A 72,089-nucleotide genomic window follows, 5' to 3' on the forward strand; every position below is an offset into this window, starting at 1 on the left:
ATATAGACCTAAATTAACAATTCTGTTTGTAGAACTTTTGTTAGCGCTCAAATTTCAAACGACAGACAGTTCAATCAACAAGGAAGCTAAAATCCTCAAAATACTAAAAATCGGGAGTTCTTTATGGGGTCGATACCAAAAAAATGGACCTACGTTAACAATATTTGGTGTAGAAGTTTTGCGACCACTGGGAACTTCAAATATCGAATTACCGCTATTTAGGTAAAAAATGTAGATACAATTTTCAAAATACCGAAAATAGGGAGGTATCGAAACATGGACCTATTTTGAAAATTTTTCACAGTCATAATTGGGACCATACCGATACATGGACATATGTATGTATGTCGACAATTTTTGGTAGAAATGTTTTAATAAAAAAATTAACTAAAACCATTAAAATACGGAAAATCGGGAGGTACCGTTATTTTGGGCTATATCCAAACATAGATCTATGTTGACAATTTTTGGTGGAGAGGTGTAGTGACCACTAAGCATTTCAAGTATCAAATTACAGCTAGTTCGGCTAAAAATTGTAGGTAAAATTCTCAAAATACCGGTACCGTTATATAGGGGCTATTCCAAAACATTGACATATGTCCACAAGTTTTGTTATATAAATTTCTTGACACTTAAGAACCCTAAATGTCAAATTATAGCTAATTCGATCTGAAAATGCAGTTAAAAACGTCAAAATACCTAAAAACATATCATTGTTTAGACCCAAACATATTATGTTTGGATCCAAACATATATTTGTTTGCAACCGGTCCCAAACATATATTTGTTTGAATCCAAACATATTTCTAACATAAATTTTTCTGCGTGTATACCAAAACGAGGACCGATATAGCCCATCATCGAACTTGACCTGCCTGTAAACAAAAGACGCATTTTCCCAAAATTTCAGCGATCTAACTCCATTTTTATACCCTCCACCATATGGAGGGTATAATTAAATTTGTCATTCCGTTTGTAACACATCGAAATATTCGTCGGAGACCCTATAAAGTATATATATTATTGATCAGCATAAAATTCTATGTCGATTTGACCATGTCCGTCTGTCCGTCAGTCCGTCTGTCTGTTGAAATCAGGATACAGCTCGCAATTTTAAAGATAGAGAGTCAAAATTTGGTACAGAAGTTTTTATTACTTGCAGGATGGTTGGTATTGAAAATGGGATATATCGGTCCACGTTTTGATATAGCCTCCATAGAACGGTACCTCCCGATTTTCGGTATTTTTAAGGTTTTAGCTTCATTATCCTACCAAAATGGCTGAAATTTGGTACGTAGTCTTCTTTAGGGGTATAAAACTTTCCCCCAGAATTTTGTCGGTATCGGTTCACACCTTCATATAGCCCCCATGGAACGGTACCACCCGATTTTCGGTATTTTTAAGGTTTTAGCTTCATTATCCTACCAAAATGGCTGAAATTTGGTACGTAGTCTTCTTTAGAGGTATAAAACTTTCTTCTAGAATTTTGTCGGTATCGGTCCACACCTTCATATAGCCCCAATAGAACGGTACCTCCCGATTTTCAGTATTTTGAACGTTGTGGCCTCAATATTCCACGGAAATGGCTGAAATTTAGTATTTAGACTTCGTTGGGGGTACTCGAACTTCCCCTTTAAATTTGTCGGTATAGGTCCACGCCTTCATATAGCCCCCATGGAAAGGTACCTCCCGATTTTTCGTATTTTGAAGGTTGTGTCTTCAATATTCCACCAAAATTTCTGAAATTTGGTATTTAGTCTTCAATGTGATATAAAACTGTCCACGCTTTCATATTGCCCCATTTCTGACTAAAATTCGTCGGCATAGGTCCACGTTTCGATATAGCCCCCATAGAACGGTACTTCCCGATTTTCGTAATACTGAAGATTGTGACGTCAATATCCAACCGAAATGGCTAAAATTCGTTATTTCGGCTTCCAAGAGTTATAAAATATTCCACAAGAGTATTATCAGTATAGGTCCACGTCTTCCTATATCCCCATAGAAGCGTACTTCTTGATTTTCGGTATTTTTTAAGTTTTAGCCATTCTCTTACCGAAATATAGGAAATTTGGTATTTAGTCTTCTTTGAGCCTAAAAATTTCCGTCAGAAATTTGTCCGCATAGATCGACGTTTTGAAATAGCCCCCATAGGATGGTGCCTCACATTGTTTTACCGAAATTGCTGAAATTTAGTATTAAGTCTTCTTCATACACGAAAGGAAACTAATTATTCCATTTTACTTCAATACAACTTGTGGTGGAGGGTATAACAAGTTCGGCCCGGCCAAACTTAACGCCGTTCTTACTTGTTATAGTTATAAACGTATTTAGTTGTTGTTATTAATTTGTCTTTATCTGCTTTTATACTCGAAATGCTTTACACTGTTATGTCTGTACGGTTGGCAAAAGATATCAAAAGTTGTAAGCCTTGATATAATTAGGCAGGGACGACCTTTTTCGGATGGCCCATACATTAAAGACATTATTTTAAAAACTATAACATCTCTTGATTATGGAGATAAATTATTAAAATCTCTGTCATTATCTCGCTTCAGTATTGCCCGCAATAGTCTTATTTTTGGAGAAATGATAGAAAAAATATTAATAGAGAAAATACAAACTCTTGTCTGTTATTCATTAGCTATTAATGATAGCACTGACATAAATGACATTTGTCAACTAATCGTTTGCATTCGATGCGTAGACAAAGACTAGAATGTGCATGAAACAATGTTTACGCTCGTTCCCATACGTACTAATGTTACTGGAAAATAATTTTTTGACATAGTATATGAAAAGCTTATTTCTATTAAAAATGTTAGTAAATTAGTTGGTGTTGGCACTGATGGTGCTAACGTTATGTATGGGAAAAACGAGGGTTTCATTGGTCAATTAAACAAAAATGGACTTGAATTTAAGAACTTTCATTGTATGTATATCCAACCTCCCTGCAATGAAATCTGCTGAACAGATCATTAATAGGGTTAGAGGAGGCCATCAATCAGTAACTCATCGGAAACTGGTGGCATTTTTGAAGAACAAATGTGTCTCACAGAAAGACTTAAAAATGTTTACCGACGTTAGATGGTTAAGCCGTGGTGATTGCCTCAACCGGCTGTTCGACTTAAGAGATGATTTGGAGACAATTGTGAGAGAATATTGGAGAGTTTTGTTTAGAAGTTTTTGCAAGGAAAATTTTTCTTGTAAGAATTTGTAAGTTTGATCAGCTGATTTAAATTCGAATGTTTTGTGGCGGACTTCTAGGCAAAAACATAAACAAACGTTTGGCTATTAAAATAAATAGATATAAAAAAAGGGAAAAAAAATATTAAATAAATTATGGAAAACGGTAATGTAAGTAAAATAACATATTTTTTAGTTTGTGGTGACTATTTTTTTGTTTTAAAGGTATCAAATCCCAGCAAAAAGCTGTGCATCCATGGAGAAGGAGAAACACAATGTAGACGGCCAGGTATTCCCAACGATATCAATAAATATGTATGCACTGCGTTCCAGTATGTTTTATATTTGTGCATTGCAAGGGGAATTATAGTTGTAGCAACACTAAGGGCCTTGTCACATAAAAGGCAAAAGTGATTTCAGCCAGAAAGCCATACTTCTTATGCGATAGCCGCGTGGAACTCAGTTCCGGATCATTGGCGCAAGTCGAGTCAACGGGTTTGCCTGCATAAGTCAATCGACTACTATCAAATAAGAACTTTGAAGGAGAGCCACTATATTTGAAGGCACAAGCTACAACATCATTGGATTTTCGTGTCTTGGATTTCCGTCTTGCGCTATCTCACAAACTATTGTCATAATCCAATCCGCATTCTCGCACTCAGAACAAGATGTAGGGAAGGCCAGAGAAGGAGAGAAGATTATTTTCACATCTGTTGACACAAAATCAAATAATATAGCTGTTAAGCGTGTACAAGATTTTATGGATCGAAGAAGAATTTTAAATGGAAAATAAAAAAAAAATGGTAGACACCATCAATTGTTGAATTGGAACTCCTTTCCTTTACCGACCCCACGCAGAAAATTATGTAAAAGTTACCACATATAGTGCTTTTTATCCCGATTCCAACCATGTATTGCTTTTGTCTCGGGAAGTATACCTACCCTTCAACAAAATAATACATCGTTGAAATCAGTATAAACATCACTATTTGTAGTAATTTTTTATTAATTTTCTGCGGTGGTTTGCCAACATTTTATACAAGGGCCTTTGTGGAACTTTGGAGGCCAATATCTCGGGAAGTATACATTTCCGCAACAAAAGGAATACATGTTTGAAAGCGGGATAAAAAGCAGTATCTGTGGTAATTTTTTTCATAATTTTCTGCGGTGGTTTGCCAACATTTTATACAAGGGCCTTTGTGGAACTTTGGAGGCCAATATCTCGGGAAGTATACATTTCCGCAACAAAAGGAATACATGTTTGAAAGCGGGATAAAAGCCAGTATCTGTGGTAATTTTTTTTCATAATTTTCTGCGGTGGTTTGCCAACATTTTATACAAGGGACTTTGTGGAATTTTGGAGGCCCATATCTCGGGAAGTATACATTTCCGCATCAAAAGCAATACATGGTTGGAATCGGGATAAAAAGTACTATCTGTCGTAATTTTTTCCATAATTTTCTGAGGTGAGTCGGTAAAGGAAAGATAAGCCGTTAAATTTAATCTTTTCCGCCAACTTCTTGTTTATCAAATCAGCTGACTTCTTGCAAGTTTTTGCAAATTGCTGTTCGATAACAATCTGCAAATTTTTTGCTTCGAGAGAGTAAAATTGGTGGAGAGAGGTTACTGAGAAATTGCTGAGTGCTTGCAAGTACTTTCTACTTGCGAAGTTATCGTACACACCTAATGAAAGAAACTGAAGTGGATACTTTTGACTGTGATTCACAGTACATATGAACAATATTCTATTTTAAATACAACTCATTAATTATATTATAACATCTTTATTTGAAGCTTAAAGAGTGACGAACAAGAACAAAATATTTCAAAACTGATTTTTTTTTAAATTTATAAAATTTAAATAAATGAAGTATAAATTATATTTAATTAAAAAAAAAAATTATTTCAATTTAATTTTCTCTACTTTAATTCAATTTATCTAAATTTAACTCGTTTAAAAACTTTTCTTGAAATACAATACGACATTTATAGTTTATGTAATTAAATTCATATAATTTAAATTTAAGCCATGGTAAAATAATTAAAGGTAGTCGCATCTCAAAAATGCATGTAAATGCAACTCTGTATATCTGTACTTTAACGTGTCAAATACAAAGCAAAACAAAAATTATGTGACATTAAATAACAAAAACAAAATATTGTTCATTTGTTTTTGAAATACCGTCAATAAAAATTGTTAATCCAAACATTTAAAAAAGAGTATAAAATATATTTTCGTACTATTTGGAGAAAGCTTGTCCATGAGTGGATATCTACCATGCTTGTGTATGTATCTTGATGCCTGTTTCGAAGATGAAATCATTAAAAACAGTGTTTCTCGTTCATAGGACTAATTTGCAGAACATTAGGTATAATCCAGAGCAGAATAAACAGATCCAGTTTTGCGGTTTAAACTGGAATTTAAGACTGGTCAGAACATGTACACAAGGTCTTGCAGTGTTGGTTATGACTTGCAGCTAGCCACAAGATTCCATGTTTTTTTCATCATAACTCCGCCGTTTTATATTGACTAATAATTTAATCGAATCCCAGGTCAAGCAACATCAAATTTTCAACGGTGGCAAAATTCCCCCTCAGAAATGCTGGCGACATTTCCTGAGTAATTAAGCCATGAAAAACTTCTCTACAAGTGGTGTCGTAAGACACGCCGTTCGGACTCGGCAATAAGAAGTAGGTCCCATATCATTGAGCCAATATGAATCGGCGTGCACTCATTGATATGAGAGAAGTCTCCCTTGTCCCATCTGGGATGTTTGTGGAACAATTATTATTATATATAATAATTTAAAAATATATGTAGATTAAATGAAAAATCTAAATCAATAGTTTTTTTAATGTTTTATTGAAACAAAATAAGGTTGAAATTCTATTAAGATAAATCTTTAGACAATAATCTAACCCATGGTACAATGAATCTAACCAAGAACTTGGCATGTATCATATGTGCAGAATGCATATATAATGTTGAAAATATTCATATCCATCAAATCTTTTTTCTAGCTACTGTGAGGACGATGATGTTGCGAGGTTCATATTTCTTCCAAATAGAGGCTTGCAACGATTCATAAGATGAATTTGTAAATCCAAATAATGGGCACAAATCGAGGACCGAGCGTGAACGTCCTTCATATTGGTGTTATCCCAAAAGCTGATTTTTATATCAAATTTTCATTTCAATTTAAAAAATAACTGACGTATTTACATTTGTACATATGTATGTGTGTGTATGTGTACTACAAATATTTGTCAGAATACGTTTGACAACGAACGTACTTCAAATTCAAAATATGAAAAAAATTTGTATTAGCTGTTAGCACGGGGTTACCTTTTATCATTCTACCATGATTTAAGCCCTAACAGCTTTTCTTATATTTATAAAAACAATTTTATTTTTCCCTGAAATTAAAAAAAACAAGTAAAAAAGCATTAAGTTCGGCCGGGCCGAACTTTTCATACCCTCCACCATAAAATATTCATTCCTGTCCCCAACTTTAAGTGAGTACGTTAAAATGTCAGATAATGTACATAAAATGCTTCATTCGGGAGGCCCTTTTTTATGGTGCCTATATCTAACTGTTGACAACTTTTGGTGGGCTAGAAATTGGTAGGTACTGTTATATAGGGGTTATAATAAAACATGGGTCTATGTTGAGAGTTTTTGATGGGAGCCTTTAATGTCAAATAACTCCTAATTCGGTTAAAAAATTTAGCTAGAATCCTCAAAATATCGAAAATCGGTACATAACGTGGGAACTTCAAATGTCATTAACAGCTAGTTCGGAGGTGTTTGGGCTATACGAAAATATGAACTTAAATGAACAATTTTTGTGCAGAAATTTTGTTGACTTTTAAATTTCAAATTACAGAAAGTTCGTCCAAAAATAAAGCTAAGGTACGGAAAATCGGGAGGTTTGTTTTGGGGCTATTAAAAAACATGGACCTACGTTCGGTTAAACATTTTAAGTAAAATCCTCAAAGTACCGAAAATCGGGAAGTATCGTTATATTGGGGCTATGTTGAAAATTGTTGATGCAGATGCGTGGTGATCACTACAACCTTCAAATGTCAAATTACAGTTAGTTCTGTTAAAAATTGTAGCTAAAATGGCCAAATTACTGAAAATTGGGAGGTACCGTTACATGGGAGCTATATCCGAACATGGACCTAAGTTGAAAATTTTTGATGGAGAGGTGTTGTGACCACTAAGAACTTCAAATGTCAAATTACTGCTAGTTCGGTTTAATATTGTAGCTAAAATCATCAAATTACTGAAAATCGGGAGGTACCGTTATATGGGGGCTTTCTTGACAATTTTTGGTGGAGAGGTGTGGTGACTACTAAGAATTTCAAATGTCAAATGTTCAAATTACAGATAATTCGGTTAAAACTTGTTGGTAAAATTCTCAAAATACCTGAAATCGGGCGGTAGCGTTATATGGGGGCTATTCCAAAGCAAGGACCTATGTCCACTAGTTATATAAGTTTATTGACATTTAAGAACCCTAAATGTCAATTGATAGCTAAATCGGTCTGAAAATGTAGGGAAAAACGTCAAAATGTCGTAAATCTGGGGTACCGTTATATGGGGGCTATACCAACACGTGGACCTAGGTCCACAACTTTTGTTATATAAGTTTAGTTACACTTAAGAACCCTAAATGTCAAATTATAGCTATATTGGTCTGAAAATGTAGCTAAAAATGTCAAAATACCGTAAATCGGGGGGTACCGTTATATGGGGGCTATACCAAAACTTGGACCTATGTCCACTAGTTTTATCACATAAGTTTATTGACATTTAAGAACTTCAAATGTCAAATTATAACTTCATCGGTCTGAAAATGTAGCTACAAACGTCAAAATACCGCAAATCGGGGGGTACCGTTATATGGGGGCTATACCAAAACTTGGACCTATGTCCACAACTTTTGTTATATAAGTTTATTGACATTTAAGAACCCTAAATGTCAAATTATAGCTACATCGGTCTGAAAATGTAGCTAAAAACGTCAAAATACCGCAAATCGGGGGGTACCGTTATATGGGGGCTATACCAAAACGTGGACCTATGTCCACAACTTTTCTTATATATGTTTATTAACACTTAAGAACCCTAAATGTCAAATTATAGCAACATCAGTCTGATAATGTAGCTAAAAACGTCAAAATACCGTATATCGGGGGGTACCGTTATATGGGGGCTATACCAAAACGTGGACTTATGTTCACAACTTTTGTTATGTATGTTTATTGATACTTTAGAACCCTCAATGTCAAATTATAGCTAAATCGGTCTGAAAATGTAGCTAAAAACGTCAAAATACCGCAAATCGGGGGGTACCGTTATATGGGGGCTATACCAAAACGTGGACCTATGTCCACAAGTTTTGTTATATAAGTTTATTGACACTTAAGAACGTTAATTGTCAAATTATAGCTAAATCGGTCTGAAAATATAGCTAAAACCGTCAAAATACCGTAAAGCGGGGGGTACCGTTATATGGGGGTTATACCAAAACGTGGGCCTATGTCCACAACTTTTGTTATATAAGTTTATTGACACTTAAGAACCCTAAATGTCAAATTATAGCTACATCGGTCTGAAAATGTAGCTAAAAACGTCAAAATACCGCAAATCGGGGGGTACCGTTATATGGGGGCTATACCAAAACGTGGACCTATGTCCACAACTTCTAATATATAAGTTTAATAACACTTAATAACCCTAAATTTCAAATTATAGCTACATCGGTATGATAATGTAGCTAAAAACGTCAAAATACCGTATTTCTGGGGGTACCGTTATATGGGGGCTATACCAAAACGTGGACCTATGTCCACAACTTTTGTTATATAAGTTGATTTATACTTAAGAACCCTAAATGTCAAATTATAGCCAAATCGGTCTGAAAATGTAGCTAAAAACGTCAAAATACCGTAAATCGGGGGGTACCGTTATATGGGGGCTATAACAAAACGTGGGCCGATATAGCCCATCATCGAACTTGACCTGCCTGCAAACAAAAGACGCATTTTCCCAAAATTTCAGCGTCCTATCTCCATTTTTGTGGATGCTAGAGTGATTACCACAGACGGACGGAAGGACGGACGGACGGACGTGCTCAGATCGACTTAGAATTTTACCCTGATCAAGAATATATATACTTTATAGGGTCGCAAATGAGTATTTCAATGCGTTACAAACGGAAAAACAAACTTAATATACCGTCCATACTATGGTGGAGGGTATAAAAATTGTTTGTTTTTTTAAAGTAATAACATGCATATAATATTTTCTTTGACATGAAGTGAATATATAAGACACTTTTCATTTTTTTGGGAATATCATCTATTAAGCATTTTCATCTATTTAATTTACTTCTATGTATTTACTTTGTCTATATCATGTTTCTAAATTCAATTATACTTTTTTACCCAAAACTTAAGACATCATTCGTCATTTATTGTTTACAAGCATTGTATATATTCCAACGGAAATGTAACCCAAAATTTTTCCCAGTGCATTTTTGTTTTCTCTCCCGATCTCACGTGCATTTTCATTTTGCTCACCCCTGTTTTAGATTCACTTTGGCAGTTTTGTTGAGATGTGTGCTTTACTTACTATTTGTATGTAAGTTAAGCTTAATCTCATCCCCAAAAGTAATCAATTTTAACTGCACCCACTTTAAACTTGTTGTTTTTAAATTTGAAAACAACGGAAAGATTAAGCTTAACTTACAAACAAATAGTAAATATAATTAACATAAAATTACAATATATAATAAATTTTAATTGAGATAACAAAACATTAATTAAGAAATTATTATTAATTTATTAAGAAATTGTTACTATTCAACGTTGTTGATTTGTATTTAATTATGGGTAATCGGTGTCAACGTGTAAAGTTATTTTCTAATGAATAAATAATTTATTTTGCCTTGTATCTACGTCAGCTACTGATAATGCAGAATGGAGTTAAATTTGCTTTATGTATGTATTATGGAAAAGCTCGCATGGTCCCATGTATTAAATGTTGGAACTAACTTCTATACAGATACACTTTAACACAACGTTCATTTCGTATATAACGGGTTTATAATTATTAATCAAGTGATTGAGATTTCTCATCTACATCTGTTTATATTATTAAGCTGCATCTAATATTAGCTCTTTTAACGGAAATATCACATTTCTTATCTATACACATAGACTTTAGAGTGATTAAAAGGTTTAGATGGGCACCAGATGGACGGACGGATGGCAGAGTGAAGGACTAATTAAGTATGGAAACCAATTAGTTTATAGCTTAAAACATGTTTACAGTTACACTCTAATTTATAGAAATTGAAACTTAGTATAAGTTTCGCTTATTTATCGGTAATTAGTATTGATACCGGGCGACAATGTGTAATTTTGTATACCCTTCACCATAAGACGGACGGTGGATTGCAACACATGAAAAAATTTAAATAAGGTCGTTTTATTGCATATGGAAACAATCGATGATTGGCAAAGTTTGAGCATAATTGGAAGATGTTCGCACGTACCGCTGGGACCTTAAATTATAGAAAATATAGATTTTTTTGGCTATTTGGCGACACCGGAGAACCACATCTCTGGAACGGCTAAAGGCCATTCTCTTTTTGACATTTTATGTTCACTAAAGATGACCATAAAACGATAAGATGGATGGTATAATTAAATATGTCGTTCCGCTTGTAACACATCAAAATATTAGTCGGAGACCCTATTTTCAATACCAAACATCCTACAGAGAAAAAAAATAATTACTGCATTTCAGGAATAGTGTTCATAAAGTCTTGCCAAGGTTCAAATTTCTGCATTTCATGAACAACTTTCATAAAGCAAAAAAAATACTGGTTTTTTTCTGAGAGATTGAAAAAAACAATTTTGGCGAGTTGTTGTTTTTGTTATTATTGACTAACAACTACCACACACACCACCAACCAAGTCAGAGACAAATTTTGCTACTTTTATTAATTCTTTTATTTTGTATTATTGTAACTTACCGTTTCTTCTAATGGTTATCGTATTGTGAACATAGCAGAACAATACGAACCATATGTGCAAACATGTTGAGTCTATCAGCACCAGGTTGAGATATTAGATTTTGCCTTTATATTAATGAAATTAAAAATTTGTAGTTGCGAACTATACAGCCAAACGCTTTGTTTTTTCGACGCCAAACGCACTGTAGTTGTTTGGTTTGTCAGTTAACTAACAACAAAATTGTTGGGACCTAATATGGTAGTTTAGGTATGTTGACGTGGTGTGTTTGTGTGTGGTGTGGTTTGTTGATATAGTGACTATATAGGGTATTATATAGGGTAGAAGTGACAATCAGCTGTATTCTTGATTTTTCAAATCATAATAGGGTCTACTCATGAAATTTGAAACTTCGAAATTTGCTACCATAAAATACTGCTTTTCATCCTAAACGTGTAATAAAAATTACCTATGAGAGTTCTTAATGTATTATATTTACATTTTCAATCAAATTTATTATATTTTAGCGGATTTTCAAAATGTATTTATGTTTTTCCTGAAAAAAATTGTGGACGACCCTATTATTCAATATTTTCTTTTACAATTAGTTTTCAATAACAACAATGTTGTTTTTGTAAACTTGTTAGTTGTTGTAATTCATGCACATACTTTAAATAAATTTTCCTGGTTTATTTCTATTTCGATATATTTTTTGAGGAAAAATCATTCCGAAAAAAATAACTATATCCCAGAAAGACCTCTTCATATCAACGCATACTAAAACACCGCTTTTAGAGGCGGTACAGCGTTTGTTAATATGTGTGGTATTTTGTTAATTTTGAAAACAAAAATAAAACCCTAAAGGCGAGAACACAATGGATTTTTGTTGCTTATTTTTTCCGCCTCGCTTCAAAGCGCAAAAATGAATTTGTACTGTTTTTATTAGGACAGAACACAACGACGAGGCTTCAGGCCACAAAGTTGAAAATTGTTGAACATTTTTGACATCTCGTTTCGACATTTGATATAAACGCGTGTTCAATATGAAAAATAGAATTTGGCTGTAATTTTTATGTTCGGTGCTAATTATTTACGAACAATTCATATTAGAAAATTTAATTTTATTTGATATATTGAAATAATTATGTTTATAGCGCCCATGAATTTTACGCTTCGATGTGTGATACCAAGAAATACGCGGCCTAGTGAAAAAGTAAGCTAAGCAGGAAAATTAAGCTAAGAGCTTGTGTTGTGTTTTCACCTTAATAAACATGTGCTTCTTTGATTTCAAAACCAGAAGATTGAACCAGCTTCTCCTTTTACAATGAATTTCCAGCGACCCCAAACATTATTGCAAGAATTCTACTTTCTGTGAGAAATTATGCATTTAGTGGAATGATATGGAAACATTCAAATTGAAAATGTAATGAAATTTCATTCATGTTTTTCATGTTTTTTTAAGTTCAAATAATTTATAGACATTTCCTTATTTTGTTTACATAAACCTTTGACACTAACATTACAAAAAAATTCTATGTGGTTGTTATTTAGTTGTATTTGTTGTAGTATTTACTTTACCTTTTTTGTTCTACCATGAACAAAAGGGAAAAAATGTCATTGTTAAAATATTTGCTCAGTTCCAGAACTATTTTTCACTACGATAAACATTTTTCCCTTATGTTATCGGAAAAAATAGTAGAAAATAGTAGATTCTTGAAGTTCTGGAACAGACCAATTATTACAAATATATTTTTTGGTTCGATTAGAAAAAAATATTTGGGAGTTCTCTAACCATTTCGCTAAAATCCCATACAATAATTAATGCATACTGCTAAAACTTCAACTTCACTACTAACTGTGATAACTAGACATCGGATTTTAGCATTTATTTCTTATCCGATTAGACTCAAATTTTGGATCTACGCGTTTTGAGGCTCAATTTTTCGATATTTGGGGTCATATCAAGTATGCATATGCAAGTGTTTTTTGATGAAAATCTTCAAACTAAAGTGTTCTAAATTAAGTTTTTTACAGTTTAATGTCGATTTTTTGAAGATTATTATCTGGACTAAAAAGTATTAAATAAGTTTTCACATGGTGAGAAAATGTCCTATAACCCTGCGTTCCTATAACAACATAAGTTGCTTTCCTATACAAATTTCTTTAAAGTAAATTACAACAATTTCACAAAACTCAATCAAATATGTCAAAATCAACGTATCCAAATATGGTGACTGTTTCTACTCGGTCGAAATTGTCTAGCAGAAAAAACAAAGGAGCTAGAGTTTATCATCGCCATATTTGTTAAGAGAAAAGCGCATTTTTTCTAGTTTTTAGAATAAGGGAACGTTTTTTAGTACAAAAAGTACTAGAATACCATCAAGTACATAGTAAGTATACATAGTAAGTATACATCGATGCCAAAGATCTGACAATGTCATCTTTTTAGCATCTTCATCGATAAATTTTATATGGGCATGGACCCCAAAAGATGTTATTCATTTTTGGATCCAAAGCTTGTCATTTACTCCAATGCTTTGGCATGTTATTTTGCACCAAACCTTTGCAATGACATTATCACTACGACGAGAGTTTTAACAACTTTGGTTGTGGTTTCGAGTCTCCGACATCAAGCCTATTGTAAATAACACTATGCAACACTGAAAATGCAAACAACTTTTAGTATGCATTTTTGAAAGTACATATTCAGACTACAAAAACCCTAGTAGGGTTTTGTCCTGTCAGATCCAGTTCGGATTTTTTGGTATCATCTAAACCGGGCTAAATCTACACTTTTTTGCATTTATCAGGCCTTTATCTCAGAAACGAATAGGAATTTGGCCTTGCTGTCTTTAGCAATATTGTTGCCCTAAACTAGTAGAACTTATCTTTTGAAAAAAAGACATACGAAAAACCCCATCTAGGCCATCAAAATCTATATAATATAGAAAATTTTACATAATTGCTGAAATTCTGGCCAGTATCGGCTAAACTATTGCGAGTTGAACCAAGTAACCTTTTGCAAAAATCTTCCAAATAGAGTTCTCAACAATTCTTTAGAACATTCTGAAACTCTAAAGTGCTTACTTACTTCATGTTTTTCAGCGGTATTTTACATCATATCTTTTACAACACGTATTTCACATACAGTTCACACCAAGAGTTTATTCTCGCATTTCGGATTTCACTACATTATTGACATTTTTATTAAATCGTCGTTGAAAAATGTACTGAAAACAACGGCATAGAGGCATTTTACAACAACGACATGTTCTGAAGAGTTGTGTATTACATTCCAGAGAATATTTTTCCATTTTCCGATGCGAAATGTATAAAAATTGTGGAATTTTTGCATATATTTTGAAATTTGAGGCAATAAATGTAGTTTTTCGAGTTCATTATTTCTCCAAATATTTTATTCCTGTCCTTATCTACAAATTTGCTTCAGAGGTCAGAAGAAGATTCGCATTGGTTTCAGAGATATAGCCCCAAATTTCTTCAAAAACTCAATATTTAACCATGTTTAGATGGGGCCATAAAATCCGAGCTGGATCTGACACAACAAAACCCAACTAGGGTTTCTTGTCGTTTGGGTCTGTACTTTCAAAAAATCCTCAGTTCGAATTGTTTGCACAAGATCACCTTAAAAATGTTGCACAGTGTTATTAACCTTATATATTTAGAACAAGTAAAAAAGCATTAAGTTCGGCCGGGCCGAACTTTTCATACCCTCCACCATAAAATATTCTGAACTAAAATGGAATAATTACTTTTCATTCCTGTCCCCAACTTTAAGTGGGTACGTTAAAATGTCAGATAATGTTTATGTACATTTATGCTTCATTCGGGAGGCCCTTTTTTATGGTGCCTATATCTAACTATGTATGTTGACAATTTTTGGTGGGCTAGAAATTGGGAGGTACTGTTATATAAAAGTTATAATAAAATATGGACCTATGTTGACAGTTTTTGATGGGAGCCTTTAATGTCAAATAACTCCTAATTCGGTTAAAAAATTTAGCTAGAATCTTCAAAATATCGAAAATCGGTACATAACGTGGGAACTTCAAATGTCATTAACAGCTAGTTCGGAGGTATCTGGGCTATACGAAAATATGAACTTAAATGAACCGTTATATGGGGGCTATACCAAAACGTGGACCTATGTCCACAAGTTTTGTCATATAAGTTTATTGACATTTAAGAACTTTAAATGTCAAATTATAGCTACATCGGTCTGAAAATGTAGCTACAAACGTCAAAACACCGCAAATCGGGGGTACCGTTATATGGGGGCTATACCAAAACGTGGACCTATGTCCACAAGTTTGGTTATATAAGTTTATTGACACTTAAGAACCCTAAGTGTCAAAATATAGCTAAATCAGTCTGAAAATGTAGCTAAAACTGTCAAAATACCGTAAATCGGGGGGTACCGTTATATGGGGGCTATACCGAAACGTGGACCTATGTCCACAACTTTTGTTATATAAGTTTATTGACATTTAAGAACCCTAAATGTCAAATTATAGCTACATCGGTCTGAAAATGTAGCTAAAAACGTCAAAATACCGCAAATCGGAGGGTACCGTTATATGGGGGCTATACCAAAACGTGGACCTATGTCCACAACTTTTGTTATATAAGTTTATTGACACTTAAGAACCCTAAATGTCAAATTATAGCTATATCGGTCTGAAAATGTAGCTAAAAACATCAAAACACCGTAAATCGGGGGGCACCGTTATATGGGGGCTATACCAAAACGGGTACCTATGTCCACAACTTTTGTTATATAAGTTTATTGACACTTAAGAACCCTAAATGTTAAATTATAGCTACATCGGTCTGAAAATGTAGCTAAAAACGTCAAAATACCGTAAATTGGGGGGTACCGTTATATGGGGGCTATACCAAAACGTGGACCTATGTCCACACGTTTGGTTATATAAGTTTATTGACACTTAAAAACCCTAAGTGTCAAAATATAGCTAAATCAGTCTGAAAATGTAGATAAAACTGTCAAAATACCGTAAATCGGGGGGTACCGTTATATGGGGGCTATACCGAAACGTGGACCTATGTCCACAACTTTTGTTATATAAGTTTATTGACACTTAAGAACCCTAAATGTCAAATTATAGCTATATCGGTCTGAAAATGTAGCTAAAAACATCAAAACACCGTAAATCGGGGGGCACCGTTATATGGGGGCTATACCAAAACGTGGACCGATATATCCCATCTTCGAACTTGATCTTCCGACGGCTAAAAAAATGGTATTCCCCAATTTTCAGCGAAATCGGTCAACAAATGCGACCTGTATGTTGCGAACGGACGGACGGACGGACGGACATGCATAAATCGACTCAGAAAGTGATTCTATGTATATCCCTAGAAGGAACTATGGGTCTATCTCGCTTCCTTTTGTATGTTACATACAAATGCACTAACACATAATACCCCTTACCACATAGTGGTGTAGGGTATAAAAATGTGTATAAATATAAACACAAAATTCATATCTATTGGATCGATGGAATGGGTTTAAATGCTGATGAAAAGATCGGATCTTTCACGACTTCCTTTGCATTGTTTCAAATGCTAATGAAAAGATCGGATCTTTTACGACTTCGTTTGAACCAATGCAAAAGATACCATGAAATCACGTCATCGCATGGAACCCCTTCCTTCAAATTTTGCTGGGTATCATTTTGTAGGTTCTAGAATATAACTATAATTAGAAGTATACGTTTTGAATAGCTACATATTATATTTTAATAGATTTTATAGTTTTCAGTCCGTTATTCTGTATATACAGACATAAATTGGCAATTTTTGTTCTCTGTGGTAGTTTAATACACTAAAACAAGTAAAAACGGCGTTAAGTTCGGCCGGGCCGAACTTGTTATACCCTCCACCACAAATTGTATTGAAGTAAAATGGAATAATTTGTTTCTTTTCGTGTATGAAGAAGACTTAATACTACATTTCAGCAATTTCGGTAAAACAATGTGAGGCACCATTCTATGGGGGCTATTTCAAAACGTCGATCTATACCGACAAATTTCTTACGGAAAGTTTTTAGGCTCAAAGAAGACTAAATACCAAATTTCCTATATTTCGGTAAGAGAATGTGGCTAAAATTTAAAAAATACCGAAAATCAAGAAGTACGATTCTATGGGGATATAGGAAGGCGTGGACCTATACTGATAATACTCTTCTGGAATATTTTATAACTTTGGAAGACGAAATAACGAATTTCAGCCATTTCGGTTGGATATTGACGTCACAATCTTCAGTATTACGAAAATCCGGAGGTACCGTTCTATGGGGACTATATCGAAACATGGACCTATACCGACGAATTTTAGTCAGAAATGGGACAATATGAAAGCGTGGACCTGTACAGACATATTTCTGGCGAACAGTTTTATATCACATTGAAGACTAAATACTAAATTTCAGGCATTTTGGTGGAATATTGAAGACACAACCTTCAAAATACGAAAAATCGGGAGGTACCTTTCCATGGGGGCTATATGAAGGCGAGAACCTATACCGACAAATTTAGAGGGGAAGTTTGAGTACCCCCATCGAAGTCTAAATACCAAATTTCACCCATTTCGGTGGAATATTAAGGCCACAACGTTCAAAATACCGAAAATCGGGAGGTACCGTTCTATGGGGGCTATATGAAGGCATGGACCGATACCGACAAAGTTCTGGCGGAAAGTTTTATACCACCAACGTAGACTAAGTACCAAATTTCAGCAATTTCGGTGTGATAATGAAGCGAAAACCTTCAAAATACCGAAAATCGGGAGGTACCGTTCTATGGGGGCTATATGAAGGTGTGGACCGATACCGACAACATTCTGGGGGAAAGTTTTATACCCCTAAAGAAGACTACGTACCAAATTTCAGCCATTTTGGTAGGATAATGAAGCTAAAACCTTCAAAATACCGAAAATCGGTAGGTACCGTTCTATGGGGGCTTTATGAAGTTGTGGACCGATACCGACAAAATTCTGGGGGAAAGTTTTATACCCCTAAGGAAAACTACGTACCAAATTTCAGCCCTTTTAGTAAGATAATGAAGCTAAAACCTTAAAAATATCGAAAATCGGGAGGTACCGTTCTATGGGGGCTATATGAAGGTGTGGACCGATACCGACAAAATTATGGGGGAAAGTTTTATACCCCTAAGGAAGACTACGTACCAAATTTCAGCCAGTTTGGTAGGATAATGAAGCTAAAACCTTAAAAATATCGAAAATCGGGAGGTACCGTTCTATGGGGGCTATATCAAAATGTGGACCGATATATCCCATTTTCAATACCAACCATCCTGCAAGTAATAAAAACTTCTGTACCAAATTTTGACTCTCTATCTTTAAAATTGCGAGCTGTATCTTGATTTCAACAGACAGACAGACAGACGGACGGACGGACAGACGGACATGGTCAAATCGACATAGAATTTTATGCTGATCAATAATATATATACTTTATAGGGTCTCCGACGAATATTTCGATGTGTTACAAACGGAATGACAAATTTAATTATACCCTCCATATGGTGGAGGGTATAAAAATACGTAATTTTATAATATCGATCTGGAATGAAGAACACCCAATGATTAGTGCAAAATGACATCACTTAGAAAACGAACGGATCAACCGATTCGGTTGAAAATTTGGCTTTCGCAATATTTTGTCCAAACTTAGTTTAAGTTCGAAGATGGGTTATATCGGTCCACTCCTTCCGGTACCTCCCCCACAAAAGTTCGAAAATGTTGGGAAAATTTGTGCGCACGATAACTCTTGAAGGGAGTAACCGATTTGGTCCATACTTTGCACATCGTGAAATTTCTACCAGACTTAGATGAGGCACCAATATGGACTCAATCGGTCCACTCCTTCGGGTACATCCCACACAAAATTTTGGATAAGTTCAGATTAGGACCTGCTCTCGAATCGCTTCGACTTTTGTTGCAACAACTTGCATTCACTGCCCTCCATACGACGGTATAAATTTCATCAGGGGCATGTCCATACTTCCTGAGAAAATATCCTAAAAGATGCAAAAAGCCCCTATGGCACCGTGAGTAGTGGTTGGAGCGCAAGATAACTCTTGAATGGATTTGCCTTCGTAAATTTTATCAAAACGTAGTTTAAATTCGAAGATGGGCTATACCGGTCCACTCCTTCAGGTACCTCCCCCACATAACTTCAAAAATTTTCGGAAAAATTTTGCGCACGATAACTCCTGAAGGGGGTTACCAATGTAATATATACTTTGCACATCCTAATATATCTACCAGATATATATCACGTTCGAATATGAACTATATTTGTCTACTCCTTCTGGTAGCTCTCACACAAATTTTTGGATAAGTTCACTTTAAGACCTGCTCTCGAATCACTTTAATTTTTGTTGAAGCGATTTGCATTCGCTACCTCCATTACGACGGTAAAAGTTTTTTCAGCGGCAAGTCCATATTTCTTGGGAAAGGCGTATATGCGGCGATAACTCTCGAACTGATCAACCGATTTGGTCAAACATTTGGTCTTCGTCATATTATATCCAAACTTAGTTTCATGGGCAATACCGGTCCACAACTTTCGGTACATCTCCCCAATATTTAAAAAATGTCACTAAAATGTTAGGACGATATAACTTGAATGGTGCAACCAATTTGGTCCAAACTTTGGATATCCTAATATTTTATCAAAATTTAGTTTAACTTCTAAAATGGCCCATATCGGTCCTACCTAAGGGTACCTCCCCCACAAAAGTTCAACATTTGTGTTAATTCCTAATCCACATTTTTGTCGGCAAGTTCAAATGTTGAAAAAGGGCCACAAAATTCGTAAGAGACCGTAAATACATTCGATCTGTCCGGAGGTGAAAGTTTCGCTTCACATTGGCTGAGGGTATATATCTGTCGGCAAAGCCGACTGACACTTTTTATACCCTCCACCAGAGGATGGGGGTATATTAAGTTTGTCACTACGTTTGTAACTACTCGAAATAATCATAGTAGACCCCACAAAGTATATATATTCTTGATCAGCGTGCAATTCTACATCGATATAGCCATGTCCGTCCGAACGGATTGACGTAGGTTGATGAAACTTTGGGAAAATATATTATATGTACGTAGGACTTTTGGTATTGAAAGCGGGCTATGTAGGTCCACGCTTTCGTATAGCCCCCATACAAAATGACGCGTGACGCGTCGTCGTTTTAAGGAATTTTTAAGATATTTGTCCCATTTTACCACCGAATTGGTTGTAATTTGGTACTTTGTGTCTCCAGAGGCCAAAAAACATTCCTACCAAAGTTGGGTTATATAGGTCCACGTTTTGGTATAGCCCCCATATAAGGCCCCATATAAAGTACGCGTCATTTTAATATACTTTGAATGTATTAGACCCATTTGACCACAGAATTGGTTGTAATTTGGTATTTTGTGTCTCCAGAGGCCAAAAAACATTCCTACCAAAGTTGGGTTATATAGGTCCAAGTTTTGGTATAGCCCCCATATAAGGCACCATATAAAGTACGCGTCATTTTAATATATTTTGAATGTATCAGACCCATTTGACCAAAGAATCGGTTGTAACTTTGTATTTGTGTTTCCAGAGGCTAAGAAACATTTCTACCATACAATATTTATATAGGTCCACGTGTTGATATAGCCCCCATAATACGATATCTCCCGATTTTCGATATTTTGAAGGTTTTAGCCTCATTATCACACCGAGATGGCTGAAATTTGGTATTTAGTCTTCTTTAGGCTTATAAAACTTTCCCCCAGAAATTTGTAGGTATAGGTCCACGCCATCATATAGCCCCCATAGAACGGTACCTTCCGAATTTCGGTTATTTGAAGGTTGTGGTCACATTAATCCACCGAAATGGCTGAAATTTGTGGTGGAGGGTATAAAAAGTTCAGCCCGGCCGAACTTAACGCTTTTCTTACTTGTTTACTTGTTTAATTGTGTGAGTGAGCAAATTGACACACACCGACAGCACATGGGACTCCAATTGAGCACTGCTGCTATAAGGTATCCAACGAATATTCCTATTTGTTACTAACGGAATGACAAATTTAATTTTAATTTAGGGCTGTTCAAAGGCCCTTCTGCTGTTGGTGTGTGTCAATTTTCTCACTCACACAATTAAAAAGAGAGCCTTTGTTTTTGACATGACAATTTTCAATGAACATTTTTTCTATGGCAAAAGACAACCCAGCATACAAAAATTACTTGAGATAATATTACAAAAAGTTTTAAACTGCATGTGTAAGGCCATGTTTATATTATAGCTGTTTGCAGGGTTAACCTTCGTTATTAGGATTTATTTGAAATATTAGCAATGGAATTGACAGTTAAAACCCAGTGGGTTTGTTAAATCCAGTTATATATAAACGTACTATAATAACTAGAAAATGATCGAAACGGTGTCCCATGGAAAATATTTAATATGTACTCTTATTGTAGACTTCTCCTGTAGAAGCAGAACATTTTTATAAATATTTTTTGTTTTGGTATTTTATAAAATGACACAAAATGGTATGTTGGGTTACTATGGGAAATTTTGTATTTTCAAACAAACACAATCTCAAAATATGTATGTAGTTGTGTGCATAGGCCTATTTTAATTATACCCGCCCTTATTATAGTTAATTTATTTAGCGTGAATTTGTTTTTGTTTGCATATGTAATTTTCTTGAGTACAATGTTACAAACACTACAGATGCCCGTTGAAGCCATCGACTATATAAACACTAAACAATCACGCAATATCCCATATTTAAGTTTACGATTTATAAGGATGTACTTTCTATTGATTAAAGCGCTTATTGGTGTTATATTACTATGGTTGTACTATCGTTGGAATCATCGAAGAATAATTCAACTCGGCACAAAAATTGGATCGGATAAATTGCAGATGATACTGGGATTTGGACCTTTAGTGACTCCTGCAAGTATGTATTCAAATCAATTTTAGATTATTTAATTTTTATACCCTACACCACTAGTTGGGAAGGGGCGAATAATACTCACGGTTTTGGATTAGGCAAAAAAAAAAACGTACATATGTGGGGAAATATGCATTGTTTTATTCTTATAAGAATACCTCCAATTCCATTGGGATATTCAAAAAGCAAAGCTTGTGAATGGAAGAAGAAAATATCAACTTTACAATGCACAGTGGATGCATTTCTTTACGACAATGAGACAAAAATTGTAAACATTGGTATATCATCTTAAAACTTTATGGACTATGTATTTATCACTATAGAAGAATCATAACAAATTTTGAGCACGATCGGACATGCTTAAGGTATACTTTCGATGCTAAAACCATCCATATACATACCAATTAATAATAACAACTAATTTTGTTTTAAACATCAATATAAAATAAGGCTGCTCAAAGGGCGCACTACTCCTGTCGGTGTGTTTCAATTTGCTCACTCACACAATTGAAAAAGAGAGCTTTTGTTTTTGAAATGAAAATTCAATACACACATTTTTTCCATTACACAAGACAACCCAACAAACCAACATTACTCGAACAAAACATCATATTTGAATTATAAATTCTTGTGTAGCCACTGGAGAATAAACGAAACTTGATTCTCTTGAAAATAATGAATGTGTTTGCTAATTATTAGCTTATCCGTGTAATTGTAGAATGTATTTATATGAATTGTTTTTCGTACATTTTATAACATCAGACTGAATGGTATGTTGGGAAACTATCAAAATGTTTGCCCAGTCAGCATTTTTTGAAAATTTTAATCAAATTCGAGTCTTTTTTGATCCGACTGCACGATTAAAAAGCTGGAATATGAGCTCATTTTCTGATCATAAATGACTCCTTTGTCGGTAGGAAAACATAACCTCAGGCGACTCGTCTAAGCAAATCACAAATGAGTCTTCCTCTGCATTAGTTTCGAGTCATTTTTGCCCATTTTCTGATAGTATATAAAGTCTTTTTCGAGTCGTATTTCAATCATTTATTGGTGATTTGTTGATTGCTTTGGGACTCTTTTTCGAGTCTTTTTTGGTTCATGTTAATAATCGTTTATGAGTCTTTAGGGAGCCATTTATTAAACGAAATAAATTAAAAGAAATTTCTCTTTATTCTTTTTTGTTTCTTTCCTTTGTTTTGTTGTCTTTTCTGCTTTGTTATGTCTTTTAATTATTCTTTATGTTGCGCGGTGAGTATACTGCTTCTTCATTTCACTTGGCAAAACCTGAACATGTGTTGTGTTTCTCTATGCACTTAATATTATACGTTACATTTATATCAAAGTTTTTTAGAAAGTGTATATGAGAATTATTTACAACCAAACAAAAATAAAACAAAACAATCAGTTTTTAATCACCTAACTGTTCAAAATATGATCAGAGTATACATAATTATAATCACTTTTCAAACACCTGCATGACCCTTTTTTGATTAAGCATTTTTCAATCTTCCAGATGATCAAAATGTGACAATAAATAACAAAAAATTGTCACATTTTAAACACCTCAATGATTTATTTGTGATTGCTACACATTTGTTGTTGTATTTTAAATTGAGCTCTTTTTAATCATTACAGGGAGTCACTTTCGAGTCCCTTTCTGATCACACAAGCGACTTAATCAATTTTTGATCACCAAAAGGACTCTAAAAAGACTCCTCAATGTGATTTTTGACAAAACAGTCTTCTAAATGCTATCTGGGGTGTTTCAAAACCAACACAATAACAAAATGTGTTTGTATGTGTGTGAGCAGGCCTAATATAAAAACAAGTAAAAAAGCGTTAAGTTCGGCCGGGCCGAACTTTTCATACCCTCCACCATAAAATATTCTGAACTAAAATGGAATAATTAGTTTTCATTCCTGTCCCCAACTTTAAGTGGGTACGTTAAAATGTCAGATAATGTACATAAAATGCTTCATTCGGGATGCCCTTTTTTATGGTGCCTATATCTAACTATGTATGTTGACAATTTTTGGTGGGCTAGAAATTGGGAGGTGCCGTTATATAGAGGTTATTATAAAACATGGACCTATGTTGACAGTTTTTGATGGGAGCCTTTAATGTCAAATAACTCCTAATTCGGTTAAAAATTGTAGCTAGAATCCTCAAAATACCGAAAATCGGTACATAACGTGGGAACTTCAAATGTCATTAACACCTAGTTCGGTGGTATGTGGGCTATACGAAAATATGATAAGTTCATGAACAATTTTCGTTGCAGAATTTTTGTTGGATTTTAAATTTCAAATTACAAAAAGTTCGTCCAAAAAATAAAGCTAAGGTACGGAAAATCGGGAGGTTTGTTTTGGGGCTATACCAAAACATGGACCTACGTTCGGTTAAACATTTTAAGTAAAATCCTCAAAGTACCGAAAATCGGGAAGTATCGTTATATTGGGGCTATGTTGAAAATTGTTGATGCAGATGTGGGGTGACCACTACAACCTTCAAATGTCAAATTACAGTTAGTTCGGTTAAAAATTGTAGCTAAAATTGCCAAATTATTGAAAATTGGGAGGTACCGTTATATGGGAGCTATATCCGAACATGGAGTTATGTTGACAATTTTTGATGGAGAGGTGTTGTGACCACTAAGAACTTCAAATGTCAAATTACTGCTAGTTCGGTTTAGTATTGTAGCTAAAATCATCAAATTACTGAAAATCGGGAGGTAACGTTATATGGGGGCTTTATCAATGCAGAGGTGTGGTGACCACTAAGAATTTCAACTGTCAAATGTTCAAATTACAGATATTTCGGTAAAACTTGTAGGTAAAATTCTCAAAATACCGAAAATCGGGAGGTACCGTTGTATGGGGCTATACCAAAACATGGACCTACTTTCATAATTATTTCGAATATAAGTTTTTTGGTCACTAAGAACCCTAAATATGAAATTATAGCTAATTCGGTCTAGAAATGTGAATTTAAACGTCAAAATACCTAAAATCGTGCGGTAACGTTATATGGGGGCTATTCCAAAACATGGACCTATGTCTACTAGTTATTTAAGTTTATTGACATTTAAGAACCCTAAATGTCAATTTATAGCTAAATCGGTCTGAAAATGTAACTAAAAACGTCAAAATGCCATAAATCGGGGGTACCGTTATATGGAAGCTATACCAAAACGTGGACCTATGTCCACAACTTTTGTTATATACATTAATTGACACTTAAGAACCCTAAATGTCAAATTATAGCAAAATCGGTCTGAAAATGTAGCTAAAAACAGCAAAATACCGTAAATCGGGGGGTACCGTTATATGGGGGCTATACCAAAACGTGGACCGATGTCCACAACTTTTGTTATATAAATTTATTGACACTTAAGAACCCCAAATGTCAAATTATAGCTAAATCGGTCTGAAAATGTAGCTAAAAACAGCAAAATACCGTAAATCGGGGGTACCGTTATATGGGGGCTATACCAAAACGTGGACCGATGTCCACAACTTTTGTTATATAAATTTATTGACACTTAAGAACCCTAAATGTCAAATTATAGCTAAATCGGTCTGAAAATATAGCTAAAAACGGCAAAATACCGTAAATCGGGGGGTACCGTTATATGGGGGCTATACCAAAACGTGGACCTATGTCCACAATTTTTTTATATACATTAATTGACACTTAAGAACCCTAAATGTCAAATTATAGCAAAATCGGTCTGAAAATGTAGCTAAAAACAGCAAAATACCGTAAATCGGGGGGTACCGTTATATGGGGGCTATACCAAAACGTGGACCGATGTCCACAACTTTTGTTATATAAATTTATTGACACTTAAGAACCCTAAATGTCAAATTATAGCTAAATCGGTCTGAAAATATAGCTAAAAACGGCAAAATACCGTAAATCGGGGGGTACCGTTATATGGGGGCTATACCAAAACGTGGACCGATGTCCACAACTTTTGTTATATAAATTTATTGACACTTAATAACCCTAAATGTCAAATTATAGCTAAATCGGTCTGAAAATGTAGCTAAAAACGGCAAAATACCGTAAATCGGGGGTACCGTTATATGGGGGCTATACCAAAACGTGGACCGATATAGCCTATCATCGAACTTGACCTGCCTGCAAACAAAAGACGTATTTTCCCAAAATATCAGCGTTCTATCTCCATTTTTGTGGATGCTAGAGTGATTACCACAGACGGACGGACGGACCGACAGACGGACGGACGGACTTGCACCAATCGACTCAGAATTGTACCCTGATCAAGAATATATATACTTTATAGGGTCGCAGATGAGTATTTCAATGCGTTACAAACGGAAAAACAAACTTAATATACCCTCCATACTATGGTGGAGGGTATAACAAGCAAACTTATACAAAACAAGTAGGAAAAGCGTTAAGTTCGGTCGGGCCGAACTTTTTATGCCCTCCACCACAAATTTCAGCCATTTCGGTGGATTAATGTGGCCACAACCTTCAAAATACCGAAAATCGGAAGGTACCGTTCTATGGGGGCTATATGATGGCGTGGACCTATACCTACAAATTTCTAGGGGAAAGTTCTATACCCCCAACGAAGACTAAATACCAAATTTCAGCCATCTCGGTGTGATAATGAGGCCAAACCCTTCAAAATACCGAAAATCGGGAGATATCGTCCTATGGGGGCTATATCAAAACGTGGACCTATATAAACATTTTATGGTAGAAATATTTCTTAGCCTCTGAAACACACAAAATACTAAGTTTCAACCGATTCTGTTGTCAAATGGGACTAATACATTCAAAATATATTAAAATGACGCGTACTTTATATGGGGCGTTATATGGGGGCTATACCAAAACGTGGACCTATATAAACCAACTTTGGTAGGAATATTTTTTGGCCTCTGGAGACACAAAATACCAAATTACAACCAATTCGGTGGTAAGATGGGACAAATATCTTAAAAATTCTTTAAAACGACGACGCGTCACGCGTCATTTTGTAAAATAAATGTATATTTATTAAGAAGAAAATAACACTTCGTGAGATTTTTGAGTCATGGAAAATTAACCATATTCTGACACCAAAGGCCTGAGGCCTCGATGAAAAAGGGATCATTTTGCCAGGCTTATATCTTCTAAACCGCTAAGAATTTTGGTTTACTCGAGGAAGCAAAGTTGTAGCTCTCATCTTAGAGAATAACAGAGAAATGCGTAAGTAACTGATTTTGATACTCATGAGCCACATGCTAAAAAACAAGTGTATGTGCGGCTTGCTACTCTACAAAATAAATGCAAGTGTTGTTTGCCTTTCTCAAAATATGTACGAGTGTGGCTAGCCACTCAAAAAATAATTTATTTAAAAATGGATATTTGTTGACACTTGCGTATGCTTTGCCAAGTAGTTTTAAATACGCAATAACATTTTTTGTTTTATGTACTTTGTTGCTCATCGCACATCAAGTGTTGTTTTCAACCATGGTGGAATAATAAGGTGTAACGCCAAAAACAGCTGATCTTCATACCAGTTGTCAAAATGCGTTATTGTGAATAAAATCACATACAAAATGTAAACAAGCAATTCACAGTATTGCGTCATTGTGAGCAAATTTGACGTTTGACATGATTTGATGTAACACCTTATTCCACCATGTTTTCAACACTTATAATTTATTTCAGCTATACCTAATTTAAGTCGTGACGTGGCATTTTTAAACATTTTAGTTCTGCTACTCCATGGCCACAATATTGTTTCTGGTAGCACAGCTAAGTTTCCATTAGTTTCAGAGATATAGCTCTAATTTGAACAAAAGCAGCCGTTTTAGCCCGTTCTAGATGAGGCTATAAAATCCAAACTCAATCTAACAACAAATAACTCAACTACGATTTTTATACCCTCAGCCTTTAGCTAAATGAAAATGTGCCTCATCGAAAAAATGGTTTTAGACCCCAAGTATGTTTGGACGAAATGTGTTTCAGACAATTTGGAGTCGATCTAGCCATGTCCGTCCGTCTGTCTGTCCTGCAGGCTGGAGCGCACGATAAATCTCCTACGGATGAACCGATTCGATTTAAATTTTGGCTTTCGTAATATTTTGTCCAAACTTGGTTTAAGTTCGAAGATGGGTTATATCGGCCCACTCCTTCCGGTACCTCCCCCACATAAGTTCGAAAATGTTCGGAAAAATTGTGCTAACGATAACTCTTAAAGTAAGCAACCGATCTGCTCCATACTTTACACATCGTGAACTTTCTACCAGACGTAGATGAGGTTCCAATATGGTCTCAATAGGTCCACTCCTTCGGGAAAAGTTCAGTTTAGGGCCATCTCTCGAATCGCTTTGATTTTTGTTGTAGCAACTTGTATTCGCTGTCCCCCATACGACGGTACAAGTTTCATAAGGGGCAAGTCCATACTTCCTGAGAAAATAGCCTGAAAGTTGCAAAAAAACCCCTATGACACCGTGTGTAGTGGTTGGAGCGCAAGATAAATCTCGAACGGATCTGCCAATTCGGTCCAAAATTTGGCCTTCGTAATATTTTGTCCAAACACAGTTTAAGTTCGAAGATATACCATGTCGGTCCACTCCTTCAGGTACCTCCCTCACAAAAATTCAAAAATCTTCGGAAAAAATATGCGCACGATAACTCTTGAAGGGAGTGACTGATGTAATCCATACTCTGCACATCCTAATATATCTACCAGATATAGATCAGGTTCGAATATGGACTATATTTGTGCACTCCTTTGGGTACCTCCCGCACAAAATTTCGGACAAGTTCACTTTAAGACCTGCTCTCGAATCACTTTGATTTTTGTTGAAGCTATTTGCATTCGCTACCTCCATTACGACGGTAAAAGTTTTTTCAGGAGCAGGTCCATATTTCTTGGGAAAACATCCCGAAAGGTGTAAAAAGCCCTATGTCACCATATGTGGCTCTCGAACTGATCAACCGATTTGGTTCAACATTTGTTCTTCGTTATATTATATCCAAACTTAGTTTTATGGGGCAATACCGGTCCCCAACTTCCGGTACTTCTCCCCAATATTTAAAAAATTTCACTAAAATGCTAGGACGATATTACTTGAATGGTGCAAACAATTTGGTCCAAACTTTGGATCTCCTAATATTTTGTCAAAACTTAGTTTAACTTCTAAAATGGCAAATATCGGTCCTACCTAAGGGTACCTCCCCCACAAAAGTTCAACATTTGTGTTAATTCCTAATCCACTTTTTTGTCGGCAAGTTCGGCAAATGTTGAAAAAGGGCCACAAAATTCTGAAGAGACGCTAAATACATTCTATCTGTCCGTAGATGAAAGTTTCAATTCACATTGACACTTTTTTACTTGTTAAGTCATGATATTACTATAAAGTCAAAACTAAGATATCTGAAAACATATGTATGGTCTGTTTTGCTATATGGAGTCGAAATGTGGACCCTGAAGGCAGTTGACATGAAAAAACTTGAAGCTTTCGAGATGTGGACTTACAGATGAATTCTAAAAATACCATGGATCAAGTTTGTAACGAACAATGAAGTACTGCGAAGAATACACCAAGAAAAAAAGCTTATACGTACAATAAAGAAACGAAAAACAGCATATCTTAGACACATCATGCGAAACAGCAAATACAAACTACTCCATAATAATGTAATATATTTTATGTAATTGCACTGATCGCCATAAATTCGTAAAACGAATAGGCAAATAAAGAAGAAGAAACTTAAAGTTTTCATTGCTCGAAGTTCTATTGGGTTTTCATAAAATATTCAAAAAGTGTTCCGATACATTCAGCTCGGAAAAGTACCCTACTATGCACATTTTTGCACTTTGGTCTAAAAAACTTTTGAAAGTCTGCTCAATTGATACCATTGACTTTCAATTCATGAAAGATTTGAAAGCTAAAACTAAACAATCATTGCTTAAACGCTTTGTACCAACAATGACACATCTTATAGGGACGTTTTTATTTCCGCCGTTTAAGAAGATGATTTTTTATTAGCTAATGTAAAAGCAATGTTACTTGATGTACAAAGTGAGAACATATGATGAGTAGGAATTGCAATGCCACATTTAAACGAATTATCAGAGTTTTTGGATCAAAATGGCAAAAAGACGAAAAAAGAAAAGTCTCCAATTGATACAGAAATTGATACATATTATAGAGTGCCATATCTAGCCAGACTGATGTTTTAAACTTTTGAAAACAGTCTAATCTAAAATATTTAAAACAAATAGCCAGGAAATTTTTGGCTATATACTCGTCAGCTCAGCAACGAGCGAGAGATTTTTTCCACATCTGGAAATATTCTCAATGAAAGGCGTATTAGACTTTTGAGTTCTAACTTGGACAAAATAATGTTTTTAAATAAGAGTAGAAAAATTAGAAGTACATATCGTCACCATAAATGCCAAAAGACGTAACCCACAAAACCAGAACTTTAGAGGAGAAGCAAAAAATGTTATCAAATGAAAAACTGTTTTATAGAATACTAGCTTAACCCGGTGCGCTTCGCTACCCCGACTAAGTGAAAAATAAATGAATAAGTCCTACGTAGGTCATATTTACAAATTTTATATACTCTAACACTCCTGAGTCCACTCTCTCCTTTAAAGAAGATAATTAAATTAGGAACAACACTAAAATTGAGTACCTTAAGTTTGAGGATACTTGTAATTTATTCAGCCTATTGCGACACCTTAAATTATTCTTAGGATAACTGCTTCTGTTATTGATAATTTTTACACCAATATTCATAGAGATATGTCAATAATGATAAAAATTTCATTGAAATGGGACGTATATATCAAATCAAATACATGAAATCGGCCGAAAATATACATTGGAGCTATATCTAAATATGAACCGATTTCGAAATATTTTGGCACAATTATTTCTAGGCCAAATTCCGTCGCACATTACGAATGTCATTGAAATCGGACATATACAGCGTGATTGGTGCATCAAATAAATGAAATCGGTCGAAAATATAAATGGGCGCTATATCCAAATCTGAACCGATTTCGATATAATTTTGAACATCTATTTCCAGGCCAATATTCGTCATAAATTCCAAATGTCATTGAAATCGTACATATACAGCGTTTTTGGTGCATTAAGTTCATCAAATCGGACGAAAATATATATGGGAGCTATACCTAAATCTAAACCGATTTCGATATCATTCGGCACATATATTTCTAGGCTAATATCCGTCACACGTTAAAAATTTCATTGAAATCAGACATATATAGCGTGTTTGGAGCATCAAATACATGAAATCGGCCGAAAATATATATGAGCGCTATATCCAAATCTGAACCGATTTCGATATAATTTGGAACATCTATTTCTAGGCCAATATCCATCACATATTCCAAATTTCAACGAAATTGGACATAATAGCTTGTTTGGTGCATCAAATGAGGAAAATCGACCAAAAATATATATGGAAGCTACATCCATATCTGAACCGATTTCGATATAATTTAGCACATTTATTTCTAGAACAAATTCCGTCAGACCCTCCAAATTTCAGCGAAATTGGGCATGTATAGCATGTTTGGTGCATCAAATGCGGAAAATTGCCCGAAAATATATATGGGAGCTACATCCAAATCTGAACCGATTTCGATATAATTTGGCGCATGTATTTCTAGACCATGTTCAGTCACACGTTCCAAATTTTATTGAAATTGGATATAAATAGCGAGGTTGGTGCCTCAAACACATGAAATCGGTAGAAAATATATATAGGAGCTATATCCAAATCCGAACCGATTTCTATATAAATTGGCACATATATTTCTAGGCCAATATCCATCACGCATTCTAAATTTCAGCGAAATTAGACATATATAGCGTGTTTGGTGCATAAAATAAAGAAATCGGCCGAAAATGTAGGTATATGGGAGCTATATCCAAATCTGAACCAAACTCGATATAATTTGGCACATTTATTTCTATAACAAATTCCGTCACACATTCCAAATTTCATTGAAATTGGACATAAATAGCATGTTTGGTACATAAAATAAGGAAATCGGCCGAAAATATATATAGGAGCAATATCCAAATCTGAACCGATTTCGATATAATTTGGCACATGTATTTCTAGACAAAGTTCAGTCACACGTTCCAAATTTTATTAAAATTGGATATAAATACCGTGTTTGGTGACTCAAATACATGAAATCGGCAGAAAATATATATAGGAGCTATATCCAAATCTGAACCGATTTCGATATAAATTAGCACATATATTTCTAGGCCAATATCCATTACACATTTCAAATTTCAGCGCAATTGGATATATATAGCGTGCTTGGCGCATAAAATACAGGAAATCGGCCGAAAATATATATGGGAGCTATATTCAAATCTGAACCGATCTCGATATAATTTAGCACATTTGTTTCTAGAACAAATTCCGTCAGACCCTCCAAATTTCAGCGAAATTGGGCATATATAGCATGTTTGGTGCATTAAATGTGGAAAATCGGCCGAAAATATATATAGGAGCTATATCCAAATCTGAACCGATTTCGATATAAATTAGCACATATATTTCTAGGCCAATATCCATCACACATTTCAAATTTCAGCGCAATTGGATATATATAGCGTGCTTGGCGCATAAAATACAGGAAATCGGCCGAAAATATATATGGGAGCTATATTCAAATCTGAACCGATTTCAATATAGTTTGGCACATTTATTTCTAGACCAAGTTCTGTAACACATTCGAAATTTCAGTGAATTTGGACATATATAGTGTGTTTGGTGCATCAAATACATGAAATCGGCAAAAAATATATATAGGAGCTATATCCAAATCTGAACCGATATATAGCATGTTTGGTGCATTAAATGTGGAAAATCGGCCGAAAATATATATAGGAGCTATATCCAAATCTGAACCGATTTCGATATAAATTAGCACATATATTTCTAGGCCAATATCCATCACACATTTCAAATTTCAGCGCAATTGGATATATATAGCGTGCTTGGCGCATAAAATACAGGAAATCGGCCGAAAATATATATGGGAGCTATATTCAAATCTGAACCGATTTCAATATAGTTTGGCACATTTATTTCTAGACCAAGTTCTGTAACACATTCGAAATTTCAGTGAATTTGGACATATATAGTGTGTTTGGTGCATCAAATACATGAAATCGGCAAAAAATATATATAGGAGCTATATCCAAATCTGAACCGATATATAGCATGTTTGGTGCATTAAATGTGGAAAATCGGCCGAAAATATATATAGGAGCTATATCCAAATCTGAACCGATTTCGATATAAATTAGCACATATATTTCTAGGCCAATATCCATCACACATTTCAAATTTCAGCGCAATTGGATATATATAGCGTGCTTGGCGCATAAAATACAGGAAATCGGCCGAAAATATATATGGGAGCTATATTCAAATCTGAACCGATTTCAATATAGTTTGGCACATTTATTTCTAGACCAAGTTCTGTAACACATTCGAAATTTCAGTGAATTTGGACATATATAGTGTGTTTGGTGCATCAAATACATGAAATCGGCAAAAAATATATATAGGAGCTATATCCAAATCTGAACCGATTTCAAAATAAATTTGCACATATATTTCTAGGCCAATATCCATCACACATTCTAAATTTCAGCAAAATTGGACATATATAGCGTGTTTGGTGCATAAAAAAGAAATCGGCCGAAAATATATGTAGATGGGAGCTATATCCAAATCTGAACCAAACTCGATATAATTTGGCACATTTATTTCTAAAACAAATTCCGCCACACATTCCAAATTTCATTGAAATTGGACATAAATAGCATGTTTGGTACATAAAATAAGGAAATCGGCCGAAAATATATGTATGTGGGAGCTATATCCAAATCTGAACCGATTTGAATAAAATTTAGTTAATTTATTTCTACACCAAATTCCGTCACACATACAAAATTTGGAGATTGTATCTGTAATAGTTCTAAAGATATTTGCATACAAAATCTAAATTTTTTGGAGGTACCTCCGGTTTTGATACTATATCTCCAGATCAACGCGAAATTTCAAAAAATGATATAGCCTATTTTCATTCCAGGCCATGTAGCAATGTACCCTAAACATTTCAGTAAGATCTGTTCAGCGGTTTTCGAGTCTATAAGGCACAAACAAACAAACAAACAGACAAACAAATTTCAATTTTATATATATAGATCAATCTTATGAGGGAGAGTATTTGGAGTATTATCAATCATGTACGAATGGGTGTAAATAATGAATCTAAATCCGCGATGGTTTTGGGATCCGTCATTACAGCAATATCTGCAATTTTATCCCATTTTCCGAAATGCCGTTTCTTAAATAGGATCGTTATTTTTGAACGTAGAAGCTTGAAATTTTGCCAGAGCATGTATTTTAGCTTTATGTATCAGATTTAATGGAAAAGCGAATTTCGAATTTTATGTGGGTTACGTATTCGGGCATTTATGGTGAAGATACGGATATTTTTTAAAAACAAATATTCCTATATCGATTTCTCCATTTTTTTGTAATTTCGTGCGTGAGTGTGCGTGTTCGTGCCTTCTCGAAAAACGCCGTGTTTGTGCGTGAATGTGCATAAAAATTTTGGTCCGTGTTCGTGCATGTTCGTGCCTAATTTTATAGGCACGCGCCCATCTCTACCCAAAATACCAAAAATCGGCCAAATATGCATATTGGAGCTATATCAAAATCCGATCCGATTTTCAAAATTTTTTATAGAAATCATTTTTTACCCTCAATAATGAAATGGTAAAGTTTTTTCATTGATCGCACCCTAATTGGTGGCATTTAGAGAACTTTGGTGAAAATGCGCCTTTGGTCCTGTACAAATTACAATTGGAAAAAGATCGCTAGGTTGGCTCAGGATGAATGCCTAACATACACATGGTAAAATATAAAGTAGATGAACTCGTTTCAAAGGAAAGTAGTGCAACAAAAAACAATTGATGGCATTTGAATTGTTTTCATTAGATATTTATAACATTTTACAAATAATATACCGCGCCAAATAAATGCACCATACTAGATATGGCGAGTTCTCTATCAAGTATATTACTTTTGATGGCATCATTGACATGTTTGGCAACCGCAGTATCCTGGCCATCCAAATACTCTGGACTGTTTCGAAGACCCGATGCATAGTATGTGTATGTCTGAAAGAAAAGAAAAACAAATCGCCAAATTTTAGATTCAATAAATCTTCAAACAATATTGCTATAAATTTGGATACAAACATTCATACATATGAATGTATGCATTCTGTATGAGGTACATTTCCGAGGAACCAGCCCATACTTACCTCGCCAATTAGCCGCCTAAACGAAGCCATATTTTGTTGCTCTTCTTTATATATTGTTTTATCAGCTTATGTGACAATCGGTCTTAATTGATAAGCAGACTTAAACAATAAATCTGACATATATTCCAGGCATCTATTAAGAAACATTATTTTAATATCCAAATGCGTTGTAGACGTTTTTATACCCTCAGCATTTATGCTAACGAGGGTATATACACTTTCATGCGGGCAAAATGTGCCCCATCGAAATAATGGTTTTAGACCGACCCCAAGTATGTTTGGACGAAATGTGTTTCAGACAATTTGGAGTTGATTTAACCATGTCCGTCCGTCTGTCTGTCTGGCTGGAGCGCACGATAACTCTCGAACGGATCAACCAATTCGGTCCAAAATTTGGCTTTCGTAATATTTTGTCCAAACTTAGTTTAAGTTCAAAGATGGGTTATATCGGTCCACTCCTTCCGGTTCCTGCCCCACAAACGTTCGGAAATGTTCGAAAAATATGTGCGCACGATAACTCTTGAAGCAATTAACCGATTTGGTCCATACTTTGCACATCGTGAAATTTCTACCAGACTTAGAAATGGGGAAAATGTGTGCGTACGATAACTCTTGAAGAAAGTAACCGATTGGGTCCATACTTTGCACATCGTGAAATTTCTACCAGACTTATAAAAAATTGCAATATGGACTCAATCGGTCCACGCCTTCGGGTACCTCCCACACAAAATTTCGGAAAAATTCACCTTAGGACCTGCTCTCGAATCGCTTTGATTTTTGTTGGAGCAACTTGTGTTCACTGCCCCCATCAGGGGCAAGTCCATACATCCTGAGAAAATAGCTTGAAAGGTACAAAAAACCCTATGACACTGTGTATAGTGGTTGGAGCGCAAGATAACTCTCGAACGGATCTGCCGATTCGATCCAAAATGTGGCCTTCGTAATGTTTTGTGCAAACTTAGTTTAAGTTCGAAGATAAGCCATATCGGTCCACTCCTTCAGGTACCTGCCCCACAGAAGTTCAAAAATGTTCGGAAAACTTGTGCGCACAATAACTCTTGAAGGGAGTGACCGATTTGGGCCATACTTTGCACATCGTGAAATGTCTACCAGACTTAGATTAAGTTCCAATATGTACTCAATCGGTCCTCTCCTTTGGGTATATCTCACACAAAATTTGGAAAAAGTTCAGTTTAGGACCTGCTCTCGAATCGCTTTGATTTATATACCCTCTGCATTTACGCTAACGAGGGTATACACGCTTTCATACGGGCAAAATGTGCCTCATCGAAATAATGGTTTTAGACCGCAAGTATGTTTGGACGAAATGTGTTTCAGACAATTTGGAGTCGATTGAGCAATGTCCGTCCATATGTCTGTCTGTCTGGCTGGAGCGCACGATAACTCTCGAACGGATCAACCGATTCGGTCCAAAATTTGGCTTTCGTAATATTTTGTCCAATCTTCGGAAAAAATTGTTCGTACGTTAACTCCTGAAGGGAGTGGCCGAATTGATCCATACTTTATATATCCTAATATATCTACCAAGTATAGATCAGGTTCAAATACGGACTATATTTGTCCACTCCATCCGATACCTCCCACACAAAATTTTGGATAAGTTCACTTTAAGACCTGCTATCGAATCACTTTGATTTTTGTTGAAGCAACTTGTATTCACTGCCTCAATTACGATGGTAAAAGTTCTTGCAGGGGCAAGTCCACACTTCATGAGCAAACAGCCCGAAGGGTGTAAAGGCACCATATTTAGTGGCTGGAGATCCACTTCCATAATGGTCAATGTCGATCATCCCTTTAAGAATCTTCTCCGCAAAACTTTTGCACTTTAATCCTAATCAACATTTTTGTCGGTTTACACGCCGAAAATTTTTAAAGCCTCCTATATGCATACGTTTTTTGGGAAAAAATTGTTTCAATATACACAGGCTGAGGGTATATCTCTGTCGGCCAAGTTTTTCAGGGGCAAGTCTATACTTCTTAAGAAAACACCCCGAAAGTTGTAAGAAACCCCTATGGCACCATATGTAGTGGCTGGAGAGTTCGAACCGAATGCTGCGTTCGTCCACACTTTGGATATTGTAATATTTCTTCGAATATTAGATGAAATTCGAATGTTGTGCTTATACGATCACTCCTTCCTGTACCTCCCCAACAAAAGTTCGAAAATATTCGCTAAAATGGTAAGCGCGATATCACATAGACTTAGCAACAAATTTGGTCCATACATTGGATCTCCAAATAATGTCGAAACTTAGTTTATATTCAAATTTGGGCCTTATCTGTCCAAGCCTTGTGATACCACCCACACAAATGTTCAACATTTTTGTGTTGTTAAGGGTCTGTTCGAGGATCTTTTAGACATTTTTACCAAAGCTTTTCCTATTGGCGGTTCATACGCCCAAAACTTTGAAAACCCCTCCTAAATACATATGCTTTTTTTGGGAAAAAGTATTTCAATCCAGGCTGAGGGTATATCTCTATCGGCAAAGCCGACTGAAACTTTTGTACTTGTTTATTCTTACTCCGATGTTTGTTTGGCAAGCAGTTCCGACGTCTCGTCCCAACATCGTCTCTACAATCAGGAATACACATTGCAGAATATACTTGTTGTAATTTGTAGATATCATAACCAGCTTACCTCCTGTTATACCAAAGGTATATTCACGACAATATACTAAAATGTACGAATTTTCCATAACATGATATTTATCCATTTCGGCAAATAATTCAGTCAATTTTTATGGCACTTTAAATGCAAGATCCATCAGTTTTCTATGTGGTTGCCATTCGTTTTCTATGAATAGAAATAGGTAAAAACATATTTCGTCTGCTACGCACGAAAAGATGGTAAGTCCACTTTTTCGGGAAATCATCGTTATAGAATGATAATACAAGTTAAAGCACGTCGTACGATACAAAGAAAATGGTAGAATCTCACTTTTTTCTATAGGTTTTCCCTTGTCGGAAAAGGTCGTGAGTACGAAAAGGTATTAAGTGCATTGGAAAATGTATATTAAAAATATACTACAGCTAATGTAGTTCATATATAATGTTTAACGTCACCCATGGTTGGGGTACAATGCAAAGAACTAGCCTACACCTTTGGATGATAATCGGATGATATTTTGCGGAGTCAGTAGACCAAACTTGTGAACACAAATCTGATAATTTCTATATTGCAAAGAAAATTTACATTTGATAATCGGATGATATTTTGCGGAGCCAGTGGACCAAAGTTGTGAACAAAAATCTGATAATTTCTATATTGCAACGAAAATTTACATTTGAAATCTATTTTCCTCTAGAAGCGAACTAATTATGAATGATGGACTTCTGGCCTTTTTTATTGCTACTAATTGAGATGTTGTATGTGTGCAAATACCTCATATATTGAAAATTTTGTAATTAGTCTGAATGGGGTTCCAAAGGACAACTTTACAAATTTTATGCTAATGATTTCTGAACAAAACGGAACATTAAACCATTTTGCAGGACCACATTTTAAAATTAAATTAAAAATGTGAAATTTTTGTTCGATATTTAGTTGGAAACCTCGGACAAATTCATCGATAAAGATGCTAAAAAGATGACATGCCAGATCACTTGCACCCCTGATTGAATAGCATCTTTGGCGTCGAATATTTTGCTGGGACTTTTTATTGAGGAAAAAGTTCTGCCTGAAAATAAAATTCCTACAAAAAGACTATTTTACAGTGGTGGGTGTACATACCAAAATCGCAACTGTATAATGAGCAACGCATTTGAGGATTATAGCTACAAACTGTAAATATAGGTCCATGTTTTGGTATAGCCCCGATATAACGGTACCTCCCGATTTTCGGTACTTTGAGGATTTTATCTACAATTTTTGACCGAAATACCTGTAATTGGCAGTTGAGGTTCCTAGTGATCACAAAACATCTCCGCTGAAAGCTATCAACATAGGTCCACGTTTTAAAACAGCCCCCATATAACCGTACCTCCCGGTATTTGGAAGATTTTAGCTACAATTTTCGACCGAGCTATTTGTAAGAAGATTTTTGAGGTTCCCAGTGGTCACACAACATAAACATAGGTCCACACTTCGATATAGCCCCATATAAGGTTCCCGGCCCATTGAATGCACTTTTATGCTTTTTTAAATTATTTAGGTATAAGTGGTCACAAAATAACTCCGCCTAAAATTGTGGACAGGAAAGAGAATAATTATTCCGTTTTAGTTCAGAATATTTTATGGTGGAGGGTATAAATAGTTCGGCCCGGCCGAACTTAATGCTTTTTTACTTGTTACAATATATTTTCAAAGAGAAGAATGGAACTATTATAATATAGAGATCAACAAACAAAAAATTTTCTTTGTGCAAATATTTGAAGACAAAGTTGCTAAACTTTTTGACTGAAAAAAGTCAAAAACACCTTTATATTTTGCTTTCTAATGCTATGTTTACATTTACGAAATCTACTCGATTTCATCTGTCAAATCCATACGTTAAACGTCAAATGAAATCCAATGGATTTCAAATGAGATTTCATTTGACGTTTGAGCTATGGAATTGACAGATGAAATCGAGTGGATTTCGTAAATGTAAACTTAGCATTAATTAATTTTTTCCGCCGAAAGATAATGTCCACGTGGTCGGCCCCGTCCGACAATATTCTTTTCTCACTTGTTTTCCGTTTTCGAATCATATCCTAATTTCATAATATTGTTTTTTTTATAGCCATTGTGAAAATTACCCGAAATAGCAGTCAAAGAATTGGTCCAAATTTTGTGAGGTATATTGGACCGTTTCCTCAATTCATTACCACCGATCCCGAAATCATAAAAGATATTCTAACTTCGAATGCAGCGTTGAATAAAGGGTGGACGTATAACGGATTTCGTCATGTTGCGGGCAAAGGACTTGTAACAATGGATGGTAAAATGCGTTCGTTCAGTGGCTAGAAAATACAGTGGCTGGTGTCCTCCAAAATGATGCAAGCTAAAATAAAAAAGTCAAACAAATCGACACTAAAACTAATGCCAACACCACCCAGCAAAAATACTCATTACAAATTGGCCTACATTCTCATTATTTTAACACGGGCATGTCATAGGGAGTAAGTACTTATTTTTTGGCACTTAAAAGTAAATAAACAAGTACTTAAATAAGAAGTTACGACTTGAAGTAACCAGGGAGTAACTACTTATTTATCTACTTTTTAGTAGCCAAAAAATAAGTACTTACTCCCTATGACATGCCCGTGTTAAAATAATGAGAAAGTAGGCCAATTTGTAATGAGTATTTTTGCTGGGCATTGGAAAAGTGTACCAAGTTCGTTTAGAAATTATAATTGTTTCCAGTTTTTTTATTTCAGATTGCATCATTTCATTTTTGGAAATTTTTCAGGAGGAAGAACAAACATTCCACCGCTTTCTCTATTAAAGATTTTAATATGGTGGTAAAAGCCGTATTCTCAGTTTATTTATTCCGCTTCAATATCTGTACTTTTTTTGATCAAATTCCGTCGCGTTTGGGATATGTTTGGACTTACGAACTTTTCCTTGTACAGTTTTATATTTTTCCTGGGACTTACGACCTATTCCTTCAATTTACGGTTTTTTTTGACATAAAATATTTATACTTTACTCAACAATGTGGAAAGGGTATTATAAGTTTGTTTTGTCCAATATTCATGTAACATCGCGAAGTATTCGTCGGAGATCCCCCTTGTTATTTTTCATATCTCGACAAGATAAAGCGGTGTTAAGCGATGTCCGTCGATTAAACATTTTGAAATATTCCTCGGAGATACTATAACGTATATATATTCTTTATCAGGGTAAAATTCTAAGTCGATCTAACCATATCCGTCTGTCCGTCCGTCTGTTGAAATCAAGATACAGCTCACAATTTTTAAGATAGAGCTCTGTAATTTGGTATAAAAGTTTCTATTACTCCTAGGATGTTTGGTATTGCAAATGGGCTATATCGGTCCATGCATTCATACAGCCCCCATAGAACGATACCTCCCGATTTTCAGCATTTTGAAGGTTTTGGCCTCATTATCACACCGAAATGGCTGAAATTTGGTAAATAGTCTTTTTTGGGGGTATAACATTTTCCCTCAGAATTTTGTCGGTATCGGTCCACGCCTTAATATAGCTCCCATAGAACGGTACCACCCTATTTTCGGTATTTTGAAAGTTTTAGCTTCATTATCACACCGAAATGGCTGAAATTTGGTACTTAGCCTTCGTTGGGGGTATAAAACTTTCCCCCAGAATTTTTGTCGGTATCGGTCCACGCCTTCTTGTATCCCCTATAGAACGGTACCTTCCGATTTTCGGTATTTTGAAGGTTGTGGCCTCAATATTCCACCGAAATCGCTAAAACTTGGTGGTTAGTCTTTATTTGGGGTATAAAATATTCCATATGAAATTTGTCGGTATAGGTCCATGCCTTCATATAGCCCCCATAGAACGGTACCTTCCGATTTTCGGTATTTTGAAGGTTGTGGCCTCAATATTCCACCGAAATGGCTGAAATGTGGTATATAACCTTTGTTGTGGGTATAAAATTTCCCTCTTTAAATTTGTCGATATAGGCCCACGCCTTCATGTAGCCCCCATAGAACGGTACCTTCCGATTTTCGGTATTTTGAAAGTTGTAGCCTAAATATTACTCCGAAATAGCTGAAATTTGGTATCTAGACTCCGTTGGGGGTACTCAACTTTCCTCTTTAAATTTGTCGGTATAGGACAGCCAAGATCATCCAAATACGTTAACGTATGTGAGAATAACAATCAGTCATCGTTGATCAGCCGACAAATAAACATGTGCATGGATATACGCATAATTTTAGTGGGGACACTGAACAAAACCGCACACACACGCTACATGTTTACTGGTTGCAGTTCTAACAACCACTGAATGTTGATACAAACTTTCTTGTGATTCTCTCACTACTTTACTCCCTTTTTTAATTTGAGCATCAATGGTATAGGACCACGAATTCATATAGCCCCCATATAACGGTACCTTCCGATTTTCGGTATTTTTAAGGTTGTAGCCTAAATATTACTCCGAAGTACTGAAATTTGGTATCTAGACTCCGTTGGGGGTACTCAACTTCCCTCTTTAAATTTTTCGGTATAGGACCACGAATTCATATAGCCCCCATAGAACGGTACCTCACGATTTTCGATATTTTGAAGGTTATGGCCTCAATATTCCTCCGAAATGGCTGAAATTTGGTATTTAGTCTTTGTTGGGGGTATAAAACTTCCCTCCTCTAAATTTGTCGGTATAGGTCCTCGCCTTCATATATCCCCTATAGAACGGTACCTTCCGATTTTCGGCATTTTGAAGGTTGTGGCCTCAAAATTCCTCCGAAATGGCTTAAATTTGGTATTTACACTTCGTTGGGGGTACTCAAACTTCCCCTTTTTGTGAATTTTAAAATCGTTTTTGATTATTCAATTTTTCGCATAATGTTGATATTTAAGAAAAAAGTGCAGTAAATTTCACCTTTAGAAATAATTTTTGAAATTTTTTTTTTCATTTCATACATTTTCTCAAAAAATTGTATTTTTAAAACCGATTTGTGCGTGAACTTTTTTTATATTTCAATGGAATAAACGATAGCGTAGTGATTATTAGGCAAAAGTTCATTCATCCCTGCTACAGGAAATCATTTTTGAGAAAAAATATCAAAAAGTCATAACCCTAGTATCCACGTCTTCCTATATCCCCATAGAAGCGTACTTCTTGGTTTTCGGCCCGGCCGAACTTAACGCCGTTCTTACTTGTTTGAGGTAAAGTCCGAAAAGTTGAGTTTGGCGTGTATTTAAAACCACGCACATCCGTTACTTTAACATCGCCTTTTCCACGACCAGGTCGAATAGTTTTAATAAAATAAACCTTTTAAAAAATTTATGATCCAAATATTGGGATGGAATATCAATATCTTTACTTTTGAAGGCGCGTTCTATTGAGGTGTGGCCAATTTGGGTGTGGCCAATTTCTAGAACTTTTTGGTTCAATAATAATATTATGTTTAATTGATGCATTAAGCAATGCGTTGCTCATTATACAGTTGCGATTTTGGTATGTACATCCATCACTGTAAAATAGTATTTTTGTAGGAATTTTATTGTCTGGCAGAACTTTTTCCTCAATAAAAAAGTCCCAGCAAAATATTCGATGCCAAAGATGCTATTCAATCATGGGTCCAAGTGATCTGGCATGTCATCTTTTTAGCATCTTCATCGATGAATTTTATATGAGCGTGGACCCCAAAAAATTAATCTTATATATTTAGAAAAATGTGTATAAACAAGTAAAAAGTCGTTAAGTTCGAACTTTTTATACCCTCCACCATAAAATAGTCTTAATTAAAATGGAATAATTAAGGTTCTTTCAAAATGTTAGGTGGAACAACTTTTCGACAATGGATAGACTCCTACTGCCTCCCACTATTGCTTAAATTGCACTGTGAACACAAATGTTGGAGCAGAGATAATTCCTTTTGGAGATGAAAGCCCTTGGTGTGTGTATATTAAAAACCCCGAAGGACAGATGCGCCGTGAGTCGAACTTCCGCGTTATGGCGTGATGAAGTCTTTGCAAGAGGCCCTGTAATCCATCATGAATTAGCATTATATCTATGTTTGTTGTTTTTGTAGAGCACTTAAGCAACAGTGAACAAAGATATAACGCTAATTCCTGATGGCCCACAGGGTCTCTAACAAAAAATTCATCACGCCATAACGCGGAAGTTCGACTCACGGCGGATCTGTCCTTCGGGGATCATAATATACTCACCAAGGCCTTTCTTCCCCAAAAGGAATTTTCCGTGCCCCAGACTTTCACCTCCATTTTGTTGCACAGTGTTATCTAATCTAATCTGCAAAAAATGTGTTCAGCTAGGTGAAAGGTACCTTTAATTTTTTTGGTGGAACAGTTTTATAGCTGCAGGGAACTTCAACAGTCATATTGAGGGTAGTTTCATCAAAACAATGTAGACCCTCAAAAATGGACCCATGTTGACGAATTTTAGTGAAGAAATTTCGTGACCACTGAAAATTCCCGAAAATCGGGAGATACAGTTATATGGAGGGATATACCAAAACATGGACCTATATTGACGATTATTTTTGAATAGACAAAATTGTAGCTAAAATTCTCAAAATACCGATCATTACAGCTAGTTCGGTTAAAAATTGCAGCTAAAATTCTCAAAATACCGAAAATCGGGAGATACCGTTATATGGGGGCTATACCAAAACATGGACCTATGTTGGCGATGTTTCGTTGGAGATATTTTATGACCACTGAGAACTTCAGATGTCAAATTACAGCTATTTCGGTTAAAAACAGTAGCTAAAATTCTCAAAATACCGAAAATCGGGAGGTACCGTTATATGGGTGCTATACCAAAACATGGACCTATGTTGACGATGTTTGGTGGAGATGTTTCATGACCACTGACAACCTTAAATAGCAAATTACAGCTAGTTTGGTTAAACATTTTAGCTAAAATTCTCAAAATACCGAAAATCGGGAGATACCGATACATGGGGGCTATACCAAAACATGTTTCATGACCACTGAGAACCTCAAACGTCAAATGGCAGATAGTTCGGTTAAAAATTGTGGCTAAAATTCTCAAAATACCGAAAATCGGGAGGTACCGTTATATGGGGACTATACCAAAACATGGACCTATGCCCATATCCTCTGGGATATAAGTTTGTTGATCACTAGGAACCCTATGTGCCAAATTATAGCTAATTCGGTCTCCAAATGTGGCGAACAACGTCAAAATACCTCAAATCCGGAGGTACCGTTATATGGGGGCAATACCAAAGAGTTTACCGATATAGCCAATAAATCTTCGAACTTGACCTGCCTAAGGAAAAAAGACCCTCGGGTGCAAAATTTCAGCACTCTATCTCAATTATTGCGGACGCTAGAGTGATTACAACAGACGGACGGACAGACGGACATGGCTAGATCGTCTTAGAATTTTATCCTGATCAAGAATATATATACTTTATAGGGTCGCAAATGATTAGTTCGATGTGTTACAAACGGAATGACAAACTTAATATACCCTCCATACTATGGTGGAGGGTATAATAAAAACACAAAATTCATGTCTATTGGATCGATGAAATGGGTTCAAATGCTAATGAAAAGATGGGATCTTTCACGACTTCCTTTGCATTGGTTCAAATGCTAATGAAAAGATATGATCTTTCACGACTTCGTTTGAACCAAAGAAAAGATGCCATGAAATTACGCCATCGCATGGAACCCCGTCCTTCAAATTTTGCTGGGAGTCCATATGCTTGTAAACTCTTCTGCACTCAAACCACCTTCCGCCTCATCCCACAGAAAACGATACGCTTTTTGATTTTTTTAAGTTGTTAAAAACTAAATTATGCATTTGTAGCTTTGATCGATAATATAAGCTGCCAACCTGCGATTTTGGAGCCATTAGGACGGCTTATAGGTCAACAGTGAAAACATGACTTTCTTCATCCTTATCTTCAATTTTTTTTCTTTTCTGGCATCTTCTTTCTTTTTTTGGTGAATGTTTTATTCTTCTTGTCCGAGGTTTCCAACTAAATATCAAGCAAAAATTTCACATTTTTAATTTAAAAAAAGGCCAGAAGTCCATCTTTCATAATCAGTTCGCTTCTAGAGGAAAATAGATTTCAAATGTAAATTTTCGTTGCAATATACAAATTATTAGATTTTTGTTCACAAGTTTGGTCCACTGGCTCCGCAAAATATCATCCGATTATCATCCAAAGGTGTAGGCTAGTTCTTTGCATTGTACCCCAACCATGGATGACGTTAAACATTATATCAGAACATCATTAGTTGTAGTATTTTTTTTAAATATGCATTTTCCTGTGGCCTTACTACCTTTTCGTACTCAAATTTGTACGTTTTGTGGGCTTACAACCTTTTCCGACATGGGAAAAACCTATAGAAAAAAGTGACAATCTACCATTTTCTTTGTATCATACGACGTCTTTTGACTTGTACTATCTTTCTATAACAAAAACGCGATTTCCCGAAAAAGTGTACGTGCGTAGCAGACGAAATATGTTTTTACCTATTTCTATTCATAGTAAACGAATGGCAACCACATAGAAAACTGATGGATATTGCATTTAAATTGCCAAAAGTTATTGAATTTATACCCAACTTTCATAAAAAATTGACTGTATTATTTGCCGAAATGGATAAATATCATGTTATGGAAAATTCATATGATATTTTAGTATATTGTCGTGAATATACCTTTGGTGTATCAGGAGGTAAGCTGGTTATGATATCTACAAATTACAACAAGTATATTCTGCAATATGTATTCCTGATTGCAGAGACACTGATGGGACGAGACGCCGATAAGACCCAGCCATTTTATACGAAACTGCTTGCCAAACAATCATCAGAGTAAGAATAAAAAACGTCTACAATGCATTTGGATATTAAAATAATGTTTCTTAATAGATGCGTGGAATATTTGTCAGATTTATTGTTTAAGCCTGCTTATCAATTAAGACCGATTGTCACATTAGCTGATAAAACAATATATAAAGACGAGCAACAAAATATAGCTACGCTTAAGCGGTTAATTGACGAGGTAAGTATGGGCTGGTTCCTCGGAAATGTCCCTCATACAGAATGCATACCTTCATATGTATGATTGTATGTATCCAAATTTATAGCAATATTGTTTGAAGATTTATTGAATCTAAAATTTGGCGATTTGTTTTTCTTTTCTTTCAGACATACGCATACTATGCATCGGGTCTTCGAAACAGTCCAGAGTATTTGGATAGCATGGATACTGCGGTTGCCAAACATGTCAATGATGCCATCAAAAGTAATATACTTGATAGAGACCTTGCCATAACGAGTATGGTGCATTTATTTGGCGCGGTATGTTATTTGTAAAAAGTTATAAATACCTAATGAAAATAATTCAAATGCCATCAATTGTTTTTTGTTGTACTACAGTCCTTTGAAACGAGTTCATCTACCTTATACTTTGTCATGTTTATGTTAGCCATGCATCCTAACTATCAAGCCATAGCATATGCAGAAATATGTCAATTATTTCCCGATAACGATAACGGAGAGTTTAACATGTCCTATGAACACACCAAGCAACTCACTTACCTGGATATGTTTATAAAGGAGACAATGCGATTATTTCCTAGCATTGCATTGATAGCGCGCATAGCTGTTAATGAAGACCTAATATTGAGAAATGGCATCGTTATACCTAAAGGCCTTGAAATGGCAGTAAGTATTTATGACTTACATCGTAGTAAAGACATATGGGGCCCACAAGCTGATAAATTTAATCCTGACAACTTTCTTCCCAGTAACGTGGAAGCACGACATCCATATGCGTTTATACCTTTTTCTAAAGGCAAGCGAAGTTGTATAGGTAAATATAATGAAAACAATTTCGAGCTATATTCAAAAGTCCGTATTAAATTGTAAAAAATATTTAATTTTTGGTTCTGTAGGAATGCGTTATGCCGAAATTGCCCTTAAAGTTGCAATGGCCAAAATAATCAAGCGTTATAAATTTACCACCACAATCAAATTGGAAGAAATTGTAGTACACAATAATTTGTCCCTGCAGTTGGCTAATCATCCTCCACTTACCATTGAGAGAAGAACAATCATATCTGGCTAAATCTTACTGTAGAATCCATATAAAGTTCTAAGGATTTTTAAATACCATATACACCATATAAATTCTAAGGATTTTTAAATATACTTTATATTAGCAAAGTGCCCGCTACTTCGTATGCGGAAAGGGAACAAAAAACAAATAAACAATATTTGATATGAGAATGGTGAAGTATGAAAATTTTGTTGTTTATTAATGTTTAATTTAAGTTCGAATTTCCAAAAAATCGGGGGCATCTAACCCCAAAATATCAAGATCGACCAATATTCTTAAGTTATTTCAATTAAGGGACAAAAACCTTCTTGTAAAAAATGTCACATATAGTTTGTATAGGTTTCCAAAAGAACTTACTAAAGCGTTCAGAAAAAACAAGTAAGAACAGCGTTAAGTTCGGCCCGGCAGAACTTTTAATACCCTCCACCACCACTGTATTGAAGTAAATATTAACAATTAGTAACACTAAGCTCTTTCTCTACGTTAAGTATAATTCCTTGGAGAAGAATAATATCTTAACCAGGGACTTGTTCAGGGGTACGAAATGGTTATGGTCGAACAAAATCTGTTAAGCTATTGTAAAAAAATTATTACATACATATATCTTATAATTTATTTTTTATACCCTATACCACAATGTGGAAAAGGGTATTATAAGTTTGTTTTGGTAAAAATTCATGTAACACCGCGAAATATTCGTCAGAGACCCCCAATGTGGTATACCAATCTTCATATCTCGACGTGATAAAGCGATTTTGAGATGTGTGTCCGTCCGTCCCTCCGTCCGTCCGTCCGTCCGTCCGTCTGTCCATTATAAATTGTAAACACGCTCAGGCCGCAATTATGGACCGATCGTCACGAAATTTTGTATGGAGGTCGGGTTCAGGCCAGAATAGATCCCTATTCTTATTGGTGATGATCGAGAAATATTTAGCGGGTGAAATGGACCAAAAACATAATTTTTGTCCAATTTTGTAGCGGCTCTGTAGGTCGCAATAACAGTCCGATCAACACGAAATTTTAAATATGGTAAGAGTATATGACAAAGAAGTAGCCTGCAATTTGAGATGCCGATCAGATAATAATGGTTAAATGGACCAGAACTTTTGTGTGAAAATTGTCAAAAATTTTAATATACAGCTTATATCTTTGTTCCTTAAAGACACATACTTCCTTTTTGAGTTATATTTGGAAGACGATCTCTTGACCTTTGCACTGATGTCGATTACGTTGATGTAAGTGATCAGATAACAGAGATACAGTCTAATATATCCAGTTTTTTGTCTGTAGTGTAGTAATTTACACTGTAGAGGTCGCAATTATAGCTCAATAGTCACGAAATTTTGCACGAGGTAAGAGTTTAGGTAGAAGAAAATGTCTATAATTTTGCATGATGATCTGATATTATTTAGGGGGTGACATAGACCATTACTTTTGTATGAAAAATATACAAATTTTATTTTTGGTCCATATTTTAATTCCTGGAGGGCATATACCGGCAAAGTAGCCTACATATGGAATAATAACTACTGACCTTTCCCCTGATGCAAATTGCAATAATGTGTCTGCTAGATAACGGGCCTACTACCTAATATATAATGGGTTTTGTGTAGAGAACAAACATTTTCTCCCATGCTACAAATTGTCTCTATCATGACACAGCAATTTTCAGTTCAGTTGTCAAATTGGATTTTTTATACAAATATTGCAACATGGGGTTGCCTCGCCACCTATTTTTTACCCCAGGATTTAGGGTAAAGGGGATACAAACACTATACGACCAAAGATGTGTCTCATCGAAATATTGGTTTTAGACCCCAGGCATGTTTGGACGGAATTCGTTTCAGACAATTTGGAGTCTATTTAAACCTGTCCGTTCATCTGTCCCTCTAAATGTCTAGCTGACTGGTGCGCACTATAACCCTCAAACGGATCTACCGATTAGAACCAAATGTTCTACATCGTAATATTTTGCCCAAACTTTGTTTAAGTTCGAATATAGGCTATGTCGGTCCACACCTCCCCCAAAAAAGTTCAAAATTATGTGAACGATAACTGGTGAAGTGAGCAATCGACTTGCTCCAAACTTTCCATATATTATTATCCCTTTTAGATATAGATCTGCTAAATAAATAAATTAAATATAAATTTGTTTGCATGCAAACTTTAATTTCTCTTTTCGAAGCATATGTGAGGTACAAGTGCACAATTTTGGACGATAGATTCAATAAACTCGCAATTTTCCCAATTATCAAATAGACCAAACTGCATGGTATATATATTTATTTATTTTAGGTGTATTCAAAAAAGGAACTTGATATTCGAAGACAATTTGAACATGTAGCAGGAGGGGCTAATCAATATGTATTTTCCAATGTTCGAATATTTTTTTTAGAAATGTATAATTTATATATTTTTCCACAAACATCCCAGTAAAGACAATGGAGGCTTCTCTTATATCAATGGATTCATATTATGTTATTGATATGTGACCTAGTTTTTATCGCCGAATCCGAACGGCGTGTCCTAAGTTATCACTTGTAGAGACGTTTCTCATGGCTGAAATATTCAGGAAATATCGCCAACAATACTAAGGGGTATTTTGCCACCGTTGACAATTTGATGGGAATCGAACTCGGACATTCAGCGTGCAAGGCGGTTGCACATAGCTAATTCCTACAGGTTGTGGTGTAGGGTATCACATGGTCGGCCCCGTCCGACTATAGCCTTTGCTTACTTGTTTTTTTTTTTTTTTTGTTTGAAGATTTCGAATGAAAACTTATATTTTTTCTGAAGATTCTAAACAGATAATGTACATCATTAACAAGTTTTGTAAGAAATATTTTAAATTTGTTTGTTTGTATACTCTTTCAATGAAATCTGGATTACTTCTTCATGTCATATCATTCCACTATCAAATACGAATTCCGAAATGAATATACTCCATGTTTGTTATACAATATTTATATATTTATGCCTTGCCAGCAAAATGTTCGATGACAAATCATGAGAATCATGGGTGCAAGTGACATGTCATAGGTGAAAATTTAGGTGAATCACAAATGACATTTAAAAGGGAGTGACACACACTTTCACCAATTCATTGTCATAGCATTTTGCACCAGTTCATTGTCATAGCATCTTGCACCAGTTCATCAACATAGCATCTTGCACCAGTTCATTGTCATGGCTGCTTGCACCAGTTCATTGTCATAGCATCTTGCACCAATACTTTGGATCCGGATTTTCGCCAATAAGAAATATAATTTGCAATACAATTATGTAATTTGTTGAATTAATAAGAATACAATACATGGATGATTTGTATCGCCTGATGTTATTTTTCTTTATTTTGTATGTAATTTTCAAAATTATATATTTATATTAATCTGCAATATCATAATTATCTCTTCCGATGGCTGCAAGATATTTCTATCAATTTGGGGTTCCGTTTTTCCAATATTCGATAAATTATGTGTCAATCTCTGAACCAAGCTTAGCATTTGGGAAATCTAGTATAAATTTGAATTCTGTTATGTTATTTCGAAAGAAACAAGTAAAAAAGTATCAGTCGGCTTTGCCGACAGAGATATACCCTCAGCCTATGTGAATTGAAACTTTCATCTACGGTCAGATCGAATGTATTTATGGTCTTTTCATTATTTTGTGGCCTTTTTTGGACATTTGAACTTGCCAATGAAAATATGGATTAGGATTAAAGTTAAAAACTGCTGCAGAGGAGATACTTAAAGGAATGGACCGACATAGTCCATTATGGAAGTGGATCTTATTTTTGAAGTCGCGTCCACTAGTCATTTGAGTGGGTCATCGTAAAAATTATGAACCATTATGCCAGGAAGCACTGATTTGTCCACGGAAAACATAAGACCGTTGTAAGCAGGACAAAAATGAACAGCATCGGCATACATTTCCAAAGGATCTTCGAACAGACCTTAAACTGTACTTAGACACAAATGTTAAACTTTTGTGGAGGAGGTACCCTAAGGTACCTCCATTTTAAAAGCTAAACTAATTTGGACAAAATATTAGGAGATCCAAATTAGGACCAAATTTGTTCAGGGGATGTCGTGCATACGATTTAAATCACATTTTTCAAATATTCGGGGGAACTACCGAAGTTGTCTACCGGTATTGTTTATCTTCGAACTGAAAGTATGACAAAATATCAGGAAGGCCAAATTTTGAACCAAATCAGTTAGTTCGAGAGTTATCTTGCTCCCCAGCCATAGGGATTTTTACACCTTTCGGGCTGTTTTCGAGAGAAGTATGCACTTGCCCCTGAAAAAACTTTTACCGTCGTAATTGAGGCAGCGAATGCAATTTGCTTCAAAAAAATCAAAGTGATTCTGGAGCAGGTCTTAAAGTGAACTAATCCGTAATTTTGTGTGATAGGTACCCGAAGAAGTGGACAAACATAGTCCATATTCGAACCTGATCTATATCTGGTATATATATAAGCGGAGCAGTGAATACAAGTTGCTACAAGAAAAATCAAAGAGATTCGCGAACAGGTCCTAAACAGAACTTTTCCGAAATTTTGTGTGGGAGATACCCGAAGGAGTGGACCGATTCAGTCCGTACTAGAACCTCATCTAAGTCTGGTAGAAATTTCACGATGTGCAAAGTATGGACCAAATCGGTTACTCCCTTTAAAAGTTATAGCGCGCACAAATTTTCCGAACATTTGTGGGGGAGGTACCGGAAGGAGTGGGCCGATATAACCCATCTTCGAACTTAAAATAAGTTTGGACAAAATATTACGATAGCCAAATTTTGGCCGAATCGGTTCATCCGTTCGAGAGTTATCGGACATTGCTAAATCGACTCCAAATTGTCTGAAACACATTTCGTCCAAACATCCTTGGGGTCTAAAACCATTATTTCGATGAGGCACATTTTGCCCGTATGAAAGTGTATATACCCTCGTTAGCATAAATGCTGAGGGTATAAAAACTTGTAATAGTTACCATGTTATGGTCTCTTTTATACTTATTTTACCGATCTTCTACTTTGCTTCTCTAACATTGGATGCCATGTTTTGTGAAATCATATTGAACTTGATCTTTCCATTGGAGTTTTGTTCTTCCCTCGGTTGGCGTAACGTCAAATGGCTCGTATTAATTTACCGGTGACATCTTTATCCATCCTGTCGACATGGCCCAGCCAATTCAATAATTGCAGCTCGATATGTTTTACTATATCGGTTTTGGTCGGCTGGTGGAGCTCGTGGTTTATAGACCGGGTCTCTTTCATACTTCTTTTTATATCCACAAAACGAAACAGATCATATTGTTCCATGAGCCGAACTAAGAATATATTTCCAAACGCACCGATCTTCTTCTTTACTGTGATATCACATTCAATTTGGCCTTTCCATTGGAGTTTTTTTCTTCCTTCGGGCCGCATAACGTCAAATGGCTCGTATTCATATGCCTGTGGCATCTTTAACATGGCCCAACCAACCCAATAATTGCAGCTCGATAAGTTTTACTATATCGGTGTTGGTCGGCTGGTAAAGCTCGGTTTATAGACCGGGTCTTTTTCATACTTCTTTTTAATATCCACAAAACGAAACAGGTTTCCAAACACAAAATATATTTTTCTTTTCTTTTATATCAATTTACATTGTATTTTTAATTAAAATATATAAATTTTGCCACTATCGATCACTTTCATCTGACTTTTATTTTCATTTTAACAATTACTTCTGCAAGTACACAATTATTCGGGTTCGTGAGTATTTGATAATTTATTGTGCGGGTACTTATCAATTTATTTAAACTCATGACAATATTATGACAGAGACCGGATCTTTCGCCACTTCAATTTCACTCATTCGATGAAAAATATCGGATCTTTCACGACTTCAATTGCATTCATGAAAATTCGATGAAAAAGATCGGATCTCTCACGACTCCTTTCGCACTTATGCAAAAGAACCAGTGAAATCATGATTTCACATGGAATCACTTCCATTTAATTTTGCTGGGTTTATATATTTATGCCTTTCTACGCTACGCTATGCTCTGTTGTATCAAACAGCATAACAGTGCGTGACATACAAATTCTCATTGTCTAGCCATGTCGCGTCGGCTCAAACAACAGCACATGAAGTGAACCCACAAAGCGAATGTTGAATGGTGTGTCACCAAATATGTTCTGTCTAACAATATTTCAATCTAACAACCAGGAACAAATGAAAAATATACATTGAAACAAGTGAGCAAGTGAGCGACTATGTGGTACCCTACACCACTACCCCTGTGCATAGGCTTTTCACTGGTAAACCTTTCTTTTAGGTAATATAATCCGACTACCACCAAAAATAATATGCCTCTTTCTCTCTGGGACCCCCATAAGCAACCAAACTTTCGTGACCATCCGATCAAAATTACGACCTGTAGCGTGATTGCAAAAAATGGGAGATTTGGATGCATTACCGACTATTGTGGCATCTCCCTTGTTTGACCACCTTCGTCAACCTACTTTACACCAATGTAAAGGTAATATTTTCTTCTTCCATTGGCAGGCTTTGCCGTTGGAATACCCCTACTAGAAGCCGATATATTCACAATGAATAAAACTTTGAATTTGTCTCCACATGAGTTTTTCCCTATTCCGACCACTAAATATTATCCGACTATCACCAAAATCAATTGTCTTCTTCCTCTGTGGGCCCCATCTACCCCCAACATTTCGTGACGATCCGATCAAAATTGCGACCTGTAGCAAAAAAAATCGGAAAATGGGACGCATTACCGACAATTGCGATATCTCTGTTGTTTGACCACCTACGACAACCTACTATATATACATCGTTGTAAAGGTGATATTTTCTACATTCCTTGCAAGGTCTTGCTTTTGATATACCTCTTAAAGAAACAGAGATAATGGCTTTGAAATAAAACGTTGACTTTAGTCCAAATAGGTTTTTGCCCATTCCGACCCCTTAATATTATCCGGCCATCATCAAAATCAGTAGGATTCTTCCACTGTGGGACCCCCATTAACCCCTAAAATTTCGTGACGATCCGATCAAAACTGCGACCTGTTGCGCGATTTCGAAAAAAATGGAAAATGGGATGTATTACCGGCTATTGCTATATATCCGTTATTTGGCCACCTACGCCAACCTACTTTGCATTATTGTAAGGGTGGGATATTCTACTTGCATAGCCAGGCTTTGCTATGCAAAGCTGTGATATTCGTTATTATAATTAAAATCGCAAAAATGAAAAGTTGGGTTGTATTAGCGACTATTGCGATATCTTCGTTGTTTGACCACCTACGACAACCTACTATACATCGTTGAAAAGGTGATATTTTCTACTTTCATTAGTTTTGCTTTTGATATACCCCTTATATATGCAAAGATATGCGCTTTGAAATAAAACGTTGACTTTTTCTCCAAATAAGTTTTTTGCCCATTCCGACCCCTGAATATTATCCGACCATCACCAAAATCAATAGGCTTCTTCCCCTCCGGGACCCTCATCAACACCTTAAATTTGGTGACAATCCGATCAAAATTGCGACCTGTAGCGTGATTACAAAGTTTAGATGAACAGACGGACGGACACACCTAGCCAGATCGACTCAGCTCGTCGAGACATTTTGGTATATATAAGTATGGGTTTACGACCATTATTTCGAGGCGTTACAAACTTTTTGGCCAAAACCAACTTATATACCCTCCCCACATAGTGGTGTAGGGTATAAAAACGAAAGAAAAGAAAAATCCCTCTAATGTTGACGAACCCCCCAAACGTTTTAAGGATCATGATCTGCGAATCTGCACCTGGAATGTTCGCACTCTTTATAGAGAAGGGGCAGTTTACGCATTGGTAGAAAAGTACAAGGCCGACATTACTGCCATACAGGCAATACGACGGATTTGGAAAAGCGTCACAACAACACCCAAAGAAGACGCATTGTATTATAGCTGCCATAACACAAAGCATGAGTCTAGTTGCGGATTTTTAGTTGGTCAGAGGGTAACATATCTGATCTCCAGCTTCACCCCAGTGAATGAAAGACTTGCTACAATACAGATAAAAGCAAAATACTTCAACATTAGGTTTATCTGCACTCATGCTCCAATCGAAGACAAGGACGAACAGACCAAAGATATATTCTACGAGAAACATATGACCGTTGTCCTGCCATTGACATTCAAATTATTCTAGACGATTTTAATGCCAAAATTGGAAAGGAGAATTTTTTTGGCCGAAAAGTCGGGAAATTTAGTCTCCACAGTGAAATATCTGACAACGGTAAGAGGCTGATAGACTTTGCAGCGGCAAAGAAATGATAGCTAGCAACACCAGATTTGAGCATCTCGACATTCATAAGGGCACCTGGCAGTCTCCGGAACAGAAAACAAATTGATCACGTTGTGATAGATGGGAGACATTCATCGAGCGTGTTGGATGTACGTTCGTTGCTTGCAAAGGTACGTACCCGTCTAAACGTTACAAATAAAGCACGAACAGATACTACACAAAAGTTAGACATCGGTAAGCGGCAATTGCAACAGATAGTCACAGCAGATTCCACTCAACTGGCCCAATTGCTTAATCAAAGCACTCCTTGGCAAGGTACAATGGCAAGGTATTGCTCACTCCATGTAAACAGTCGCAAAACCCATACTTCGATAACAGAGACCTACCGATGAGAAAAATGCGGCATATAGGCCCTATAGAGTCTACAATCAGTAGCAACGCGTAGCGCACGAGAGGGGTATCGGAATAGAAGGAGAGAAGAGAAACTTCTCTTCCGAAGGAAAAAGAGAGAAATGGATAAGGGGGAGTGAGAAAAAATAGAGATTTACAGTTTGAAAAATTTACCAATGAGTGAAACATCAAACTGATGGCTTTGGTACAGACACATCCTCCTGTAGATACTAGCAAGGTAATTTGGTAACTGACACATACATATAAGCTCCGTTCCAGTACTTTTTTAATGGTAAAATTTGCAAAAGAGAGAACCGTCAAAAATGAGTTCAACGCACACATTTTTCCAAAATGTACGGGAACGGAAAAATGGCAGAAACGTCAAAAAAGCTGGAACAAATGTCAAAGTCGGCGTGTCAGCCAATCGGAAGCCGACAAACATGTTGCACATTTTTGCTCGCTCAAATTTGTCGTGTAAAAAGTTTCTAAAGAGAAAGCTACTCAGCGCCATTTTTGTTCAAAGAGAAGTGCACATTTTGCAACTTTTTTGGTGTACGGGAACGCATTTTGTGCAAAAATGTGCAAAATGTGTTAAATGTGTAAAAACTTTTTAGTTCTGGAACGAAGCTATAGTGTGCTCAGGATATGGAAAGAACATTTTTCCAAACTCTTGATATCCAATGCTAGCGAAGACGACGAAGATATCAATGCGGCTTTAGACCTGGCAAGTCCACCATTGAGCAGATATTAACCCTGCGACAAATCCTGGAAAAGACCCAAGAGATGCACATCGACACCTACCACCGTTTTGTCGATTAGGTCCTTAGTTAAAATCAGTGTGACCAGATCTAAAAAAGTGTTACACCTAAATCAACATTAAAATAATGCCAAAACATGCTAAAATAAATAATAAAATGCCAAAAAATAATGCTAAATTTAAAAATGTTATTTTTTAATAAAATATACCCTGCACGACAGTATAGAACATACATTAAGTCTGTTTTCCGTTTATAACGCATTGAAATAATCATTTGTGGTCCTATATACATATATATTCTTGATCTGGGTAAAATTCAGAATGGATCTATGAATGTCCGTCCGTCTGTAATAATCACTTTAGATAGGACACTAAAATTTTGGAAGGATGCGTCTTTTGTATACAGGCAAGTCATGTTCGAAGATGGACTATATCGGACCATATTTTGGTTTACCCCCCATATAACGGTACTGCCCGATTTCTTTTGCTGTTTTTGGGTACATTTCAGACTGAATTAGCTATGATCTGGTATTAGAGTTCGCAAAAAACTTCTTCACCCACAATTGTGTGCATAGGATCCACGTTTTGGAATAGCCCCCATATAACTTTACTACCCAATTTCTGGTATATTGACGTTTTTAGCTACTTTTATAGACCGAATTAGCTATAATACAGCTAGTGGTAAATAAACTGATGAACCAAAAATTATGGACATAGGACCACATTTTGTTATAGCCCCCATATAACAGTACCGCCCGATTTCAGGTATTTTCAAATTTTAGCTGCCAGAATTATTTGGAATTCCCAGTGGTCGAAAAACTTCTACAACTAAAATAGTGACATTGGTACTTTCAACCAACAGAAAACTAGTTATCCATATCAGTCCAGAATTGTTCATGGTGAAGGGTACAACAAGTTCGGCCCGGCCAAACTTTATTTGCTTAAACGGTGTTTGCATTAAAGCTTTCTGTCGGGTTAACTTTCTTTATGAGGATTTATTTGACGTTTGCGCTATGGAACTGACATTTGAAACCCAGTGGATTCTTTAAATCCGGTTAAATGCAAACGCAATATAGTTCACATTTTCATTAATTTAAAACAGAGCAAAGAAACAACTTCGTTGTTTTTCCATTGTAATGGCATATATTATTTTCAAATCACTAATTAAACAAAAATTATAAATTTTTTATAAAAAGTACTAAAACATTTGAGATTTTGTTGTAAAATAATGCTAAATTAATAATTAAAAAATGCTAAGAAAATGGCTAAATGCTAAATGACAATTTCCCTGCTAAATACAAAAAAATAATGCTAAATTTAGCCGCAAAAATGCTAAAATGGTTACACTGGTTAAAATAGGAAAGAACCTCTCCGAACAATTCAGTACCAAAAGAGGTTTGAGAAAAGGAGATAACCTTTCGTGAGACCTGGGCCCTATTCCATGACACAACTTGTCGTTTTTCACTTCGCACTTATCAAAGAGTAGCTATTTTGAAAAGTGATAATTTTTTTTTTTGTTCCACAAAAATACTTTTCAGATTCTCTTTGTACTTCGCAAATTTTAGTATTACTGTTCTCTCTTGCCAAGTTTTTGTGCTCTCTTGCTTCATTGTACAATCAGCATTTATGCTAACGAGGGTATATACACTTTCATACGGGCAAAATGTGCCTCATCGAAATAATGGTTTTAGACCCCAAGTATGTTTGGACGAAATGTGTTTCAGACAATTTGGAGTCGATTGAGCAATGTCCGTCCGTCTGTCTGTCTGGATGGTTGGAGCGCACGATAAATATCGAACGGATCAACCGATTCGGTCCAAAATTTGGCTTTCGTAATATTTTGTCCAAACTTACTTTAAGTTCAAAGATGGGTTATATCGGTCCACTCCTTCCGGTACCTCCCTCACAAAAGTTCGAAAATGTTCGGAAAATTTAAACGTACAATAACTCTTGAAGGAAGTAACCGATTTGGTCCATACTTTGCAAATCGTAAAATTTCTACCAGACTTAGATGAGGTTCCAATATATACTCAATCGGTCCACTCCTTCGGGTACCTCCCACACAAAATTTCGGAAAAGTTCAGTTTAGGACCTGCTCTCGAATCGCTTTGATTTTTGTGTTAGCAACTTGTATTCACTGCCCCCCATACGACGGTACAAGTTTCATCAGGCGCAAGTCCATACTTCCTGAGAAAATAGCCTGAAAGTTTCACAAAACCCCTATGACACCGTGTGAGGTGGTTGGAGTGCAAGATAACTCTCGAACGGATCTGCCGATTGGGTCCAAAATTTGGCCTTAGTAATATTTTGTCCAAACATAAATTAAGTTCGAAGATAAGCCATATCGGTCCACTCCTTCAGGTACCTCCCCACAAAAGTTCAAAAATGTTCGGAAAAATTCGTACGTTAACTCTTGAAGTGAGTAGCCGAATTGGTCCATACTTTGCACATCCTAATATATCTACCAGATATAAATCAGTTTTAAATATGGACTATATTTGTTCACTTTAAGACCTGTTATCGAATCACTTTGATTTTTGTTGAAGCAACTTGCATTCACTGCCTCAATTACGATGGTAAAAGTTTTTTCAGGGGCAAGTCCACACTTCATGAGTAAACAGCCCGAAGGGTGTAAAAATCCCCTATGGCACCATATGTAATGGCTGGAGATCCACTTCCATAATGGCCAATGTCGATCCATTCCTTTAATTATCTCTTCCGCAAAACTTTTGCTCTTTAATCCTAATCAACTTTTTTGTCGGTTTATACGCCGAAAATTTTTAAAACCCCTATATACATACGTTTTTTGGCAGAAAATTGTTTCAATATACACAGGCTGAGGCAGGGTCGTACGCAGGATTTCATTTCGGGGGGCCCAACTTGACCAAAAATCATGAAAATTAAAAATGTTGTGTATCGTTACGTAAAGCTATTTCTATTAATTATTTATTAATTTTATGTATATTCAATATTGCCACAAAGTATATACATTCAAAAGAGAGAGATCGCAATATTTTAGATACAAGATTGAAATTTGGAACTGATTATAATATATCAGTCCTTGGATGTACCATATCAGACCACGTTCGGCATAGTCTCCTTACAAAAGTTTTTAACCAAATTCTCCAACAGAACTGAAGCAATAACTAAAAAATCTTTCAAATTAATATTACCCATATAGATGTACGTTTTGGTGTATCCCAGAATTTTCAACCACATTACGTCTTATTTGGCATTTTGGGTTCTAAATCCCGCAGCGAATAGCTTTCGAAAAATTTTCTATATTCGAGGCTATTAGCATAGTTTTAAAAAATATCGTCAGTAATATGGATTTTGGAAATCATTTTGTTGGGAGAACTTCCATGCAAAAAGTGGTGAAAATAGATCCACGTTCGAACGCAGGGATTGCATTCGCGAATATGTCGAATAGATATATACATTGTTTGGAGGATATAAACAGTTCGATCCGAACATAACGCCGTTTCTTCTTTATCACACACTAACTTCAGTGCCATTAAAAAAGTTTTGTATTATTGTAAGAAAAAAATATTCTTTAAGTGCATATAAACACCAAAACTTTACTATTTTACAAGAAGTGATAGAGTCCGTGAAAGCCAACTAATAATTAAGAAAATTACATTAAAAAAAGAAAAAAAATATCAGGATCCGGGGGATGCAATCTATGACTCATAGACTCCGAATCCAACTCGCAGTACTGTTTGAGACTGCGCTAACACATGGTCGAAAAATATCTCTAAAAAAAGCTCGGCAACATTTTAGCTAAAATCTGAAAAAATAGTTTAAGACGAAAAAAATCCATCTGATACATCAATGGTTGTTGTTGCCCCTTATTTCTATCTTAATTGTACGACTAGATGTTAATGGACTCGATGACCTTACAAACTTTTCAACGACCAATCACTTCTGTCGGCACAGCGGATACAAACTTATGAAAATTCATAATTTGTGTTTTCTGAAAAACAAGTAAAAAGTAACAGTCGGGTTTGCCTACAGAGATATATCCTCAGCCTGTATGAGTTGAGACTTTTATATATAGACAGATCGAATACGGGCTACCCAATTTTTTTCTATAAATTGTATAGCCAAGAAGTTTCAGAATTTGATATGTACGTAATTTTAGGTCAAATCGGATAATTGAAATTTTGTGTTGAAGGTATCTGAAGGAGTGAATCGATGTAATCCATATTCGAACCTACTCTAGGTCTCGAAAAAATCGGATTGGACTTTGCTCAAGATTTTAGGTAAACATTTTGAAGTCTGGTGTCCAAAGGAAGTTTGGACAAAATATTGCGAGATTCAAAATTTGGACCAAATCTGTTGATCTATCCGAGAGTTATAATGGGCACGAGCCTGACAGACGAACGAACTGGGATAAATCGAATCCAAATTGTTTGACGCGTGTTTCGTCAATACATATGATTAGTCAAAGAACATTATTTCGATAAGGTACATTTTTATCGTTAGCCTAATGACTGAGGGTTCAATATCACGGTGCTCTTGAACCAACGTTAAATGAATGGAGCTTACAACTGGGAAGTTTTTGCGGATTCTGAAAAGCAATGTTCATAGATTAGAAAAATCCAAAAACAAGAAAAAATCGCTGGAGGGAATTTTAAATAAGTTCACATTTTTAGGTTTATTTTAGGTTTTCGCGATTTTGCTTAGAAACCACAAGTCCTATCGAAATGAGGCTAAAGAAAATGTTGTAACTTTGAAAATTTGTTTCATTTGTTCCTAGGTTTTACCATTTTTGAGATATAGAAGTTCAGGTCACATTTTTAGTTTTTTTTGTTAAGTTTTCACGATTTGCTTCAAAACAGTAAATCTTGTCGAAATGGGACTTCAGAAAATCGTATAGCGGTGAAAATTCTTTACAAGATTGGGATTCGTAATTTTTTTACTCGGTTGTACCATTTTTGAGATATATAAGTATAAGTTAGGAAATTGTAGACCTGACATTGTTTTATAAGGAGACGATACAGTCAGTGAATTGTCCAAATTTCAACTTCTATATCTCAGAATTGGTAAAAACTACGAAAATATCATTTATAAACAATATTGTAGAGAATTTTCACTGCTACAAAATTTTCTTCGGTTCCATTTTGATAGGGCTTGTGGTTTCCCAGCAAAACCTAAAAACCCTAAAAATTATTTTTTTTTTATTTTCTCATCTAAGCTTCTTTCATTTAAAGTTGGTTCAAGAGCCCTGTAATATACAATACAAATAACAGCAGATTTTAATACAATACCATATAACGAAAGTTTGAGCATTAATTTCGTTTACGGTTGTTTTCAGCTACAAATTTGTTACTGATAGGAAAAAATTCAGATGGGCACGCTATTTGTAGCAGATATTATCACTTTATAATGCACAACAATACATTTTTCTCCATTATTTTATCCCACTGTTTAGCAACAAGTTTTATTTTCATTACAGAATTCCAAAACACTGGCATGGCATAAAGAAGGAATTCAGTTTTACTGGAAGTTTCTCTAAAAAGAGTATTCAAACAAAAAAAAATTGAATATTTCTTAGACAACTTGATGACAAAGTACATTTTCAGTACAGAACCTTCAGAACAATATCAGTTTTCATTTGAAATTTTAAAAACAAAAATTATTTTAGAAAAAAATCGTAATAATTTGTTAAAGTAGCTCAAAAAATTGTAGTCGACCGGGCCCCCAGTGCCCCCCCCCCCCTGCGTACGTCCCTGGGCTGAGGGTATATCTCTGTCGGCCAAGCCGACTGATACTTTTTTACTTGTTTTTCCGCCATCTTGCTAAGTCTCTACGTTCTCTAGCATAGTGTGGATGCTATCTGTTCCACAGAACATTTGATTATCTTTGCATTATTTTCTACTTGGCAATGATAAATAAGACACGTAAAAATGGGACGCGAGAACAAAACTGAAAAGAAACTGGTGTTATTAAAAATGAGTAGTGAACAAAAAATAAAATAAAACAAGTAAAGCGTTAAGTTCGGCCGGGCCGAACTTTACATACCCTCCACCATAAAATATTCTGAACTAAAATGGAATAATTAGTTTTCATTCCTGTCACCAACTTTAAGTGGGAACGTTAAAATGTCAGATAATGTACATTAAATGTTTCATTCAGTAGGCCCTTTTTTATGGTGCCTATATCTAACTATGTATGTTGACAATTTTTGGTGGGCTAGAAATTGGGAGGTACCGTTATATAGGGGTTATAATAAAACATGGACCTATGTTGACAGTTTTTGATGGGAGCCTCTAATGTCAAATAACTCCTAATTCGGTTAAAAATTGTAGATAGAATCCTCAAAATACCGAAAATCGGTACATAACGTGGGAACTTCAAATGTCATTAACAGCTAGTTCGGAGGTATGTGGGCTATACGAAAATATGAACTTAAATGAACAATTTTTGTTGCTAAAATAAAGCTAAAAAATAAAGCTAAGGTACGGAAAATCGGGAGGTTTGTTTTGGGGCTATACCAAAACATGGATCTACGTTCGGTTAAACATTTTAAGTAAAATCCTCAAAGTACCGAAAATCGGGAAGTATCGTTATATTGGGGTTATGTTGAAAATTGTTGATGCAGATGTGTGGTGACCACTACAAGCTTCAAATGTCAATTTACAGTTAGTTCGGTTAAAAATTTTAGCTAAAATTGCAAATTACTGAAAATTGGGAGGTACCGTTATATGGGAGCTATATCCGAACATGGACCTATGTTGACAATTTTTTATTGTGTCCACTAAGAACTTCAAATGTCAAATTACTGCTAGTTCGGTTTAATATTGTAGTTAAAATCATCAAATTACTGAAAATCGGGAGGTACTTTTATATGGGAGCTTTATCAATACATCGACCTTTCTCGACAATTTTTGGTGAAGAGGTGTGGTGAGCACTAAGAATTTCAAATGTCAAATGTTCAAATTACAGATAATTCGGTTAAAACTTGTAGGTAAAATTCTCAAAATACCGAAAATCCGTTATATGGGGATACCGAAATCCGTTATACCGAGGTACCGTTATATGGGGCTATACCAAAACATGCACCTACGTTCTTAATTATTTCGAATATAAGTTTTTTGGTCACTAAGAACCCTAAATATCAAATAAAAGCTAATTCGGTCTAGAAATGCGACTTAAATCGTCAAAATACCTGAAATCGGGCGGTAACGTTATATATGGGATATTCCAAAACATTGATTTATGTCCACTAGTTTTGTTATATAAGTTTATTGACACTTAAGAACCCTAAATGTCAATTTATAGCTAAATCGGTCTGAAAATGTAGCTAAAAACGTCGAAATACCGTAAATCGGGGGTACCGTTATATGGGGGGCTATACCAAAACGTGGACCTATGCCCACAACTTTTGTTATATAAGTTTATTGACACTTAATAACCCTAAATGTCACATTATAGATAAATCGGTCTGAAAATGTAGCTAAAAACGTCAAAATACATTAAACCGGGGGGTACCTTTATATGGGGGCTATACCAAAACGTGGACCTATGTCCACAAGTTTTGTTATATAAGTTTAGTGACGCTTAAGAGCCCTAAATGTCAAATTAGAGCTAAATCGGTTTGAAAATGTAGCTAAAAACGCCACAATATCGTAAATCGGGGGGTACCGTTATATGGGGGCTACACCAAAACATTGATCTATGTCCACTAGTTTTGTTTTATAAGTTTATTGACACTTAAGAACCCTAAATGTCAAATTATAGCTAAATCGGTCTGAAAATGTAGCTAAAAACTGCAAAATACCGTAAATCGGGGGGTACCGTTATATGGGGGCTATACCAAAACGTGGACCTATGTCCACAAGTTTTGTTATATAAGTTTATTGAGATTTAAGAACCCTAAATGTCAAATTATAGCTAAATCGGTCTGAAAATGTAGCTAAAAACGTCAAAATACCGTAAATCGGGGGGTACCGTTATATGGGGGCTATACCAAAGTGCGATATAGCCCATCATCGAACTTGACCTGCCTGCAAACAAAAGACGCATTTTCCCCAAATTTCAGCGTCCTATCTCCATTTTTGTGGATGCTAGAGTGATTACCACAGACGGACGGACGGACGGACGTGCACAGATCGACTCAGAATTTTACCCTGATCAAGAATATATATGCTTTATAGGGTCGCAAATGAGTATTTCAATGCGTTACAAACGGAAAAACAAACTTAATATACCCTCCATACTATGGTGGAGGGTATAAAAACAAAACAACCAGTTCCGTCCAACGCACTTTGACTCATCAGTTGGACGAAACTGGTCTTCTCTGCCATCCCCAAAAGTAATCAATTTTAATTAACTACACCCACTTTAAACTTGTTGTTTTTAAATTTGAAAACAACAAATATGAGATTAAGCTTAACTAACGTACAAATAGTAAGTAAACATTGTAATTATATCTTAATTATATCTTAACCAGTGCCACCCGCACAGACATAACAGTGTAACACATTTCGAGTATAAAAGCAGATAAAGACAAATTAATAACAACAACTAAATACGCTTTTAACTATAATAACGAATCACAACATAGTTGGGCCTACAGTGGATCCAAGCGAAAATCCTAAAGCTAGTGGAATTTATTTATTTATATTGAGTTTGTTTTTCCGTTTGTAACACATTGAAATACTCATTTGCGACCCTATAAAGTATACATGTATCGCTCATTTACTCAAAGAGTGACACATCTCGAAAAATCAAGTTTCGAGAAAAACGCGTTTTAAGTTGGCGATTGAAAATTGGATACCCAACATAAAAAGATTATTACACTAAAACTGCAATAACTACTTAGACCTTATTTTTAAACCAGATAGACAGATATCAGTGCTAAATTGATCTGTGCATGATCAAGCATGATTAGAAGTGTTTTAGTGCTTCATAAACTCAAAAAACTTTTGTGTTGAATAATCCGAAACTCGTAGAAAATGAGCTGTAACTCGTCGAGTTTTAAAGATATCAGCATGAAAATTTGATACAAGATAAAGTAGAAGTCGTAGAAAAAATAGAAATTGCTAACTCAGAAAAATCATTTTTTGAGTTATGTCACTGTTTGAGTAAATGAGCGATATGTATATTCTTGATCAGGGTAAACTTCTGAGTCGATCTATGCATGTTTGTCCGTCCGTCTATGGTAATCACTCTAGCATCAACAAAAATGGAGATAGGACGCTGAAATTTTGGGAAAATGATTCCTTTGTTTACAGGCAGGTCAAGTTCGATGATGGACTTTATCGGCCTACGTTTTGGTATAGTCCCCATATAACGGTAACCCCGATTTCAGGTATTTTGACGTTTTTAACTACATTTTCAGATCGAATTAGCTATTATTTGACATTTAGGGTTTTAAGTGTCAAGAAATTTGTATAAAAAAAACTTGTGGACATATGTTAATGTTTTGGAATAGCCCCCATACAGGTGGTTTCTAGGGTTTTCCGGTATGCTCTTTCTGAATTTCTAGTCGGCTTTCTCCTATCTGATCTAGTTTCCGATATATCCACGCCTCGACGGAAGAGTATAAACTTTTTTCAGTTATGAAATTAATATTTGAAAAACTTAGAAGTTTAAAAACACATTTCAAAAATCAGAATTTTAATTTTCGATTTAGAAGTATTTAATTTATTGAGGCAAATATGGAAATTTTATTTGTCACGTTGTTCCATGTGATTTACAATATTTCACATTTGTGTCATAAGTGCGGATATGGAACAAATCTACAAAAATTCTTTTTTTTTAAAAATCTCTATAATTTTTATATTCCAATACATATTCCTCTAAATTTTTGCAAATATGTTCTATATACTATTATTAATATTTCAAGTCAAAAATATAAATATTTGCGTTAGTCAGGCTCCACACAGTTGTGACGCAAAACATTAAAATGTGATTATCTCAAAACGGGCAAATGGCGTATGGAATACTTAAGCATGACACCGACGAACTAGCTGTAATTAGACATTTAAAGTACTCAGTACGTAGGTTTGTATATAGCCCCCATATAAAGATACCTCCTGATTTTCAGTAATTTGAGGATTTTAGCTACAATTTTTAGTCGGAATACCTGTAATTTGACATTTGAAGTTGTTAGTGGTCGGCACACCTATCCACCGAAAATTGTCAACATATGTAGGTCTATGTTTGAATATATAATTGTTCCACAAACATCCCTGTAGACGACAAGGGATACTTCTCTCATATCAATGAGTGCACCCCGATTCATATTAGCTCAATGATACGGGACCTACTGTTAATCGCCGAGTCCACGCCGTTCGTTCGTCTTAAGACACCACTTTGTAGAGAAGTTTTACATGGCTGAAATACTCAGGAAATATCGCGAACATTACTGAGGGGTATTTTGCCAACGCTAAAAAATGTTTGATGTTGCCTGGCCGGGGTCGAACCCACGAACTTCAGCGTGCAAGGCGGGCGTGCATACCATTGCACAAAGGTGGCACCCCTATAACGGTACCTCCTGATTTTCGGTATTTTGATGATTTTTAGCTAAAAATTTTAACCGAACTAGCTGTAATTTGACATTTGAAGTTCTTAGTGGTCACCACACCTCTCCACCAACAATTTTCAACATAGATCTATGTTTGGATATAGCCCCATATAACGGTACCTCCCGATTTTCGGTATTTTTAAGATTTAAGCTAAATTTTTTTTGTCTGAACTACCCTAATTTGACATTTGAGGTTCACTGCAGCCACGAAACTTCTCCATCAACAAAATAATAACCAAAGGCCCATGTTTTGGTATAACCCCATGTAACGGTGCCTACCGATATTCGGTATTTTGGGAATTTTGGCTACATTTTTTGACTGAACTATCCGTAATTAGACATTTGAGGTTCCCTACAGTCACGAATCTTCTTCACAAATTGTCAACATAGGTCCATGTTTAGGTATGGCCTACCTATTTTCGGTATTTTTATGGTTCTAGTTAAATTTGTTGACTGAAACTTTTCTACCAAAAATTGTCGACATATGTCTATGTATCGGTATGTCCCAATTATGACTGCAAAAATTTGTCAAAATAGGTGCATGTTTCGGTATAGCCCCCATAAAAAGATACCATCTTATTTTCGGTATTTTGAGAATTGTATCTACATTTTTGACCTAAATAGCGGTTATTCGATATTTGAAGTTCCCAGTGGTGGCAAAACTTTTACACCAAAAATGTTCAATGTAGGTCCATTTTTTGGTATAGACCCCATAAAAACCTCCCGATTTTTAGTATTTTGAGGATTTTAACTTCCTTGTTGATTGAACTGTCTGTCGTTTGAAATTTGAGAGCTAACAAAATTTCTACAGAAATAATTGTTAATTTAGGTCCATATTTTCGTATAGCCCACATATAGCGGTACATTCCGAATTTCGGTATTATGAGGATTCAAGCCACAATTTTTAACCGAACCAGCTGTTATTTGACATTTAATGTTCCCAGTGTTCGCAAAACTTCTCCACTAAAAATTGTCAACATACAGTGAGTCAATTAAGTATTTTCCCTCTTTAGAAAATTGAAAAAATATAAATAAATTCGTTTAAAATCATCAAATTAGTGGTCAGAAAGTCGAATAATTGTATGTAGTATGTTTGTGGATATTTTAGTATCCAATATCTGCAAGAACCGCTGCGAAAGGCTTAATGGTCTTCTAGATATTGGCAAAAATCTATAACAACACAAAATATTTTACCTCAAAAAAGTATTTTGCCTTTTACATATTTTTTGAGAAAAAGACATTTTTGTTACACGCTAAAGATTTTTTATAGTAACCGTTGGAGATTATCACATTATACAACTGTTTCGGCACCAGTTTCACCACCTTGCGACATATTTTCGCGGTTATTTTCTCCAATTTTCCTACATTAATTTTTTTGACAATATGTTTTATTAATTTTGGTCATTACCGACATTAATCTCTAAGAAAATCAGTGAAAAATGATTCGCCGCTACATTCAAATCCTAACAAAAGCGTAAAAAATAAATACAAAGCTAAGATGCATCGCAAATAGTGAAAGAAATTACAGTTTGGAACTATGAAAATCAAGAACAGAGGCAAAAAATTATTTAAAAAATCGCGAAGATCCTTCTTGACCGCTTCCAAAAATTAATCGTGTCTTCAATATCAATCTCGGAACCAATGTCTTGGATGAAGTGTCCACAAGGTTCCAAAATCTAAAGATATTGTCGGTATTTTGGCAAGAAAAAACCATATTATTTTTTAAAAAATAAGACAAAATAGATCACTCTTTATTGATATTTTCCCGCAACATGTGAGGGTCATCCGATGCAAATATATTTAAATACCTTCGCCACTAAACCGCACCATTTTCAAAATCAAATTTTATAACTTCAGAGGTCTTGGCAGGGGATGGTTGTTTCCCTATATTTTCCAATTATTTTCTAATGTTTTATTTGCTACATAACCATCAATATCTCTGGACTTTGGAACCTTGTGAACACTTCATCCAAGACATTGGTTCCCAGATTGATATTGAAGACACGATTAATTTTTGGAAGCGGTCAGGAATGATCTTCGCGATTTTTTAAATAATTTTTTGCCTCTGTTCTTGATTTTCATAGTTCCAAACTGTAATTTCTTTCACTATTTGCGATGCATCTTAGCTTTTTATTTATTTTTTACGCTTTTGTTAGGATTTGAATGTAGCGGCGTATCATTTTTCACTGATTTTCTTAGAGATTAATGTCGGTAATGACCAAAATTAATAAAACATATTGTCAAAAAAATTAATGTAGGAAAATTGGAGAAAATAACCGCGAAAATATGTAGCAAGGTGGTGAAACTGGTGCCGAAACAGTTGTATAATGTGATAATCTCCAACGGTTATTATAAAAATCTTTAGCGTGTAACAAAAATGTCTTTTTCTCAAAAAATATGTAAAAGGCAAAATACTTTTTTGAGGTAAAATATTTTGTGTTGTTATAGATTTTTGCCAATATCTAGAAAACCATTAAGCCTTTCGCAGCGGTTCTTGCAGATATTGGATACTAAAATATCCACAAACATACTACATACAATTATTCGACTTTCTGACCACTAATTTGATGATTTTAAACGAATTTATTTATATTTTTTCAATTTTCTAAAGAGGCAAAATACTTAATTGACTCACTGTATGTAGGTCCGTGTTTTGGTATAGCACCCATATAACGGTATCTCCCGAGTTTCGGTATTTTGAGGATTTTAGCTACAATTTTTAACCAAACTACCAGTAATTTGATATTTGAGATTCCCAATGGTCACAAAACTTTTCCATCAAAAACTGTCAACATAGGTCCATGTTTTGTTTTAACCCCTATATAACGGTACCTCCCGATTTTTGGTGTTTTGAGGGTTTTAGCTTCAATTTTTTAGCTGAATAGATGTAATTCGTCGTTTGCGGTTCCCAGTTGTCACAAAGCTCTTCTACCACAGGCTCCTCTAAAAATAAGCACCATATAAAATTACCGCCCGAATGAAGACATTTTAGGTACGTTATCTGACATTTTTAGGTACCCACTTAAAGTTGTGGACAGGAATGAAAACTAATTATTCCCTTTTAGTTCAGAATATCTTATGGTGGGGTGTATGAAATGTTCGGCCCGTTCGAACTTAACGCACTTTTAACTGTTTTTTTTTTTTTGTAATCCTACGATCGATTTAGTGTAATATCAGTGCTTCTTTACAATTGATATGTAGAGATGGACATGGGTAAATACCTGGTAAATTGGGTAAATACCGGGTAAATACCCATTTGTGGGTATTTATTTGGGAATTTACTATATTAAATCGCCAATACAACATCTTACACCCTATTTCTGGGTTTAGGTTATGAAGTCATTTCAAAATGAATTGTTTTACAATACTTTAAACAAGTGGGTAAATACTTGGGTAAATACCCGAGTAATCATTTTTAACTACACCCACTTTAAACCTGTTGTTTTTAAATTTGAAAACAACAAATATGAGATTAAGCTTAACTAACATACAAATAGTAAATAAAACACACATCACAACAAAACTGCCAAAGTGAATCTATAATTACAATTTATAATAAATTATAATTGAGATAACAAAACATTAATTAAGAAATTCTTATTAATTGATTAAGAAATTGTTACTATTCAACGTTGTTGATTTGTATTTGATTATGAGTAATCGGTGTCAACTTTACACGTTATTTTCTAATGAATAAATCATTTATTTTGCCTTGTATCTACGTCAGCTACTGGTAATGCAGAATGGAATTAAATTTGCTTTATGTACTTTGGAAAAGCTCGCCTGGTCCCATGTA

General features: G+C 35.3%; 1 protein-coding gene across 5 annotated transcripts; it reads left to right on the plus strand.

The window, feature by feature from the left end:
* Positions 1–22,042: 22,042 nt before the first annotated feature.
* Positions 22,043–48,495, plus strand: LOC141396464 (probable cytochrome P450 313a4). Of its 5 annotated transcripts, XR_012411167.1 has the most exons (9): positions 22,043–22,215; positions 40,327–40,524; positions 46,733–46,921; positions 46,988–47,060; positions 47,118–47,250; positions 47,397–47,549; positions 47,628–47,915; positions 47,999–48,063; positions 48,146–48,213. XR_012411167.1 is itself a non-coding variant. In XM_073971943.1 (8 exons), exons 1-8 carry the CDS (start codon positions 22,062–22,064, stop codon positions 48,316–48,318), a joined length of 1,509 nt encoding a protein of 502 aa, XP_073828044.1. In that variant the 5' UTR covers positions 22,043–22,061; the 3' UTR covers positions 48,319–48,495. The 5 variants fall into 5 exon arrangements, 4 of the variants coding, with proteins under 4 accessions (XP_073828044.1, XP_073828045.1, XP_073828047.1 ...); XM_073971943.1 differs by having other exon boundaries at positions 47,628–48,063; positions 48,146–48,495; XM_073971944.1 differs by lacking the exon at positions 40,327–40,524 and having other exon boundaries at positions 22,057–22,215; positions 47,628–48,063; positions 48,146–48,495.
* The last annotated feature ends 23,594 nt before the right edge of the window (positions 48,496–72,089 follow it).

This window comes from Musca autumnalis, unplaced genomic scaffold (genome assembly GCF_047663935.1).
Source record: "Musca autumnalis isolate F117 unplaced genomic scaffold, ASM4766393v1 scaffold_3, whole genome shotgun sequence".
Classification (NCBI taxonomy): Eukaryota; Metazoa; Arthropoda; class Insecta; order Diptera; family Muscidae; genus Musca; species Musca autumnalis.

Coding starts and splice junctions, on each gene's coding strand:
- LOC141396464 (XM_073971943.1), top strand. CDS start 22,062: ATGTACTTTCTATTGATTAAAGCGCTTATTGGTGTTATATTACTATGG. Junction 47,550..47,627: donor TGGTGCATTTATTTGGCGCG/GTATGTTATTTG, acceptor GTTGTACTACAG/TCCTTTGAAACGAGTTCATC. Junction 48,064..48,145: donor AGGCAAGCGAAGTTGTATAG/GTAAATATAATG, acceptor TTGGTTCTGTAG/GAATGCGTTATGCCGAAATT.